The sequence below is a fragment of the Podarcis pityusensis genome (genome assembly GCF_964106645.2).
Source record: "Podarcis pityusensis genome assembly, chromosome: 2".
NCBI lineage: Eukaryota > Metazoa > Chordata > Lepidosauria > Squamata > Lacertidae > Podarcis > Podarcis pityusensis.
Window position 1 is genome coordinate 88066977 of NC_138029.1, and position 72089 is coordinate 88139065.

The window sequence follows — 72089 nt, forward strand, 5'->3', positions numbered from 1 at the left end:
TTTCTTTCCTTTCAGAAACGGGTATTCAGAGGCATATTTTGGTGTAGCTCCCTCCCTGCAAAACATCCACATAATTCAAAAGGAAAAACGTTAGCTGAAACAGATGGGTCTTGTTTACTTTTCACAAATAGGTGCACAGCAGGTATTGATGAGGCCTTGCCCACAGCTAATACCATCCACCAAAGTGAGTTGGGTAAAACCATTAACCTTTGCCCTAAAATACTGTGTTTTGCAAACTGAGGGCTTGTTCACCCATGCCTAGAAAGCATAGGTCTGAGAGGTTTTCTGCTTGCCCCATGCTTTCTAGCCATGGGTCTGAGAGGTTTTGCGTTTGCCCTGCAGCTTTCCCTGAGAAAACACACTCTTTACTGCTGAATTGGACCAAACAGCAATCCACAGAAAACAATCATTTGGTCCGATTCAGTGGTGAACAGCGTTTCCCCCAGGAAAAATAGCTGGGCAAACAGAGGTGTAGGTAAGCCCTAAATAATTAGAGCAGTATGTGTTTGTTTGTTTGTTTGTCAGTGAGTGATTTTGTATTATTTTACAAATTTTTGTGCCATGCTTGGCTTACCGGCATGAGGCACTATTTTTTAATTTTTAAAATTTGCCTACTTTTCAGAAGAAATTCAAGGCAGCTAATGCAACCGTGTTGGGGGAGACACTGATCTGCATTTCTCCTGAGTTGCAGCCTAGCTATCATGTGCTCTGCAGTGTTTCTGTTCCTCTAGGATGCCATAAAGTACTCAAGAAAAGGAAGGAAAAAATAGCTACTATGACAGAGTATAATGAGTGCTTTAAAATATTAAAGGGTAGATATTTTTTTCAGATCTCTTTGTTCATCTTGTAGCAATAAGCACCTAATCATGCTCTATTCATCATCAGAACTGCAGACTAAACAAACACTTACTTCTTGCAGCGGGCAGATAAACAGGCTTCTTTATGGCTAGTTAGGTAGAAAACACAACTGAAACTGAAAAGCAGGGCAAAGAAAAGTCCAAGGGGTGAAGTTTAACTCCAGCCCATAATGCAAAGTTCTAATATTGAACTCTTCAAGGATTGTGCTACTATACAGCCTGGTTCCCCTCCACCCCCCCCCCCCGAATCATTTAAGTAATTATAGGGTGACTCTGATAATGAAAAATCCACCCACAGCCAAGGAAAGTCCTGGATACGCAGTCCGGGGGTGTGGAGCAGGGACAGATGAGGCTTTTGTTGTGCATTTGCCCTGCTTTATTCACTGAATTTTTCAGAGGGACCTATTTAAAAATCTGTCATTGGAGACAGTTAATGGAGACTGTTATCATCTACCATATCAAAAATTGCAAACCATTCCCTGCCCAAAAAATATCTGGGTGGAGGAAGCATGGTAATAGGAGTTGGTGGGTCATAGCATCAGGTGCAATGCCCAACAGTACTGGAGAAAAGGGGTTTAAGGTCCTTTTTCTCAGTAGGAAATAGGATCCACTACTTAAAAGCATATGCTCTAGATCAGGCATAGGCAAACTCGGCCCTCCAGCTGTTTTGGGACTACAACTCCCAACATCCCTAGCTAACAGGACCAGTGGTCAGGGATGGAGGGAGTTGTAGTCTCAAAACACCTGGAGGGCCAAGTTTGCCTATGCCTGCTCTAGATGGGCCTACATCAGGGATGGAAAACCTGTGACCCTCCAGCTGTGCAACCGCAACTCACACCATTCCTTACCGCTGACTGGGCTGATGGGATTTGGAGTCTAACAGCATCTGGAGGGCCACTGATTCCTCATCCTTGACCTAGATCATCCACTGGGTTGTTCTCTATGTGACATGAGTTGCGTCTTTTTATTCGTTTTTCATCTCTCCTGACCAAAAGCCCCACTCAAGTGAATATGAATTGTAGAAGAGCCCAGCTGAGCTGAGACTTGGATGGATATTCTCCCTGAGCCATGTCCAAGGCGGAAACAAGCCCTGCATTAGCTCTGGATGAGAAAACTCTCTTTTTCCCCCCTCCACTAAAAAGGGGACAATTTCTTGTTACGACTCCAGGGGAATGAACAGTTCGAGCCCTAGTTTGAGTGACAAAGTGGGGTCGGTGAAACTAAAAGCAGATCCTGTAGCAGGAGCAGCAGCAGCAGCAGCGATACACAGCACTGTCAAAAACACAGAAGTCCTAAAGCAGCGAAACTGTTGGGTCACACTGGCTAACCAAGCAGGCAGAGGGTTTGAACTGCCTACGGGGGTGGGGGGGGTGTCTTTTCCCTCCAGGCCTGCTTTAGGAATGCCTTTTTTTCTTCGCACCATGCCTCAATTCTTTCAAAAAGGAATAAGCCAGTTTTAAGATTATATAAAGCATTGTGCAACTTACTATGCCTTCTCACCACCTTCTTTCAATTACTGGGAGCTTTACTCCAGCTTTAGAGCAAGGAACCATTCTTCCTCGGCAGACCACAAGAGTTGCGGCACATCTGGGTTTGTGGCCGAATACAGCTGGAACCAAGTAATTCTGCCTTCGTGCACAAAGGGATGCAGATGTTTTGCTTACATGCTGAAAGAGCTCATTCATTATATTTTGTTATGAAGATGACTTGCAGGAGGGGAGATCCAACTAGTTTGGGGTCAGGATACCTGAAGGCTATCCCATATATACTTTCCCAGTCCTGCCAAGTCAGGTGAGGCATGTGAATACTAGGGAGAGGGCCTTTTTTGCTGGTGGCACCTGTTGTGGAAGGCTTTCCCATAGACTCTTGTCATAAAGATATTTTTGGTGCCAGGATATTTTTTTCTTAACCTCTTCCAGGTTAAGAAAAAAATATCCTCTTTTGAAATTTACTGTTTCCTCTGAATACTTTGGTCCCAACCCCAACCCCTCCACTGAGTTTTAGCTTTTCATTATTGTTTTCATTGATTTTATGTTTTGTGCTACCATTATTGTTGAGATAATAGCTTTTTCTGTTTATTGCTTTTGCTTGCTTGTTTTATTTTCATTTTCAATTTGTGAACTGACCGGAAGACACAATGGATTGGACATCTTGGTCTTCAAACATATACTTCGAGGTTTTACTTGCATAATTTTCCGTGGCTAAAATGTGGAAACCAAACTTATATCCTTCATTTGGAAGGGAAGGCTTCCTCATCTATACCCGAAGTAGGTATTTCCCATATATACTGTTCCAGTCCTGGACCAGGACCCACAATGAAACTCTCAAAACATGAACCATTTTTACACTTTTATTTTACATGTGGGTGGGTGTTTCTACAAACCATAAAAACTCATGAGATTTGAAACTGCAAAACAAAAAACGAAGGAGAGAGAATGACAATTCTATCACGCTTGGCACCGATGCTGATGACATGGTGAAAATCCACCCTTGGGTCTTCCCGACAGGCATGGGTAACCTGTGGTCCTCAAGATGCTTCTGGGCTACAAAGATGTGCTGGCTGGGGCTGATGGGAGTTGGGAGACAAACAACACCTGGAAAGCCAAACATGCTCAGCCTCTGTTGCAAGCCTTAAGCAATTATTCACTGGGTTTTTAAGAGCACTGTGCCAGGGATAAACACGGCTGATTTTCCTGCCTTGGGAAGGACAAGTGATTTGACAAAATCCATGGGCACAGAACTCTTAAAAGGTGCTGAGTACTATCAGCACATTGCTCCCCAGGACAGTGACTTCCATACAGAAAACAGAAAGCTCACCCCTACCCCCAGATGAGCCTTCAGAACACACTCTAGGGAACTATCTCAGTTACTGAAGAAGTATTTACGAAGTCCATCAGCAGAGCTGGCCATTTAATCTATGAGTATCCTTGCACAAACCCTGAAAGCAGTTTTGGACGGGACAACTGGCGTGGAGAGTGGGATGAGAAGCTGTTCAGCCTCTCAATATTTTATGGGTGGGTACAGTTGTTTGAAACCATTCAAACAACCCATACGAAGCTTTATTATTCAGTTCTGGCTATTTTATGCCTTCCAGCTACATTTCCCCCATCCTCGGCCACCTTCTCCCGCTTCTTAACTTATACTCCACTCCTGCTACCGCAGTGTCCGCACTCTGAAACTTCTGCAGAACACTCAAATTAAGCATCAGCATGCAAACAGAGAAATGTAAAGTACCTAAATTGCTATATACAATGCTGCAATGAGGTATTGTGAGGCAGAATCTGAGCTATTGCGGTGCAAAGTTTTTTTGGTTTCCTTTGTGTAGGATATACAGTATTTGTTTTTTATTTTTTTGGTGCAGAGTGTGACTAGCCCTGGGCATAATTCTCTCTCCCCCACCCTGCTCTGTGTGGGAACATATAGAAGAAATACAGACAGGAAAATGTCATCTTTGATTGCCAGCTGATGCCTGGCAAAGACAGTGAAACATCCTCATCTAGGACATAATCTAAACCCCACTGAGATCAGTGGATAGCCTCCCATTAGCGTCAATGGGCTTTTCGGACTCGGCCATTTCAATAACACTTCTTAACCAAGAGGAAGGTAGACAGGAGCAGCGTTTCACAACCCATTCATTACTGATACTTCGGAAGCTGCGTCCACGTTGATGCCATTTCATTGGTAGGTATCTTTCAAACTTCACGTCTACATGGTATTGAGATGGAAGGGGAGGGATATCCAAGCCATTCCATTTAAGGAGCTGGACATCCTCTTCTTCGTACCCTGTTTGGACTGTGTCAAGAGCACCATAGCAATATATATATATTTTACTTGTTGAAACAGTAGGCAGGTCAGTGCTGCAGCAGAAGTCCTCTTTAGTGCTTTGGTACGGGCTTCAACCCATTGCAGATCCAAACCAAGTGAAAGCAAAGGGCTAGGAAGCCAGTGCCCAGGACGTCTCCCAGAGCGGTGAGGTAGGGGATGGAATAGTTGTCAGGATCCATGCCCTTTCTCCAGAACAGCCGCACAAGAATGTCAGCCAGGTACAGCAGGATTGCCACCTGTAAGCAGAAGGGGGTGGGAAACCACATGGCCATCAGCATGCAGATCAGCCACATTCCATTTTGCTGGGAACGGCTTCTGTTACTCAGGCACCGGACTTGGCAACAACAGTGGGGCACAGAGGAACTTTGATTCGATGGACCACAGGAGCCTAGAGGGCAGGAATATTTAGGGCTGGGTCAAATTCTCCCCTCCACCCAGTTTTGCCACCACATTCACACGTGCTAAAGTGGAAGGGTGAGGTCACAAGGGGGGGGGGGAGTAGTGAATGAAAGTGGGCCAAAGGAAGTGTGCTCTGTCCACCCCTCTCCCTCTGCAAGCAGACTAGCAGGTAGACAGAGGGCAGGAAGCAGTGTTGCCTTCACCCAGTCTGGTTTCAGGATAAACACGAAGTCATTGCATCCTGGTGGGGGAGGTATGGCAGCTGCAACAGGGAAGACACAGGAGCCATAATGATGTCCCACTCACAAGGGATGGCATTTCTGTGTGGCACGCAGAGCAGGCCACAGGTTGCATGGGGTTGTCTAACGAGCAGTCCCGGTATACTTGTGTGTAGAGCAGGTATCTACAACTTTTTCATACCCAAGACCCATTTTTAGCCCATGCATGCCTTGGGGGACCCATTTCTCAAACTTTTCCCATCTGTCTGCATGGGGGCAGTGCTTCTGTTGTGACCCGCTTTGAATCAGGCCATGACCCACCAGCTGAAGAACAGTGGCACAGGAGGTCCTGCACAACCAAGACACTGGTGCAACTGGGTGTCCCACTCTCACACAACTCCTACACACAAGGAGGCACTTGCAGAGTGATTTCTCTGTAGATGATTGTGGGCAGTATACTGCAGGAAACTGTTGCCGGGTTGCGAAATGCAAGGATGAAGGCTATGGCAGCCTCTGGGTATGAAACCAGCACCTTCCTAAAGCTAACTAAGCAGCTGTCGGTCTGAGCAGTGCCTGGACAGGTGATCAGGTGTGAAACATATCTATGCCACCTTGATCAGTTCCAGGATGGAAGAAAGGCAGGGCATAAATGCCCAAACTCCCCTTACTTCAAGCTGTTATAGAGATTTTGACTCAACAATTCAAATATCATGGGAAAAGGAAGGTGCTTGACTGATAATTTTTCTTAGCGACATGGGGAAGGTGTGAAAAGAGGGTAATGTGTTCTAGCTGGAAATGGGGGGATTTAATCTGCCACCCTGCAGCATTTAACACTGATAACTCACTCAGTTTCCCCTAGAAATCTCTACTAAAAAGATACTGCGGCTTCCAAGCAGGTGCTGTACATTTAGAAATCTAAAAGGGACTGGGATGAGGATGGTGGCCTATGGTTTGTAGAAATCAGGGTCTGTCCCTGGTGCATTCATATAGCTACAGTGGCTGATCGACTCTGGAACACATGGCAGAACCCAAACTTATACTAAAAAAAGAAGAAGTCAAGTTTCTGGTTACCTGTAGAACAGCAGCCATCAGGTAGAAGGAGACAAAAGTGAAGGTGGGAGCCGTATGGCCTGCCTGCAAGAAATGAATGGTGTAGATGAACAGCAGGTGCCCTGGGATCACTAGCAGGATCAAGACACGAGCAGACTTTGAATTTATTCCTGCAGAGGAGAAAAGGCAAATGACATCATAACTCTGGTTATACTGAGCGAATACGAAATGGTCCGCTAGTAAGGAGCTGGTCCCAAATAGGAGATCCCCTATATATGCGGTTTGCCATTGGTGTCCATGTTTTAGCTGTGTGGGGCTGCATGTGTCTCTCTTATGTTACTAAAGGATGAGCACTTTCAGTGTTTTTACTCTTCTGGTGTGTACTTGATACTGTATGCTGCTTTTGAAAAACAACAACCCTGAACATTGCTCTGGGACTTCTTTTATAGTAAGCAACAAATAAATACAACTAATATTATTATTAACAACAATAGTTTGGGCTAGTGTAGAGTTCTCCCTGGGGGTTTAGATGTGAGAGTAGCTAGGCACCAGTACCTAGAAAACAGATTACCTGAACTAAAGAAGGTGGTACATGGATTTGGCCAGTGCTGCCTCATCTTGTGTGGCAGGACTCCAGGCATGCTCCAGAAGTGCAGAAATGTGGAGATCCGGCTGGCCTGGATAGCTACCAGATTGCCGCCGACGCCTGCAAAGCAAAAAAAATAGCAGAACACACCCTTTAAGCCTCAATAGCTGGGAGACACTGGGAGGATGGCAATCAGTCAATACCCATTCATGCACTCCCACAGGTCTGAAAGCTAAGCAGACGTCTGTCCTATAAGCTACCAAACCGCCTTACTGCCACTGGCTTACATTGCCTTCTCTACCTCAGTATCCTTTAGAGCATTGCTCACAAGCAGATGGTGAGGCAGGAAACGCTGCTGTCACCTGATCAGCAGCAAAGCATTAGAATATTGACAGAACAACAACTGGATTAGTGCTATGGATGCTTCGTACAAGAAGAACTGTTTCTGTTGCTACTGGTGTTGCCCCAGAATTCTACCACCTACCCGGCAGCTGCACAAGCACACCTGTACAGATCACAATGCCAACGCTCAGCTGCTAGAGGTGGGGAAGTGAGAGAGGAGCCAGGGTGGGAAAATCATAGTTCCCAAGATCTTCTATCTCTCTCAGTTGGCATTTCTTAGTACAGAAAGTATTAATCTGGTGTAGTGATCTTTCCTATTCTACATAATTCAAGAGAGTTCTGGAAGCTTCTCTGTGTGAAAGAAGCAAGCAGAAGGTTACTGATGTTTGGGTTATTCCTTCTGAGAAGCTGAGTACAGCTGGTTTAAACTGGTTCTGTTATCTCTTTCTGTCAAGGTCATGCTGACTATAATAATGAGGCCAGAAAGAGCCTAGGTCTCACTCTCTCTTTTTCTTTCTGGTGTGGTGTTCAGTATATAGTGTTAAGGTTAGTCTTACTATAAGTTTGTGTTTAGGTTACGTCTGCTGCAACTGGATGGACAGTGCCAATCCTGAATGTTTTGGATTTGTGACCATTACGCTCATTTGCCTTCAGTAACAGTAAAGCTCTGCTGGATGAAATACAATTGCCTCTGGTCTATTTTTTGGAAATCCTGTGACATGTTTAAGTTTTTACTTGGCTAATTATGCATTGGAATCTACTCTGGATCGATACTGAGTAGACTTCCAATGACAATCTCTACTGTGGTTTTACACAGAGAAATGGAAAGAAGCTACAGGGGCCACAGCAACTGCTCCTACTGCCTTGAGGCCTTGGCAGGCATTGTAAATCTTTAAGGGGACAGAGGCCTCCTCAAATTTCTAACTACCAGAAAAGGAATTGCAAAACTGCTGCAAGGTCACACTGCACAAACTGTAACAGGGCTTCTCCTTTTGTTTCTCTTGCTCCAGATACATAACCAAATACTTCCAGTTCTGAGAGAGAGAGATTTCCCTCCTTCCTTATCACATACTGGATATTCGTGAGTTAAGATAGCCAACACAGGTGCTCTGTAATACAACTTGTTTGACTCTTGTGCATAGACAGGTTCTTTTATAACAAACAGCTAACAGGTGCTGCAGTGCTTGGCTGTGAAACCACCTGCAGTATATCTGCAACTGTGGTAATTACGGTACCAGCAATTTCTATTCTGACGAAAGGAACCATGGAATGAGAGGACAAATTAAAAGTTCAGCACCATCAATCTAATTAGTCTCCTCTGGATATGGGCCACCTTGCATTCTGACAGGCTCTCGGCACGCTAGCTTATTTATTACTTGCGACAAAATTTCTATCCTGCAACTTCCTGCAACACCTGGAAGAGGTGTTCAAAGCAGAAAAGAAAAACAGAGCGAAAAACGTACTACAATCAATTAAAATGAGATAGGACGGTAAACAACGCAGAGTGTTTGAACAGTGTAACAAAGCTAAAACTGAGAGGCTGAATTAAAAACAACCTCTAGGGGGAAAGACGGTGAAGCTGGAAGCCTTCAGTTGTAGTTAGACTAAGACTTCCCCCCAGGCCCATTGCCAGGGACTTGAGTCGTAGCTCAACAACATCTTGAGGGACACAGATTCCTGCTCTAGGGCCTGACGCCATTTCCTTCTCTACTGTGCCATCTCATGAGGCACACTGTATAATACTACTAATTTCTGGCTGTCACTCAGGTGGAATCTACACACATGTAAAAAACTGTTCTGAAAATTCTTTTTTTGAAAAGCGTTTATAGAAATAAATATAGAAATAAAGTGAGGAGGAATTAAAGAACCTTTTAATGAGGGTGAAAGAGGAGAGCGCAAAATATGGTCTGAAGCTCAACATCAAAAAAACGAAGATCATGGCCACTGGGCCCATCACTTCCTGGCAAATAGAAGGGGAAGAAATGGAGGCAGTGAGAGATTTTACTTTTTTGGGCTCCATGATCACTGCAGATGGTGACAGCAGTCACGAAATTAAAAGACGCCTGCTCCTTGGGAGAAAGGCGATGGCAAACCTAGACACCATCTTAAAAAGCAGAGACATCACCATGCCAACAAAGGTCCATATAGTTAAAGCCATGGTTTTCCCAGTAGTGATGTATGGAAGTGAGAGCTGGACCATCAAGAAGGCTGATCGCCGAAGAATTGATGCTTTTGAATTATGGTGCTGGAGGAGACTCTTGAGAGTCCCATGGACTGCAAGAAGATCAAACGTATCCATTCTTAAGGAAATCAGCCCTGAGTGCTCATTGGAAGGACAGATCGTGAAGTTGAGGCTCCAATACTTTGGCCACCTCATGAGAAGAGAAGACTCCCTGGAAAAGACCCCTGCAGCTCTATAGCTGAGTCCATAAGAAAGGACCCATAAAGTAACTGAAAGGAGAAAGCCCCCAGTGAACATCTCCCTTTGGAGGGCTATTTTACAGCAACATTATGTCTTCAACCACCTCAGATTATATGAAGCAATTGTCCTATAAACCTTTGGCAATAATGAGTCTCAAGGACGTATCTGGCACAGCAACTGCAGCACTGGAAATCCAACAGCTGCTTTCAATCCCCTTTCTCAGAAACAAACAGAACCAGAAGACTCTTAAGTTTTAAAAGCAAAGCATGGCAGAGCATTGCCACAATGTTCTTCTGGAGGCACTGGATTCAGCCAAGAGTGAATCAGATGTATGTAAGGCCTCGTAAAATTGCAAGACAAATGTAAACTTTCTGAAGTGGAAGGAGTGTTCAGGAGATAGAGGTTAGTTCTGTGGAAACCTGACAATGCCTTCTATGTCTGGGATCTTCCACTCCTTGGAATGCTCCCTGATGCTGCCCGTTTTGGTGCATTGATGGAGACAACAGTTCTTGGTAAAATCCTGTTCACATGAATGCTGTTCCTGAGTTCAGAGTGGAGCAATCCTCTGCTTCATTCTTGTGTTTTATTTCTTTAGAACGTTTTAATATTTGCCTTAGTTATATCCATATATTTAAAGAAAGCTCAAAACCACATTTGTCCCAAACCAATTTCCGTATCTCATGATGCAGTGCACAGTTAGTGCTATGCGGAAAGGGAAATTCCAGGACTATTCAATTCATTTCAATGGGTCTACCCTGAGTATGACTGACATTGGATCTCACCCTAGAAATCCAATACTCCAGTCACTTGTGCCTATTTCCAGGGCCAGCACAAAAGTGTTAAGTACTATACACAGCTTTTGAAGCATTTAATCTTCTACTGGAAATTTAACATTTTAAGTACACAGGAAGATGCTTTACTGAGTGAGACCAATGGATTGTTTATCTCAGTGTTGTCTTCACTAAATTGCATTGTCATGGGTGTCTTTTCCAGCTCTATCTGGAAATGCCAGGGCCTGAATCAGGACCTTTTGCACAGCCAATACATGTGCTCCACTACTGACCTTAAGTCTCTGGTCTATCCAACTATAGGTAGACAATGCCTTTGTGCGGCAATCAGGATTTGTCTTGCTTACGGATCTGAAAATGAGGATTCTCTAAGTCCTACAATGATGAGGGTGAAAACAGGGACATATATTTCACTTGCAGCCTGACATGCTTAAAAAGAAAAAGAAAAAAAGAACCAACCTACCATTGATCACAGGAGTGAAAATAGCTATGCCTTCAAAGTTTGGATTGGTTATGGTTTTGTCCAAGATAAGTCCCCCGATGCTGTTTTTAAAAAATGAGAGAACATGAGTACATCCTTCATCTGTTAGTAACCCACTACTCAGTGACTGTATAATAATCAGTATCTTCTTTGATTACATTTGCTTCTAATCCTGATATTTTTCAGCAATATTCTGTGGAAATCCTTACTTTTGCTACTGTCATTCAGGTGGACAACTTTACTAAGATAACAAAGATTTCACCCCAGTTCCCAGACTAGGAAGACTTGAAGGAAAATAGTACGTCTCTGAAATCCCACAACAGGAAAGATTTTTGGATAAAGGGAGATATACTAATTAATATTATTATTATTATTATTATTATTATTATTAAACATTCTATCCCCCCCGTACACTCAGGAAATGTCTTCAACACCGAAGCAATAAGGAAAATGTTTTAATGAACCTAACAGCCAAGCACAATAGATTGAAAAACACAACTTGTAGCACTTTACAGCATATCATTTTAAATAATATGACAAGTACAAGGCCATAAATTTCATTTATTATGGGGACCATCATCATTTACAGCTTCAGAGTATTTTCTTGAGAATATAGCCATGCCATGACTGTTAGAAATCTGATCTGAACTAAGTTGGCATAAAAAGCAAAAGAAAAGTTGAAAAGAATAAACATATGTGATTGGAACAAATTTCAAGATAAGAACTATAACTCTGGAAGGTATCTCCACATAGCAATATGCATACCATCAGCATTATTCTTACTATTTTTATAATTCATTACCTGCCCTTCACCCTAAGGTCCCATGGCAGGTTACAATTATTAAAAAACATTACTAATATTAAAAAACAAATAATACAAAAATAAGGTGGGGTGTAAAAAATTTGTTTTGAGTTCATGATTACCAGACTTCCCTAAATTCCTGGGTCCAGTAGGGGTTAGAATTTAATCAAGGCAAATGTTAAAATATAAGCCAGATCAGTTTCCTGACCAAGAAATCACCTGGGGTGATGGGCCATTACGAGGACAAAAGGAAGGTAAGGAGCCATTAGAAATGCAAAATTAGAGGGGGCTCTGTGCCAGATGGCAAATGGAAGCGACCTTTCGCTCCATTCAGGGTTAGTTTTTGGAAACAAAGCAGAGTTTGAAGAAGAGCCTTTAGAGTTGGCTATGACAGGACCTAAGAAAAAAGGTTGCAGTCTGTTAAAGTCAGCAAGCTGGAAAGTGGGTCAGAGCATGATGGCTGATTTCTGCGTTTGAATCAAAAGCTGCAGCTATGGGAGACGCAAGACCCTTGGGGGGGGGTCAGTGTTGTGAACCTCTCCCTTGCATGCTCAGGTTGTATATATGTGTAAATAAACCATATATCATAAAGACATCATAGTCTCCACTGTGCCTCATTTCTTAAAGGAAACACGGACCTCGGGTCAGCGCCTGGAACCCCTGGAGTCTTGCACTGCTTGGATATTGGAGTGACATGCAACAATATGCATCTCAAGCCAGGGTGAAGAGGTAAATCTTCAGCACTGGCAGGGAGCTGTATAGTGAAGGTGCCAGACACACCTCTGTGGGAAGGGAATTCCACAACTTAGGAACTGCCCTCTCTTGGACCACCAACCCCTGAGGGCAGAGGAACTGCCAAGAGGGCACCCTGCCAAGGTCAATACTCAAAGTATGTTCTTCCTGTGCATCATCTGATGCTGGGTCCTGCCTTTTTTTTTTTTTAACATGGCTGCATTTCCACATGCCCTGACCTCCCAAGATAATCATAAATATGCGTGTGTGTCCAGCCTGTGTATTATTAGATAGCAGTTGTTTGGTCAATGAATTCTAAAATAAGTAAGAGATATGCTGTTTACAGTTCAAATCAGCTCATTATGCAGTTATCCAAGCTGATTCCTTTTAAGAAGTGGGGGCCAATGGAAATAGAGTTATATTGCAAAAGGACATGGCTGGAAGCCTGCACACTGCAACATTTTGTTGCAGGCCTCATTTGTCTCTTTTAACACATACACATAAGCAGTTTGGGGGCTGGTTCACGCTTATACCAAGAGTCCATCAGCATCTTGTGGTTACTGAATATTGTCCTCATTGCACGCTGTTGGGACTCCCACCTGCCCTGTGGAACACCCTCCCACCAGATGTCAAAAAGAAGAACAACTACCAGACTTTTAGAAGACATCTGAAGGCAGCCCTGTTTAGGGAAGCTTTTAACATTTAACAGGCCACTGTATTTTAATATTTTGTTGGAAGCCGCTCAGAGTGGCCTGGGAAACCCAGCCAGATGGGCGGGGTATAAATAATAAATTTATTATTATTATTATTATTATTATTATTATTATTATTATTATTCCTTATTGTACCTCTGTAAACACTGGACATTCTCCCAGCTTGCCGACACGTCCTGTGCATGTATGGCACTGTTTGGGCTACCTAAGGCTCCACACTCCAAGAACATGTTAGTTACAAACCAAATACACAGGAAGAAATTGTCCCTGGAAGTGACGTATTTGCACCAGGGACAAGACCTCTTAAATTCCAGTCCATCTCTAGCCCACGATGCTTACCTGCTGATGGCCATGGCAACAATGACTGGCTGCCACCCAGTCTTGAGGACTTCAGCAACGGGAGGACTCTGCCTGGCAATAGCGATCCAAAGAGGAATCATAACAATGAAGACGGCACAGATCAGGGGCGACAGGTATCTCACCTCTGTCAAAGAAAAGGAAAGGTTTATTATTATTTTATTTTTATTTATTAAATTTGTATACTGCCCTATAGGCATAGATCTCAGGGTGGTTCACAATATAAAATCGCAATATAAGAAACTAACAAAAAATACAGAATCAAAACAATGACAATGACAATTCAATAACCCCCCTTTCCACAACACATCTTAAAAGGTTTATGTGTGAATCTCCAAATCTGAAAGAATACAACTTTGTGGGGAAGACCATTCCGCTTTCTCAAGCGAAAGAACAGATGCAGTGATGAGTGTCCAAGCCTGTTTGCTCTAGGATTTTTATGCAGCAATCCTCCTCACTGCCTGCTTCCATTGCCGTCTATAAGCAGCCAGCAGAATTAGCTGACGTGGGGGGAATGCATTGGTTGCCGCAATAGAAAACATAAAGCAAAAATAGTAAGCATGCTCTAGCAGGCAGGAGAGGAGGGTGTAAAGTCTCAAAACCAATGGACCAAGTTACACTTATTTTTAAATGTAATTGATTTATATGGTTGGAATTCAACGTCAGGGCTATCTTTAGCAGATGTGGCACTGGGGTGCAAATATCCTCCCAGCACTCCCAAATTACCACGGATAGTTGGGGGGGGGGGGCGAAGCTGCGCACTGCCAGCCATGGGGGCGGTGCAACTCTCCCCCATGCTGCTGTGGGAGAGCAATCCCCGCAGAGGCTTGGGAGGGAAGCTGCGCACCGGCCAGCCATATTGTTGATGGGGCATAGCTGGCGGGCGTGCAGGGAAAGGGGAGGCCACTGGCAAAGCCACGCCGCTCCCCCACTCGCTGGGTGCCCTGAGAGGCCGGCACCCTGGCACAACGAACCACTAAGCCCTATGGGAAAGACGGCTCTGTTCAATGTAGTGCCAAGTGGGGTACATGCAGAGAAGGGGGCCTGCTTGTGAAATAGGGCTTTTCTCCCCTCTTTTCCCTGTGCACCTCCTTAATCTGTTCTGGGTCTCCCTCCAACCCTCTGGAATAGATTTAGGGAGCATGCGAGGAGGAAGGGACACGTTTTGTTGCATGAGCAGACCTTCTTTATAATTAATCTATTATCTCAACTTTCCATCCAAAAGGATGTGCCAAGTGGGTTTTACATCAATATAAAACCAAAGCATATATAGAAGCCTAAATGAAGTAACACAATTACAGGACCAGCAGCAACAAAGCAACAGAGCTGGACAAGGACATAAGGAGCTGCCATTAATTATCTTCTCTTCCAAGTGCCCAGTTTCACATGGGAGAAGGTGGTCCTTAGGATCCGATGTTTTAAGTGGAATTTAATTAAGCACAACTAACTTCAGGGTCAGTGTGTTTTCGATGTAAGCATCACACCAGAGTATACAAATTGGATTTGCTACTAATCTTCAAACAGAAGCCCCTTCATCACATTGGCAAGATGGAGTTGGCGGAAGCAGAATTACCCAAAGGTAGAAAATTAAGAAACCCTAACTGACTGCTCTTGTGGGGTAACAGAACAAGCTCATTACCACATCTCCAAGAAGCGATTTTGTCATACTGCAGGACTCGGCATTTAAAAGAAGCTTGTTAATCTGTACAGAGGAAACAGGATACCTCCTAAAAGAAGCCAAGGAGCTTTCATAAAAGGAAAAAGCACACAGCTGTTGTTGGGTTTTTTAAGGCTTTTAAGCAAGGTGCAGGAGAGCAGTAAACTAAGCAATAAGTGAAGAAAGGTAAAGGTAAAAGAAAAGGTAAAGGTAAAAATAAATGAAGAACACTATGTGTGTTAACAGTAAACAGGCTGACCAGAACGGAACTAGAGCCCTTTTACCATTGCCTAACAGTCACTGCTCACTGCTCACTAAGCAACACTGTTGAAAAAAATAAAACAGACCCCGGAGCCTGAACCAATGAAAAAATCTGAGCATTTCTGAGTTCAGTCAAGGGAAGGACGCAGCTCAGACTTAATGAAGGGAGAAGACCTGACAACCAAGCATTTCTGACACTATAAGGACAGTTTGACACAAGTCAACTTTTGTTACCAAATTTTGATCAGCTGCGATTTGAGAAAAAGAGCTCCGGAATAGGAATTTCAGTTCAAGTGCTGAATGAAGTAATGAAAACTGGCTTCTACCCCTTTGACAATTACTGAGACCTCGCAAGAGATTTAGACGCGGCTTCAAAGAGTTAGACCATGTGTAAAAAGTTCCAGACCTGGCCTGAAGAACTCTAGAATTTATAGCGGACACAGACCTAATACTGTATGCTGCTATTGTTCATGTTGTTTCAAACGGAGCAGCTGTCTTGGTCTGTTGACTCATAGAATTGTAGCAGTAGAAAGGGACCACGAGGCTCATCGTGAGCAAAGGCAACAAAAAACCACATGGAACCTTGAAGTCTAACAAATGTATGGCACAGAGCTGCTGAATTATTTTGATGGTTATCCTCTTTATGTGGGTTTTTCCTTTTACCTAAAATACTGATTGTGGTATAATCCAGCAGTGTATCTCTAGCTGTGAGGCGACTTTGTTATGTGCCAGGCAGGCTGGAGCTAGCTTTTATATACTTCTCTATGAAGCACCCAGGACTGTTTGTGAGGCTACCAGACTGTCTTGTCAAAAAAGGGGGATAATGGACTAGAATGCCAGCTACTCGGAACTAGAGCAGTTACTGCCCTATTCATACCCACCCCTGTCCCTTTAGCTCAGGGGTCAGTAAACGTTTTCAGCTGTGGGCCGGTCCACTGTGCCTCAGACCTTGTGGGGGGCCGGACTATTTTTTTGGGGGGGGAGGGAAATGAACGAATTCCTATGCCCCACAAATAACCCAGAGATGCATTTTAAATAAAATGACACATTCCACTCATGTAAAAACACACTGATTCCCGAACCTTCCGTGGGCCAGATTTAGAAGGAGATTGCGCCAGATCCGGCCCCCGGGCCTTACTTTGCCTGCCCATGCTTTAGCTTATATCAGCTCCTGTTGTTTTATTTCTGTCTGTCTTCTGAATAAGTCAACCTTGGGGTGACCTTTAGAAGTGCGGGGATGTCAGGAAAGAGGGAGAGAGAATGCTGCTGCTCTGACAAAACAAGGATGACTCAGAAGCAGAAGGAAGGAAGCTTCAGAAACACCTTCAAGCAATGGGGATTGTGCCAGGCCTTTTGATATGCTAATGATCGTTCTTAGAGGGCTCTCTCCATCTGCTCTTCATAACTGGTGCAAAGCTGGGCCAGTCGCAACACATTTTGCAGGTAATGGAGCAGTTGAAGCATTCTGGAAATGTGCTTTATATTTTTTCTCCCTCTCTCAAAACAACATTCTGTTAAAGCCTGAGGCTACAAGTATGAAGTTATCAAAGCCTTTAATCACAAAAGTTGTCATAAATCACAAAGGATGTCACCCAAAAAGGGAACACACCTTTCTCGGGGGGGGGGGGGGTGGAGCATGGGATTTTCAAAGCCCTTAGCATCAGGTGATACAGGGCAGGAAGCCTGTGCAGCAGCAACAGCAAAGGGGTGGGGGCTTCTCTGATTGATTTTATAACTGGAGGTAGGGAGTGTCTGATCCTAAGCAACTCTGCTTTCAGAGACAATTATATAGCTATCAAGCGGGAGACCTTTAGCAGGGAATGGGGTCCAACTGGGATTAAAGATGCTACTTTTGACATCATAGGACTGCTACAGAAAAGCTAGTTCTGTCAATGTTCCTTCGTCCGCACAATTATCAGAAACACAAGAAGCCCCGTAGCCCTTTGCATTTGTTCTCTCTTACAATGTAGGCGCTCAGGAGCTTCACAACAGCCCTTTGAGGTAAGAAAGGTCAAGAGCAGGGACTGGCCCAATGTTACACAGCAGCCAGAGATGGGTGAATATGCCCACTTTGGTTTCTCTGTTTCTCATTTTCCAATTCTAAATTCAGGTCTCCACATTCCCACATCAGTTCCCCCCGGTGTTGATTTCTCTTAATATACACATTTTGTATGAAATTTTGCCAAACTATTTTTGCAAAGCATAGTCCCTCTAGTATATATGCATTTTAATGCAAACTTTACCTCAGTATATGCATTTTTGTACACCTTTCTTGGCTGAAGAACTGTACTGCAAATTTCGAAGGATGGTTGCATTTTGAATTGAATTGAATCCATCCCCAATCCCTACCAGTGGGCTTCATGACTATGTTTCCGTGGACCCAATCTAATGCCCTATTATGCTACATTGGTTCTCTGGTTTTCCTGAAGGGGAGGAGGGCTGAAATGGGAAGAAATTATTAGGCCACCTTTCTCTGCTGGTATGTAGCATACTTGCGTCATGTAAAATGACATAAAAGGGATGCAGGTGGCACTGTAGGTTAAACCACAGAGCCTAGGACTTGCCGATCAGAAGGTCAGCGGTTCAAATCCCCATGATGGGGTGAGCTCCCGTTGCTCGGTCCCTGCTCCTGCCAACCTGGCAGTTCGAAAGCACTTCAAAGTGCAAGTAGATAAATAGGTACCGCTCCGGTGGGAAGGTAAACGGCGTTTCCATGTGCTGCTTTGGTTCGCCAGAAGCGGCTTAGTCATGCTGGCCACATGACCCGGAAGCTGTACGCCAGCTCCCTCGGCCATAAAGCGAGATGAGTGCCGCAACCCCAGAGTCGGTCATGACTGGACTTAATGGTCTGGGGTCCCTTTACCTTTACTAAAATGACATAAAGGAAACCACTAAGTAACCCACATTATCTGCTCTCAATTTCCAGTTAGCTTGGACTGCTGTTGCTACAAACTTCCAAGAAAAAAAAAATCCTTAATCAACTGAAAATAAAACATAAGCCAAAATCTCATCCTTCCACAAACTCCTCTCAGACAGTCACACAATAACTGCCTTGGCAATTTTAAAATTTTAGTGAAAATGTACAGCAGATTGGAACTGCTCCTTGTATTAGGAAACTTTGGTATCAGCTCTTAATATGCAGGCTGCATCGTGATGGGGTATCTTTTCCTATCTGGGAGGTTCTTTATGAAGAGGGAGCACATACAAGGGATAACTGAGATTGAGGGTATCCTATTGTAGAGAGAGGACCATCAAGGCCAAAGAGAACAGGGGTGCCATACTTTTAGGAACACCTTTGTAGAAGAAGGGATCTCCGCAGGTTGTTTTCCCTCCCCAAAACCTACAAAATTTCATTTTTCACACAACTAATAAGGCACAGGATCCTCTATTTCTATCTGGTCAGCTTACTAAGAGCAAGCGAACGCACTGGATAATATACAGGGTGGTTCAAGTGCAGGAGTTTTGATGGATCTGTTACACAAATTCTGATTTTCCCTTGTTGGTTACCAAAATGGATCCCACTGTGCCACTTTAAATGAACTAGGAGATCCAGAGAGTCTGAAGGTGCTCTCTCAACAGGCAGAACAAAGCTGTCCAGCCCTGCAGACCCCAGTCAGCCTGGGAATCTGCTTTCCTTCCAACGTGGGCGGCTGTCTAGGGAGAGGCCATTCTGTGGTTTCAGAGCTCCCAGGTTCCTTTTGCTAACGTACCTATGTATTTGTAGAGGGTGCTGCTGATGGCAGCTAGCAGGGAAAGCGTTATCAGGTCTCCGAGGCTCGCTGCCAAGGGCGTAGCAATGTTGTCTGGGTTTATCCCCACCTTTCTTGCACCAAGGATCACACCGATCATCACCAGACCTGAAAAAGAAAAGAAAACAAGTGGTTTGGAGAAAGTTCAGTTCAAGGTGAGGGAGACTCCCTGTCTGCCAAGGTCTCCTAAAGCCAGTAGAGGGAGCAGTAGCCCTGAAATTCGCCCAGGGCTTGTGCCCAGGATGGCATGGAAAGGCCTGGATCTGGAAGAGAAGCAAGAGCCGCTGAAGGGAGAAGATGAAAAGAGAGTAGCAAAGGAGGCTATTTTTGGCAACTGAAAAAGAAGCCGGCAGGGCCTGTGGCTCTCTTTTTTGGGGAGGGTGGGGAGTTAGTCCCTCCCAACCTCTACAGTGGTACCTCAGGTTAAGTACTTAATTCGTTCCAGAGGTCCGTTCTTAACCTGAAACTGTTCTTAACCTGAAGCATCACTTTAGCTAATGGGGCCTCCTGTTGCTGCCGCGCCGCTGGAGCACGATTTCTGTTCTCATCCTGAAGCAAAGTTTTAACCCGAGGTACTATTTCTGGGTTAGCGGAGTCTGTAACCTGAAGCGCCCGTAACCTGAAGCGTATGTAACCTGAGGTACATTTGGTAATACCTTAGGTATTAATGTACATTTCCCAAACCATAATCAACAAGCCAAAGGAGTTACATTAACTACAGGAGTAAGTTGGGGTGAGGAGATAAGCTAGGGAGAAAAGGGCTTCTGCCCAAGGGGGAGAGGGGAATACATCAGCTGAGACTGAGATTAAAGAACTCCCCTTATATTCACAGAAAAATATTTTTAAACGAACCATAAGGGCAGTGGCAACTAAAAACGATCTAAACTCTATGTGCACATCTACATGCGCCCCATTGTATTTTAAACTTAGAGAGGTCAACGAACACATATCTTATTTTAATGAATTGACTTTTGCACAGCTTCGAAAAGCTTTTACAGAGCTACGACTAAATACAATAAGCTCTGCTTATAGAGATGGGAGACATAGAGGCACACCAAAAAACGAACGTGTTTGCATTAGGGGATATTCTGAAGTAGAGGACCTTATGCATTATATCTTGCACTGTCCGTTATATAATGATGCAAGAAAAAGATTTTTGGTACCTATAATGACAGGGTCCCCTGGCCAGAACCCCCTTGATATGATGTTATATTTCCTTGCAGACACAGATAAGTATGTGACCTGGCGGGTAGCACTTTTTGCAACTGCTGCTAGGAAAATTAGAGCAAATTATATAGCCAAGGTAGCCATTAACTGTAAAGGAGATGAATTTATTTGATCCTATCTATCTACCTCAGGCTATGCTCTATCTTTGTCACCAAACTCTGAGTATAAATTGCATACTGTATTAATTGATATTGTTTTTAACATTAGTGACCATGTGATGATTTTAGCTTATGAAGTTTATTGTTTAATGTTTTTATTTGTACATTGGGGTACTTTTACAGCTTTGTTTAGAGTATGTAATGTTTTAATAATATAAATGTTTTAAGTCTTTTTTTACCAATTCAGTATATTTTATTTTAATTGTCAAATAATTCTGTGTACATTGCGGCAGCCTTTGGCTATGTGCAATAAAACTGACTGAGACTGAGACATCAGCTGAGGCCAGGTAAAACATAGATATCCATACAATATGCAGTCCAAATGGACTCCCTTTCACTGTGCCTGAAAGCTTTCCAAACAAGAGGGTTCTAAAGTTAAGATCCCTGAGAACTGCAAGAATGACTGGACCTTCGTAAAGGCTTGAAAGCCCTGGCAAACCACAATGGGCTGGGCATTTCCTATTGGCAACACTTTCAGACCTAATGAAGTCAGGGAAGGGCTATGGCTCAGTAGCAGAGAGTCTGCTTTGCGGGCAGAAGGTCCCAAGTCCAAATCTCCAGGTACAGCTGGAGAAACGTCCTGCTTGAAACCGTGGAGAGCTGCAGCCATTCAATGTAGACAATACTGAGTTAAGATGAACCAATGATATCACTCGATACAAGGCAGCTTCCTGAGTTCCCAAGGCAGGGGGCCATACATTGTTCCTTATCCCTAGCGGGTGATGTTCGGAGGAATAAGGCGCCTGAATGCATGGCAGATACACTTCGCTATCAGAGCCAAAATAAATTCCTCCATGGAATGTGTCAATAGTATCATATTTCTTTTTCATACCCACTCAGATCACTGAGGAAAACAAAGGAGTAGCAATCTGGCATCCAAAACCATCTTGCCTTGTTCAAACAGGAAGGAGCAGTCCATCATCCTAAGATGTTGCCCTCATTTCTTTGTGTTTTAGGGTACCAGCATTTCTGATGCCGCCATCTACTTCCTTCTTTTTTAAAGGTCTTGTGCTGCACTCTTGTGGAAAACTTGCAAGCTTCTCCTCTTAGCAGCAGCCATGCTCCCTTTGGCAAAAAGCACCGTGAAACAGTCTTTCTGGAGTGACATAAAATCCGCACGGCACAGAGAATGCCATCATATTACGACGGCTGAGGTTAGAAGATCAGAAATGAGAGAGGAACGCACTTAGTACCTAATACTGCTCATCTAGATTTCGAGAGTTTTCTCTAAGTCAAGGGTCCCCAACCTGCGGCCCACGGAGGCCGTTTAACCAGCCCATGAGCTGCCCCCGAACCGAACTACCCACTCGGCGAGTCCCCGAGCGCTGCGCTAAACCGGTGCAGTGCGGCACAGGGACTCTCTTCTGTGGCTCCAGAAATTGCTTCTGCGCATGCGCAGATGCTGGAAGTCGCACCTGCACATGTCCACAGCATCAGAAATCACTTATGTTGCATGCCCAGACGCCAAAATTTGCTTCTGCACAGGCGCAATTTTTGGCATCTGGGCAGGCGCAGAAGCGATTTCCAGCGCCACGGACATGCGCAGATGCGATTTCTGGTGTGCTATGCTGGTCCGGCCCACGAAGGATCTCCACGGGACTGATGCAGCCCATGCCCAGTAAGCCTTGCCAACCCCTGCTCTAAGCGGACAACTGGATCCCATGAAAGGCAGAAGGTGGGACATTAGGTTTGGGTGAAAGGCCAGAAAGCTGGGGGTGCATCAATCAATTTTCTAACAGCTCTGGCTCAAGGTGAATAGGCAGTCATGACGAACCTACTGGGAAGCATACCTGAACACTGTAGTCATTCTAAGAGAGAAAGTGGACCTGAGACTGTTTATGGCAAGGTACAGAGAGAGGCTTCCAGAGACACTGGATCCTACTCTAAAGTTGAGTAGTTTACAAAGACTCACCAAGTGAGAGGGCGGCTATGAACGCTGTTGTCAAACTGCTGGCACACAGGATGGCTGCTTCGTTCAGATTCAAGTAGCCTTTGGTCAAGGCACCAAGAAGGACTGCTGCCACTGCAGCCAGGAGCCCCACCACCGTGGCCTGCAACTGTGGAGCAACAAGAATGGAGGACAGAGAGTCTCAGGAGTTATTCGTCTGGTATCAACGTGCAAGCATTCCTGCAGACGTCTGGTCTAAGGTAGCACAGGAACAAATGGCAGGTTACATGCAAAAGCACCAGAAAGACTCAAAATTTCTTTTTTTCAAAAAAGGAAAAGCAGTTTCGAGGTAGCGAGGCATTGAGCAATGAAGCAGCAGTGTGTGTGCACGTGCTCACAAAACCTTTTCCCTGCCAGCTATCTTTCCGTTTGCATGTGCTCACAAATGTTTTTCCTTTTGCAGGGTTTCAGACACACTTGTGAGGGAAGATGCGGGTCTGAAATCTCCAAGACGGGAATGTGTGATGTGGCGCTCAGAGTGTCATACTGTATTAAAATTCAGGCATCTTTAGGTTGTTCACAAAAGCTTACTGCTGCCCCCTCCTGGATGAAAACAAACATTCTACCTAATATTTCTACATGCACTCAACAGACAGGGCATCTCTGGACTACAAACATATCAATTTCATATCGTATTAATCGCCATGGATCCCACTCCCACAGAATTCTGGGAATTGCAGTTTTGTGAGGTGCTGTGAATTCCCTGTTAGATATTCCTATTCTCACTTCACAGTACTACAATCTTAGGGTTTCCTGAGAAGAGAGTTTAAATCTGTAATGAGGATATGGCTAATTCATTAGGACCGTTAGCAGATGTTCCTGTTGATAAAGAAGTATGAAAACATTTGAGTGACACAGTTACATTTCAACCCTGGTAAGCAGTGTTGTGTATATTATTAATATATTGATAACTCCTTTACCAACAGACATTGGCCCAATAAAATGTAATGCATTATCTTGTATCTTTAAAAGGCAGTTGAGAAAATTAACTTCTTTAAGCTGACCAATGTAGTGACCAAATAATAGCTCAGTTCAATTGCTATTATTAGGGTATCTAAATGAAGATGTACTGAACAAGGTATCCTTAAACCAGCCTTAATTAACCTGGCACAGCTGATGGGACACCAGGTTGAAAAAACAAATTTAAACAATCACCTTCAGGGCATTTCCTTAAGCAATGAAAATAGTAGGAATTTAAGTCAAAGCATGTTGTGTAAAGTAAACTTCCAGAATTCAACAGGACGTATTTTCATATAATATGTTCAGGACTGGAATCTTAATATGGGTTTATAACCAGGCCCAGAAAGATAGGAAGAGGTAATGAGATAAGTACAATTAATAATCTAATCAATATTTAGAAAACTATTAATATCTCTAGTCTGAATAGCTGGCTTTCATAGTTATTATATTTCAGAACATATATTCAACTGAACAGGCATTAACTTTTCAAAAAAAGAAAATCTGAGGTTCTGCCTCAACTTGCAGATAAATGTTGAGTGAACACAGCATACGGCATAGGAATTCCAATTAATTCCTAGAGGGGCACAGATATGCAGGATCACATTCCTGTAAAGATGGTGACATTGGAAAAATCCCAGACTATATGTAGACATCCAGCAAGTTCCAAGCTATGCACATGTACACAAAATGATTCCACATGAGCTATTCAGTACACTAAACCTGGGACTTCATAAACCTGACCTTTATGAAACATAGGTCACACCGTGAGCACACAAATGAAGAAAAACTGCTGCGGATGTGAGGCTCAAGCCTTAGGTATTTTGGTCTCTGGTTGCAATTGCTAGGCTTTAAAAGCGTGCAGCCAACAAGATTTTGTACAGAAAAACGAGGCCTCCTCCACTGATTGTAAAGCACAGTTTTGAAAGCACACAGTGAGCAGATACCCTAAGCCTTGCCTTGCTGCTCACACCACTCCACGCACCCGTGAGAATGTCCGCAGGGTGTGTAGTTTGGCTAATACTATAAAGAGGTCTCAAGCAAAAGTTTAGATCTACTTACCTGAATCAGAGCCAAATTGCAAGTAGCCATTTTCCACTGTGCCTGAGTATCATCCATTCTTCCAGTATTAGCCTGGAAGGCAGAAGAGGGAAAACTTAAATGTTACTTGCTGACAGACAAGGTGGGGGAGAATACCAGCCTGGGCTCACACAAAGTCTGGGTGTAGGAGGCTACACCCAGACTTTGGGAGCACTGTGGTCGCAGTCATTTCTGTTTCCGCCCTTTCCATATGTATCAGGGCATTCCACATTGGCCCCTGCAGGGCACGGGTTTTCTTTTCTTCCCATTAGCCATGCAAACAGGATCTGAGCACACAATGTGGCACCAGATTGTCAAGGACGGTGGCTCAGACTGGGTGCACCCAGTGTGCAGGTACAGCTGCAGGTTGTGCAGATTCCACACTAGTGACCAAAGCATGAAAGAAGGGAAAAGCTTTTTTTAAAAAATCTGTTCTGTCCAGGGATTAAAAACTTTAAAAATCGTGTGTGTTTTGAATGAGAGAAAGAGAAAAAGAGAGGCAGAGAGAGAGAGAATTTACAAAAGTTGGAAAGTTGGGAAAGAACTCTCCTAGGCAAGACTGAAGACTTATGTAGTCCATATCCTCCGATGAATTTATCTTTACAGGCAACCTATGTAACTCCATCTTGCAGCAACAAAAACTCCCACAATAATAAAATCCTGTCAAAATGAATGCATGTGTGAAGTGTGGGAAAGATATAAAAACTTGTTGGAACAAAAAACTCCATATTGGTTATCGCCGTTGGAGGCGATGAGTGTGAAGAAAATCAATATGAAGGGGGGATGGGCGACATATGAGAAGTTAATAATTAAAAGAGAAGGTAAATGGAAAATGAGACCATTTGAATAAATTAAGGAATATGTTAATGACTGGCTGCATTTCTTTCAAATTAATGAAATGTTTAAAAAAGATTTGACTCAAAGGGGTTTTGCCGATAAAGAATCAAAATTTCAGATAGAAATATTGAATAATGACTTTAAAGTTCTAGCAAAAATGTACAAGATATTATTAGAATGGTGTACGAAGGATGAAGAGGTAAAATCAGTTATGATTGATTGGGCCAAAGATTTAGGATATAATATACAAATGGAGGATTGGGAAAAACTATGGGAAGAAGGTCTAAAATTTACTGCATGTACAACTATAAAAGAAAATGTGATGAAAATGATGTATCGATGGTATGTAACACCGGTGAAACTAGCAAAGATGTATAAGACAAGTAATAAATGTTGGAAATGTAAAGAAAAAGAAGGTACATTTTATCATATGTGGTGGGAATGTAAGAAGGTAAAAAGCTTTTGGGAAACGGTATATAATGAATTGAAGAAAATGTTGAAATATACATTTGTTAAGAAACCAGAAGCTTTTTTACTAGGCATTACAGGTAATGAGATAAACAAGAAAGAAAAGAAGTTATTCTTATATGCAGTGACAGCAGCAAGAATACTGATGGCCCAGAAATGGAAACAGGAGGAGCTACCTACGATAGAAGAATGGAGAATGAAAATGATGGACTATGCAGAATGACAGGAAGGATCCGAAATCGACGAGATCAAAGATTTACAGAAGATTGGGAAAAATTTATTGAACATTTGCAAAAACTACGTGATAATCAGATAACGTTTGTAAGTTTTAATGAAGCTCTGTGATGGGAAAATGTTAAAACAATTATTAAAAAATAGGATGGAATTTACTGTAATAATATAAATAATAAGGTAGAAATGTGGCAAAAGTAAAAATATGAAGGATGTGCAGACAAATTGAGGGAAGTCAAAAAAGAGAAATAAGATGTAACTAAGATGTATGGAGTGTATGATTTTGTTTTGTATTTGAAAATATATATATATATATATATATATATATATATATATATACATACACACATATATATATAATGCATGTGTATGCCAGTCATGACTAAATAAGTAAATAAAACTTAACACATAACTAAGTACTTGTTCATGTACTGACAAATGTATATATACATTTTATTTTTCATTCACTCAATAAAAAATATGCCTAGGATCAGGCATGACCAGGTCTAGAATGATATCAAACCTGGCTTCCTATGGTACCTAATATTTTAATGTGGGCATTTTTCTATCCCAGCCTGGGCTCACACAAAAAATGATCGCTGGTTCCTAGGAGTTAATTCCTCAGCCCACTCTGCAAACCAAAACCCTGGGCATGAAATACAGCTGCAGCATTATGCTGAGTTAAAACCGAAACTATCTAGAAGGCAGATTGGAATGTATTACAATGGAACCTCAGTTTTCAGATGTCTCGGCTGCCGAACGTTGCAGAAGCCGAACGCCGAAAACCCAGAAGTGAATGTTTCCTTTTTTGAATGCGCCTCAAAAGTTGTTGGGTGTAGTGAAGGGTTAACCTTCTATGCCTCGAGCCTGAAGGGACGGGCTTACAAGGGAAGTAAGCCAGGACTTGACGAAAGCAGCTTGGAATGTTGTGTACTGAGGGGAAATTGAAAGCATTCAGTACAGACGCTGCAAGGAGAGAGAGAAGATGCAGCTTAACACGGATGGCTGTTGGAGATTGTAAATACGCTATATGTTTCCAATAAAGAGATATTAGGATAGAAGAAACGTCTGGACTTATTTACTGCCCTTTCGACACACGACTGCTGTGTAATTCTGCTAATTGCTTTACGACCGCTCCAAAGCCACACTGCGTAAACAGAAGCTTCAGAGACTCGCAGGGGAAGCGTGGCTGGGCGCCAAACAATAAAGCAATAAATCTATCAAGAGAGGCTTCTGCAGTGCATTTTTCCATTTTCACCATTCGCTTTGCCAACAACCCTTTGATTTTTGGTTTTTGAAAGTTTCAGAAGTCGAACAGACTTCCGGAACAGATTACGTTTGAAAACCAAGGTTCCACTGTATTAGATTGTGGGATGGTTTGCCATTAGCACCTAATGGTTTGTTCCTCAGCAAAAGGAGACTCTTGAGAGTCCCATGGACTGCAAAAAGATCCAACCTATCCATTCTGAAGGAAATCAGCCCTGAGTGCTCACTGGAAGGACAGATCCTGAAGCTGAGGCTCCAATACTTTGGCCACCTCATGAGAAGAGAAGACTCCCTGGAAAAGACCCTGATGTTGGGAAAGATTGATGGTACAAGGAGAAGGAGACGAGAGAGGATGAGATGGCTGGACAGTGTTCTCAAAGCTACCAGCATGTGTTTGACCAAACTGCGGGAGGCAGTGGAAGACAGGAGTGCCTGGCGTGCTCTGGTCCATGGAGTCACGAAGAGCTGGACACGACTAAACGACTAAACAACAACAACAATATTTAATAGTTGGTTTGTGTGTGCATGGAACAACAGGTTGCCACTGACTAGGCAATGATATTCATTTTTATCACGGCCAATCTCCCTACCCAACACAATTTTTTGGGATTATCTGTTTCACATGTGAAACAGGGCCCACTAAGCCCTAGAAAGCCCGGCTGCCTTTTCCTCATTGCTCAGCTGATTGGTTTACATTGAGAATTAAGTCTGCTCCTGCCTTGTTTCTTGGTCGCACCAGTGACCTGGAAGCAGTGGTTCCATCATGAACAGAGAGAAAAGTGGCTGCAGCACCTTGAAAGGAGAAGGGGAGGTTGCTGTGTCGGAAGTCTCCACCTCCATCATCTCTTGCCTTTCCCAACAGGCAAGGGAATCTATCTTCACTATGGGCTGCTGCCTCAATACTGCTGAAGTACCTCAAAGCAGCACTTTCTCAAAGGTGCAGCCCACGCTTTGCCACTGCTGAGCAAGGAGGTGGGGCAGAGAGACTACGGCATCTTTTTCTCCTGACAATATCCATGCCCCTGCTTTGTTGTGTGGTGATATGTGTGTCTGTGTGCATTGGGGGAGGGGGGAGGAGGCCAATTTTTTCTTAGCCATGTCCACCGTTGACCATCTGCCTCCAGAAGACTGGCCACAAAAATGTGGACCTCAGGATGAGGTTCCCTACCCCTCATGTAGACAATAATGAGCTAAACGGACAAATGCAATGAATAAGTTATAAGGTGGCTTCTTTTAATTGTTTCTGGTATAAGAGGCACGCAGCATGTTGGTGTTAGCTGCAGCAAATCAACGCTTACTTTTAATCAGATTTAATCAGCCAGTTAGAAGTACCCTGTAAGCAAAGTTTGAAAACTAAAAAAGGAGAGGAACAGGCAGGAGATCTAAAGATCTGAAATGTTAAAGATCTGGAGCTCAGGTCTCTGGGATACCCTGTAGCAACACCACTGGCAATCGATTTTCATGGATGGGCAGCCTAAGGAGACTTCTTTGATTACACCTCCAAACTGTCCTTGTGAAATAAAAGTCATGAACACATCTCTGCATATTAAAAAGTAAAACAACACCAAAGTTGACACTTACAGCAGTAGAAAGTCTAGATGCCAAGGTCATTTCAAGGTTGCCCTTCAATCCGACAAGGGCTGGAATCAGGATAAATATTTCTGTGATAGTCTTGAACACAGTCCAGTGCTGAGAGAAAGGGAGAGGAGAGGATGTTAATCCACCGCTATACCAACCACAGTCTTCTTTAGTCACAAACACGGATGCACAATTTCCACACATTGTACTTGGCAACATGGTGATGCAACACTAGCTAAGAGAGATCCCGAGGCAATGAAATCTTTGAAATTGCTCGCCAAAGGACTAAATGATTCTGTTCTCCCTGCCCAAAAAAGTAGTGAAACCAACTAGTATTATCAGCCACCATAAACAATATATATAACAAAAATTGAGGCAACCTCTTTTATGTGACCACCTGCTTGTTGGCATAGGTATATGCAAGATTAGTAGTCATATAGAGCTCTGCATCATGGAATAATGTTATGTTTCTGTCATGGGAACCTATTGGATAATGCCAGTGAATTACTTACTCCTCCTTCCCATACCATTTTGTGACGAGATCGTTTAGACAAAGTCATTAAGGGTGGCAGGTTCCTTCACTTGCTGTAAGGAGCAACCGTGACCTCAACTTTTTGTTCCTGGATCCTTTGCCGGTCAGTCAGAGCAGAAAGCCCTGGGTTCAATGAACCAAAGGTCTGATTGTATATATTACTCTCCCTGACTATCCCTGACTGTTGTAGTCCAACTTCTAGAGGGGCAGAGATTCTCCATTAATGACATGTATGTCCATATGCCTTCATTCCAGGGTGTGGGAACAGGAGAGACAACACGGTGAGAGCCAGTGTGGTGTAGTGGTTAAGAGTGATAGACTCGTAATCTGGGGAACCGGGTTCACATCTCCGCTCCTCCACATGCAGCTGCTGGGTGACCTTGGGCTAGTCACACTTCTCTGAAGTCTCTCAGCCCCACTCACCTCACCTGTTTGTTGTGGGGGAGGAAGGGAAAGGAGAATGTTAGCCGCTTTGAGACTCCTTCGGGTAGTGATAAAGCGGGATATCAAATCCAAACTCTTCTTCATGGCAGGAGACAGTTCAAGTGAAAATAGAGCCACACATCGGTATTTAATACCAGCTGATAAACCTAATGACGAAGACCAGTGGTAATGGTGCTGTGCTGTGGTAATTTCCAGCAAAATCAGCTGGAAATTACCACAGAGGCTCAGTGGGCCTTGGAAAAGGAATGAGGTGAAGAAGAAGAAAAAGAACCAGTTCATTGTTAACAGCAGTTGTATAAAAGGAGCTAGAAAATGGCCCTTGGAGGAATGTGACCCAAAGAAGGTGCTGTTAGATGAAAAGATAAGTTTGAACAAAGGAGAGCTTGAATTATAGATTAACAAGTAGGAACCTGCCTGCAAGGAATTCCAGGAGGCTGGAGCAGCAGCAAATGAAGAAGCATATTTTCTACCCTTCCAGTCTTTTGCTTATCTCTTCCTCTTTGAAGCTACTCCATTCCTTCCTTTCCTCAGTTGCCACCTTCTCCATGCAAATTTATCTATCTCCTCCCAAATTGCCTACATTCCTCCCCTCAATCTACCACCTGCCTACTTACCTCCCCACCAAATTTCCCTTCCTGTAACCCACCTTTCTCCCTTGATTCTCCCCAGCCCCTGCTCATAGACCTTCCTCCTCTTTCACTCCTCTCCAACGGAACAAACCCTCACTCTTCTCCTCAGCCTATTGAAGGATGCTCACCAAGAGAGCAGCAAAAGCCTCCCTGAGTCATCTAGGCCAGTAGCTTCTTAAGAGTTCCATATCAGGGGGGGGGGGGAATGTGGCAAAGCTAGTGCATTTGTATGATGTTCTGCTGCTGAAGATACTCCTCTGAACTAGTCATAAACAACCCTAATCTTCAGGACTTTGAGACAGCAGATGGTGGAATGACTCTCCCCACTATTCTTCTGCAAGGACAGGCAATCCAAACTTGCCAAGCATCATTAGATATGGATTGATTACTATGGGTTTCAGCTACTAAGCTATGCATTTACATGAGTACAGTGGTACTTCGGGTTACAGACGCTTCAGGTTACAGACGCTTCAGAACTAGTACCTCGTGTTAAGAACTTTGCTTCAGGATGAGAACAGAAAATGTGCGGTGGCGGCAGGAAGCCCCATTAGCTAAAGTGGTACCTCAGGTTAAGAACAGTTTCAGGTTAAGAATGGACCTCCAGAACTAATTAAGTTCTTATGCCGAGGTACCACTGTACCAGAAATGCTGAAAGGAACAGAATGGGGGGGGGGGAGAGACTGAGGAACAAAGTGTCGTTACAAAGCTGTGCAATATGAAAGAAAGATGCATAGTAGGAAAAAACACAGTGTAAGTTGCATTAGTAGTGATTAGTAGCTTTAACATCTTGGATCATGGTATATGGGATAAAAAAAAAAATGGATTAGATGAGAAAAGTAACTCTGGAAATTAGCTTGCTAATCTTCCAGACTTGATTGGAAAGGGGTGTGTAGACCCAAAAGCAAACACTTTGGTGACAACAAAAGCAGCCTAAACATGGAGGCATGATATCCTAACCATCTTCTGTGCACGTTAAAAAGACAACACCTGTGGTAATTACAGGCAGTAACAGAGAAATCAAATAACCCCCAATTTCTAATTCCTTCCCCTTCCCCTTTAGAATACGGTTATTCTTTCGTGAATCATTATGTGTGACTCACAGCCTTAAGGGCTTTTTGTTTTTGTTTTTATTACATCAAATCCAACCTTCAGCGCAAATTTTAAAAACCCTCAAAAATGAATGCAAGTATTCCGAAATTACAATAGCACCATCAAGGGTATAGGCTGGCTCGGTGACCTCTGCATTCATCTCAAACTGGAGCCAAGAGTTACTCTTTCCTCCCTTGTCCGCACCTCTTAATTTTGCTTTCCTCATGACATTGCTGAGCTCATAAAGTGGTGATGCACAGAGGCTGCTCTTTTACTAAGTAGACAGTGTACACAGAGTGAGTAGTGTCAGTTAATGATTTTATTACTTTCTGCTCAGTTATGACGAGGTTGGGATCTGTCCTTATCGTCTGTATCCAGTACAGTCAGCTGAGCTCTTACATTATGTGGTCCACATGGCTGAAAATCCTACATGACACGGCTATCAATTAACATGGAGCTCATCAGTGCAATATTGTCTTTGTGGCATCTGATTCTAAGTGTTCAAAATGACGCATAATGTGTAGCATACAGCTATATCCTGGAGTTTCGTTAATTAAATTATCGGCATCATGACTCTTTCTCTCCCCAATCACAATCAGAACAATAACTGCAGGGATAGGTGTGTGGGGGGGGGTCAATTGGCATTGGTGGGAATGCCCTCTCTCCCAGGCTTCTGGCCAAATGGGGAGGGCAGAACGTCTGTACCACTTGTGGCTGGAGAATGAAGAAATAAGTCTCTCCATACCATAAACTGCATTTATGGTAGGAATTTCCCTCACTCCACCTGTAATCAATCATGCTACTCATTAAGCATCGTGTGCAATTTGTCCCTGAGGGTGACAAAGAAAAACATGGCAGGAAAAGTGGCAAGGTCAGTGCTGCCAGAGATCTAATGGTGCATGTTTGATTTCCATTCCTTATATGTCGTGCATGAACTGGCCGTCTCTCCCCCCCCCCCCCCGTATATCAGCTGATGCTCAGGGGAGGCAGCAAGAGTACTGGTGACATTTCTACCAGGATAAAAAATGACAGGGAGAGGAAAGGAGGGGAGAGAGAGAGAGGATGAATGAATGAATGAATTTGGGCTAATATAATATAATAGTGACACATGTTACAAAGATCAACAGCATGATTCTATCAACAGCATGTGGGACTTATCCCCAAAGACTTGTGCACAGGGTTAAGCTGCAAATGACTCTCTCCTGGTGTAAGCAAAGTCACACGCATGAGGGATGGCCATGGGACTCAATGGAACAGTGAAATGAACCACCCACAGACAAGGCAAGAGTTGTTGCATACTCAGCCGACTTCCCAGATATTGAAGAAAAACATTAATTTGGGAATTACAAACAGAAAAAAGGTCACCACGTCCTCCCACAAAAACAGACCCAGGAGGACAGGTATCATGGAATGTTGAGTTCAAACAAGTGTCAGTTGAAAGAGAGAGGAAAAGGGAGGGGAAGAGAGATGGAATTGGCCTGTCTGAGCCACTCACAGTAGGAATGAAATAAGGGTCAAGGGTTGCACCCCCAGTCAAATTTCACTATGTGGAAAGGAGAAGTGAAAATGATCCCCTCCCCTATGCTGTACCACTCAGGTTCAGAGCAAAATGAGCAGCATCCTGTTCACCTAGCACTGAACTTCAGAGCTCAGTAGTCTGAAGCTTGCCTAGAGAGGGATTTCCCAAACATTTATATGCTCCCCAGGATTCCCTGTTGGCCCCTCTCTCGTTAGTATTATACAACTCATCCTAGTAGCTGTGCTCCCGGACAGTTAGATAAAGTCATGTGCCTTGAAAATGAACGAGAGCTTTCCTCTGAAATACCTCTTTGTGACCCTAGCGTGCCCATGGAAGGCACTTTCCCCACAGACAAGGAAGCACACAACACTGCTCGTAGTTCCTAGGTACCCACAGTTTAAAAAGTGATGCTCAAAGTCACCCAGGCAACATTTACCAATGGTGTTACTAACGTAACTTGAAAGCCCATACATACTTGAACAGTATCGATCAACAATCCAGCAAATAACAGGCCGAAACCTGAAAGGATGAATGGCACAAAAATCTGTGATGCTATGGTGAACGATGTTTCTGGAAGGAATCCACTGACTGATCTGATGTACCTGCAGGTGAAACCTCTGAGTTTTTTCCCATGGAAGCACAGCTCCAATTTCAGCTGCGTGACCACCATGACTGAGCGCCATTAACGCATACTCAAGAAGCAGGTGGGCTGGAGGAAATCCAGGATATGGAGGTGGTCCTCACTTTCAGTTGTACATTCCAGAGCCTAAGGCACTTTTTAAGTCAGGGTTCTGCCACCACGTGTCTTCTGTTTGCAGTCTTCTCTCTTCCACCAAAGAACCACAAGGCTACTTTCTAAATTCCATTTGTCTTAGATAAATGCAGCTTTCATTAACGCTTCAAGGCAGCTCCTTCTTTACATTATACTCCAGAAAGGAAACAGAATCCAGAGGAAGGAATTTGATTGTTAAGATGTTTACGGATAAATACATACAAAACCACTTCTTCGGTGACTTCAGCAACCTGGATGGAAACCAGAAAGACCGGCTTAAGCTATGGCACCGAGTTCCACCAGCATGAAGCGTAACAGACTGTACACAGATCCCTCTTGAATATTTCAGTCACTGGTGTCCTTTCTCCTCAAGTTACAAATACGATGGTTGAAAATGTAATCCTGTGCTGTTGAAACGGTCACAACTGCTTCCAGCTCATCATGTGTTGACACTGAACTATACTTGCTTGCCGTCCCGAGTCAAGGAGGCGGAGGGTAATGAACTCTTCAGTTTTCTCTTGTTTTCCCTCTTGTTTCCTCAAGGTGAAGAAAGGTCATCAGGGATAGGAGGCTGGTCCCACTGAAGAGGTCAAGAGGAATAGCTTAGGAGATGTACCAAGTGGAAAGGCACTCTTGTCCCTCTGCTCCCTTTTCTTCTCTCTGTTTCCCCAAGCTTTGCTAAGGGTGTAAAAGTTCAGGAAATATGTGGTTGCTTGTCTCTAAAAGACTGACTTTCAGAAGAAGAAAAAAAATTCCATAGCAGAAACCAATGAGCTTCAAAGGCTAACACCCTTATCTGCTGTCATCACTTCAGCCTTCAGCTACTATGCAAAGGCCTGTGATAAGAGTCTGTGCACAAGTTTTATTTAAGGTAGTTCTTTAGTCTTGTTAGTCAGTGGAAAAGTTTCCAGGGGGGTTGGTTCTATGTAGTTTGTTTGTTTGTTTTTACTTCCTGTCCTAAAAGTCTGCAAGGCACTGTTATGCATAGCTTAAAAAAGACGAAAGAAGAAGGAAAAAAGTGACACAGTCCGTGGTGGCTTGAGAGAAAGGGCATTTGGCACACACTAGTGTAAAAATGATCCGTGGGGCTCTATCAGCCCAACCCCTTCGTGGAATCCGGGTGGGAAAGTTCTGGCCCAGGTGGTTCAAATTTTGTCAACTGTGTGGGAATTTAGATGTGGGAAGTTTCTGTCTGAGATATGTTGTCATCCCCTTTGATCAATTCTTTAAGAAGAAAATCTCAGTACACATTCTTGATTATGAGTGAGATCAGGAGGGGGCTGTCATTAATTGGATGGCAAATAGTTTGTGGTGTAGTTTTTGTCATTCAGCACCACCTTGAATCTAGTTTTGGATCAAAAGGGATATAATAAAAAATGGATAGAAATCTGAATGTTTAAATAATTTTCTAAAAAGCGATAGCACCCCCAAATTAAAGATGTGGAGGGTCATGTTTTCTTTTAATGGAAGTTTTGCAGGCATTTGGAGGACTAGACGTTTCAGGTAACAAACTTACCTGATTTTTGTTCTGTTCTGTTATTTATTTTTTGTTCTGTTCTGTGCCACTTTTTGGTACCACAGATCCTCGCAAAGCAGCCTTTCCTTCAAATGGTGCTACACAACTCTAACGCCCACTTTATCTCTGCAAGCATCCCTGCAGATTTCACTCTGATTACTAAAAGTGGGTTGATCATGAGGACCGAATAAGGAAGCCTTTCTGACAAAAGCTGGGTGGTTTTTTGTTGTTGTTTTTTAAAGTTTTCAGTGATAATATCTGCCTTGCCACTAATCTTTTTACATGCTTTCCTCGCCACGGGGAATAGGCACCTACTCAGTTAGACACATGCCTGGCTTAAACCTAGCGCATCTGCATCTAGTATCAGCTGAATGGTCCTTAGACATTACCTTGCTGCACAGGAAGAGGAAATAAAACCTCTTCAGGCTTCCTGTTCCTATGGAACAGCATCACTTTCAGAAAAACAATATTCACGTCCCTTGTTGCCTTCCAGAAATGGCAGCATGGAGGGGTGCTTCAGATTCCCCTTCACACCTACTACCCACACCCAGATCACCTTAATCACGGTGTTTCCCTTCAGAGTCTGAAAACAACTGGCAGTTTGAGCTGAGTATTCTCTCTGGAAGGGAGGGGGTGGAAAGCAAACTCCCCAGAGCTGCTTCTCCTCCAGCTGACTGCTGGGGGTGGGGGAGGTTCACACTGGTCTCCCCCTTCACATAATCTTTTCTTTCTGGGAGGCAGGGGGTGCACACTGTCCTTAGGTCTCTCTGGCCAACGGACAGGGTCAGAACGAGATTCTCTGATTAAGTATGGCTGCCCACCAGCAAACACTCTTGACACAGTTCGGATGCCCAAAAGTCAAAACAAATTAAAGTATTAACAATACAATACACAATACAGGCATACCTTGGTTTACAAACAGTTTAGTTCTCGAAGGTTTTGGCTCCCGAACGCCGCAAACCCAGAAGTGACTATCTTTTGTTTGCGAACTATTTTTGGAAGTCGAACATCTGACGGGGCTTCTGCGGCTTCCGATTGGAAGCCACGCTTTGGTTTCCAAATGTTTTGGAAGTCAAACGGACTTCCAGAATGGATTCCGTTCAACTTCTGAGGTAGGATTGTACTTAGAAAACAATGAAAAAAATCTTTCTAGTGGAAACAGAATAAAACAATTAGATTAAAACACACACACACACACAGAGAGAGAGAGAGAGAGAGAGAGAGAGAGAGAGAGAGATTATTTCTCTCAAATCCCAACTCTACAATTCTATGAAATGGTGTGAGAGGCTTATTTAAAACAACTTTTTTTAAAAAAGGTGGGGGGAAATAGCTTTCTGGCACCATAAAAAGGACACCAGGCAGGCCTTTTGTGAGGGGAAGGGGCAATTCTACAGCCAGGGTGCCACCAAAGCCAGCCCTTCTCCTTAGTAGCCACTTGCCTTGCTGTATGTAAGATAAGATAAGATAAGATAAGATAAATTTATTGTCATTGTCCGTATATACACAGTATACACAACAACGAAAATCAAACACCCACCCAAAGACCGGGTTCACATACACATTTGCACGTATCTCCAACACTCTCATCCTATTCAGACATAATCTATAAAAACATATCATACTCCAGAATGTAACATAACCTATTAAAAGCATAACATAACCTAAAAACCTGTCTCATTCCTTCCTACTCCCTGCTTGCTATTTCTTGCAACTGGCCCTGAGATCATTATTTAGTGCAATCAGAGCTCTTGGATAGAAACTATTCAGAAGGCGTGTGGTTCGTGTTTTCATTGTCCTATATCTTCTGCCCGAAGGCAACAGTTCAAAGAAGTTGTGAGCGGGATGGGTGGGATCTCTCAGGATATTGTGTGACTTCCTCAAAGTGCGAGACGTGAAGATCTCATCCAGGGTTGGTAGTTGGAGCCCAATAACATTCTGGGCAATTTTAATTATTCTCTGTAAAGCTTTTTTATCCGTTTCAGAGCTGCTCCCATACCACGATAATATACTATAGGTTAAGACACTCTCGATGGTACTGTGATAATAGGACAGAAGTAGGTGCTGAGATAGATTCAGTCCCCTGAGCATTCTCAGGAAATACAACCTCCCCTGCACCTTCCTCACAACCATATTAATATTTGCAGTCCATGAGAGGTCCTCAGAGATGTAAATGCCCAGGTATTTAAAACTACCAACCCTCTCCACCTCCTCGCCATTTATGTGCAATGGTAAAAATACACTTTTCTTTCTCCTAAAGTCAATTATGAGTTCTTTGGTTTTTTTGGTGTTAAGCATAAGATTGTTTTCTTTACACCATTGAATGTACAAAATACACATACATGAAAACATATTAAAGGCAGGCCATGTCACAGAAACATCTCCAAAATGGCAGGGTGGTGACTCCAGCTCCCAAACCTCACTGCCATTCATTTACTTTATCAACCAATTTCCCCCAGCCTTCATGCTAAATCTTACAACCCATGCTGAGAGTTAAAAGAGCAGGGACTCCTTGTAGCCCATTTCCCACAGAGGTGATGGGGCTCCAAAATTGCGTTCAGTTCGATCTCTGCCATTTCCCATCACCTGCTCTCTGTGCTGCTTTCCCTCTCACACACAGCAATTCCATGGCACAGGGAGCAGTTCCAGTTCCTACTGGGATGTGGTAGCAAGCATGGCCTTCAGTAAGGTTCAACAGTCTTGGGTGAATGAGTTTATTGCTCTCCATATCCGTCCATTATTAAGCAAGCACCATAAAAAAGCCTACAGGCAACAAATCAATATTCAGAAAGTGCCAGTTAGCTCAGGAGACCTGAGAGTGTACAATTTCTTTCTTCCTTTATTACACAGTTAAGGTGTCTCCAGCCAAGAGGAATGCATCTGCCAGCACAGAAATAAATAAGCTTACGTATCTGTGCACACTTGGGAACAGGAGTTTTCTTTTCATTATAAGACTCCCGTATGGTGCCCTGCACCTCGAAGCACTAAAGAGATAAACAAGACACCTACACACAACACAAATAAATAAGAAATGCCATCAAAACCAAAATAACAATCCAAGTCAGCCAGTCAAGGATGAAGTGCTTTCAAACAAAGGTAACTAGCTAACTAGACAAACAGATCTAGTTGTTGGTCTCTGATACTCATTTTTTATATTAATAATTATCTATTGACCTCGTTAGTTGCTTGTTATACAGAAAGGCACCCAAGTGACTTCAACAACATATTTAAGAGCATAAACGTCGGTAAAAATCCAACATGTGGCTTTCTACTGCACTTCTGCTGCACATTGTGGAACAGTCTCCCTCGGGAGGTTGTGGACTCTCTTTCCTTGGAGGTTTTTAAGCAGAGGTTGGATGGCCATCTGCCATGGATGCTTCAGTTGAGATTCCTGTATTCCAGGGGGCTGGGCTACAGGATCCAACTCTACGATTCTATGATTCTAGACTTCCAAAGCACTTCACAGTTATTGTCAATTAGGAAGTAAAAGAGAAATAGGCAAAATTGACTGAACTTCCCCACAGCTAAATCAAGAGGACCTTGATAGACGCAATGGATATACAACAGAACAGACATAGAGAACCTTTTTCAGGCATTACCTCAATGGAAAGCTTTGTGTCCTGGGTTTAGAGCCATGCCACAATGGGAATGAAAACTAGACCCTTTCTTCTCTTCAGGGTCATGGCCTGGGGCCCAGATTGTGAGGCCTGGTGCGCTGGATTAGGGCCAGAGGATCCCCATTCCCAGTGTCACGATTCTCTTTATTGGATGAGGATAACATGTCCTTCCTTTGAACGGTGAATCTTGATTTTTTATTTGTTTGCACTGTTGCTATTAAAATCCAATAAAAATGAATAAAAATAATTAATGCAGTCAAACCTCGGCTACCAAACGCCTCCATTTTGGAACGTTTTGGCTCCCGGACACTGAAAACCTGGAAGTAAATGCTCAGGTTTTTGAACGTTTTTCAAAAGCTGAACAGTGCCAGAAGCTCCTGCAACCAATCAGAATCTGTCAAACATTTCGGAAGCCAAAAGGGATTCCGGAACGGATTCCGCTCGACAGCCGAGGTTTGACTGTAGCGATTTAACCGTCTTAAAAGGGTACATATTAAAAACAATAATAAGGTGTCTGTTTATAAAGGGATTCTCAATAGCGTGTACAGTATGTCCTTTATTACCTAGTACAATAAAATGAGTTCTGGAACACAGCGTCAATTTGAAATAGGTGGGACCTCTAACCTTATGGGACCTTTCTGATTTGCTAAATATCCAGGAGAAATATTAACTTCAGCTCTGTTAAAGTGGTCAGGACATGCAGGAAAGGTTCTCCGCCCCGCCCCCTGTTGTCTCAGTGTAATCCTCCTATCTGATAGATAAGGGGGCAGCATGACCTGGTGCCTTGCTAGTTAAATAAATCAGGTAGTGAGAGAAAAGGATTGCAGTCCTTAAAAAAGCACCCATTAGGAAGTACTTATTCAAATTCTAGTTTTAACTTATAGAATATACAGAATACATTAATATAAAAATAAAGCAGAGGGTTGAGTCACCTGTCTCTAAAAAAAAAATCAATACTTGATTTAATACTTTTAAAACCTTGTTTGTTTAAGACTTTAATCCAATGTAGACACATCTAATTGATAGCAATAGGACAAACCTCTGAGTTTAGGACTGTAATTTTTTTTCTTGGTTTTATTGTTTCATCCTTTTGCAAAACGCTTTATTGTTGTTTACAATCAAGCAGTGTATAAATTTTTAAAATAATGAAATAAATAAATAAGAGTTTGTGTTTAAGACTATTTATTTCAGACATTATCTACAGCTATTGCACTTAAGACAGTACACAAAGCAAGATTAAAGCAATAAATACGTAACATTAGCAGCTAGCAGAGATAGGAATAGAGAACAGCAGAATCTGTAGATGTTATATACAGAAGCCATCTCTAAACAGCCCTAGGCCAGGAAGGGACACAGTGACACAGTGTTCTAATTCTTGAATCAACTAAGGAACTTAGGCACCCAAGAAAAATACCAGTACACCCCTACTCCATGCATATTTACTAAGTTCAACAGACTTGCAGGACTTACATAACATCCCATATAAAGTGTTTGCAGAAATTCAGCCTTAGTCTTGAAGTAAATACAGGCAAAGGGATTTTGCAACTATGGACAACGAGGTGGGTGTGAATTAGCTACCCCAAACAATATGAGATCTTGAGTTTTAACTGCCCTGGGCTGTTGACAGCTAGCAGAGAAACATCACAGATCCTGCCCTCTAGTCACAGAACACAAAGAAGCAAATGCACAGAACGTTCTGTTCTTCCTACCTGAACGTAATCCAAGACCATCCCTGCAAGAACCATGCCCATGCCCGCCATCATGTACGGCAGGAGCACCTGCAGGCCAATCACGATGGCAGACTCCTCCTGAAGCTTTGCCATTGCCACTTTTGCTTCAGCAGGCTGCTTCTGAGGCAGCAGCAAAGAGCCATCCTCTGTCCCCTGGCTGCCAAGTTTGCTCTCTTTGTGTTTACCCTTGCCCTTTGCTTTGTGCCTGGACCGCTCTCCATTGCGAGTTCTGCCTTCCTTTCTCCGCTGCCGAGTTTCTTCACCTTTCATGTTGGCTCTTCCAGCTCAGGAGTCCTTTCCGGCAAGGGTGAGATGGAGACCAGACGAGAGAGAAAGAAACGAGAGAGAAAGAGTCAAAGGCAATAAGAGGGAGCCATTCCACGATTGTTCAAATATATAAAAGGATGTCACATAGAGGAGGGAGAAAGGTTGTTTTCTGCTGCTCCAGAGAAGCGGACACGGAGCAATGGATCCAAACTACAAGAAAGAAGATTCCACCTAAACATTAGGAAGAACTTCCTGACAGTAAGAGCTGTTCGACAGTGGAATTTGCTGCCAAGGAGTGTGGTGGAGTCTCCTTCTTTGGAGGTCTTTAAGCAGAGGCTTGACAACCATATGTCAGGAGTGCTCTGATGGTGTTTCCTGCTTGGCAGGGGGTTGGACTCGATGGCCCTTGTGGTCTCTTCCAACTCTATGATTCTATGATTCTATTCTATGATTCTATGATGCCTTTGAGAAGAAAAGTCAATTGGCACTCTTTCATTTCTCTGTGTATCCAAAGGGTGGCAACACATTTCACCAGATTCACCCAACTTTGTGCACAGGTGGCCTTTAGAGAATGGACTCAGGGCACATAATGCTGTTACACTGTAGCTCTCTCAGCCTGCTCATTGGCTGGATGGGACACTGCCTGACTGGGAAGCCTGGAAGCTGCACAGAACTCCCCCCCCCCCAAAAAAAGGAAGCATATAAGTGTACTAATTAAATAAAATGCATAGCCTGCAGATATCCAGGAACCCTGGTTCGTAAGCTGATCACTAACCCAGTTTCATAACTGGCTAACACCAGAGATACGAGCATGTCTGTGAGAATCAATCCCCGTGCTGCCCCTTGGGTGCGAAACACCTACTTATCAACCAGATGCAATTCACTTACAGAACTATCCTAATCCGCAATCCATTTGGCAGAGATGTCCCTCCAATGGGCTCTGCTGCTGTGGAGGCACCTGCTGAAAGCACAGCGCCTGCTACTAGCAGTAGTGGTCTCACCAGCGGCAGCTAGTGTAAGGCCCCCAAATGATGCATTTCAGGAGTGGAGGGCAGGGATGGGCCCACTGGATCCAAAGCTGGTCCAGTTCCTAAAAAAGAGCCCAATCCATGGAGCTGGCACAGCAAAGTATATGCAAAAACATGTTGCTCCATGTGCTTTCTCTCCATTAGGATAGCTCCTCTATTTATCTAAGGGCATTCGTTTATGGTTTAAGGAGACAGCTTTGATAACATTTTTCCCAGTAAAGTAGTTGGCTACTCTGGTCCAGTCACAGTTCCTGCTGTTTTTCCTCTCTTCCATATAGCCACCTTATCTTCACTTCCTCCTGCCCAGAGCATTAGAGAAAACCCAGTTCAGTGGTGCCTCGCAAGACGAAATTAATTCGTTCCGCGAGTTTTGTCGTCTTGCGAGTTTTGTCGTCTTGCGAAGCACGGTGGCAGGAAGGTTTTGGAAAAGCTTCAAAAATCACCAAAGTCTTTAAAAACCTCAAAAAAGGCTACCACACCGCGTTCTATGAGTTGCTCCTCGAAGTCAAGTCGCAACTGTATTAACGGTGTTAAGAAAAAGGAAACAAACTTGCAAGACGTTTCCGTCTTGCGAAGCAAGCCCATAGGGAAAATCGTCTTGCGAAGCAGCTCAAAAAACGAAAAACCCTTTCGTCTAGTGAGTTTTTCGTCTTGCGAGGCATTCGTCTTGCGGGGCACCACTGTTGTTGGCTATGGCAGCTCCTGGTCTCCACACTCTCCTGGTATTAATGCCAGAAGTGAGAAATCAAAGGAAGGTCATCACAGGAGGGGTGCAACCCTTACCTAGTGGCATGTCATACTCAGTCCAATTAAAGGGCCACCAACAGTTTTTTGTTGGCTTGCTTGCTGCCATGCCCAGGAAAACTTGAGGGAATGGTACACACAAAGCATTTTTGCAATATTATTTCTACACTTAAGTTCTCAATGGGACTCTTGAGAAATGGGGGGATCCATTAAGCACAATTGTTTGAAAAGGCTGATGGTTTCTCCTTCAGTTGGTTTATACCCAATGTTTTAATTTCCCTGGGCTGTCTTGGAATCTGTATTATTGTTTAAGTTTCTGGTGTTAACATTTTGATCTTAACTGTTGTGACCCGTTAGCCAAATCAAGTTTCTTTTCGAAAGCTAGGTGTGGAATAAATTTTCAAAGCAAACAAATTCTTGTGGAACGTAAGCGTTCTGAAGTACAGGATGTACCTTACCTTACAGAATCTCTGACAACCCTAATAAATAAAGCGCTCTGGGGCTATTTCTGCTGCTGGACACACCAACGGGGGTGCGTTCATGACCCAAACCAAGTAACATTAATGCCATTCCTGCACCTTCAACTGATAGTGGTGGACCCCAGGTGAGCCAGAGGCCGATGCTGAACTCTGCCCTGGGCTCAAGACCGTCACAGATCCACATCTATCATGTTAATACAGCAGGACTTTCCTCTTCTGGAGCAAGTCGCTAGCGACCAGCCTCAGTTTCCCCAGCGACAAAAAGCTTGGATCACAGAAAACACTAGATTATAATACATTGGGGGCGGGGGAACATCATTCCAAATCCTACGATTTGGTAAACAATTGTTTCCCCGAGACAAACGATGCCAACTCACTCACTACGATTTTATTTTAAATTAAGGTGTGTGTGTGTGTGTGTGTGTGTGTGTGTGTGTGTGTAAAAGATGCGAGAATGCAAAGGTCTATAAAGCAACGCTCCCTCCGCCGCCCCTCCATATAAGGAGCGGAGAGTCACGCCCCTCGCCAGCAACTTACCGGCGGCCGCCTTTGTCCTTCCCCGCCGGAGTCTATCGCCCCCTGGGACCCGACAGGGGCATCGCGCGCATCGGGAGCGCATGCGAAGCAGGGCGCGCCGCTCCACCCTCACCTGGAGTGGGCCCAGGGCTTCCTAGCGCGCGGCCCCGGGCATCGCTCGCTCCGCTGGGAGGCAGCAGGCGGCAGCGGAGCTTTGGCCAGGCGGCTCCGCGGCGGAAAAGGAAGCGGCCCGCGGAAGGGGGAAGCGGAAAGCCCGCGCAGCGAAGGCGAGGGGCGGGCCTGCTCGGAGGGGCGCGCGGCCACGGGCGGAGAGTGCCGCCCCTTCAGCGCATACCGCCTCTGGACTCTCGCCCTGGGCTGCAGTCGCCAGCCGTGGTTGCCAACGCACCTCTGCTTGCAGCGCAGCGGGTTTTATATGCTGGTGTGTTTTAAAAGAGAGAGGGGGTGTCGGTTTCCAGCGTTGTCTGGGAAGGCTTATTTCGCCCCCCCCCCCCCGGTTAATTGCTTGGAGCACTCTGCACATGCTCAAGGGGACGTTACTGCAGGGCAGAGAGGCTCTGAGAACGCCACTGTCCAGCTGGAGAATGGCAAGTAGAAATGGTGGGTGCTGCCAGTCAGTGGACATGTAAAAAACGGTAAAGGACCCCATGACGGTTAAGTCCAATCAAAGGCGACTATGGGGTGTGGCGCTCATCTCTACTTTGCCAGCATTTGTCCACAGACAGCTTTCTGGAGTTATGTGGCCAGCATGACTAAACTGCTTCTGGCGCAACAGAACACCATGACGGAAGCCAGAGCGCAGGCAAATGCCATTTACCTTCCCACCGCAGCAGTGCCTATTTATTTACTTGCACTGGTGTGCTTTCGAACTGCTAGGTTGGCAGGAACTGGGACAGAGCAATGGGAGCTCGCTCCATCACGGGGATTCGAACCGCTGACCTGATCGGCAAGCCCAAGGGGCTCAGTGGTTTCGACCACAGCGCCACATATTGTGACATGTAGTGGGGGGGATTATGTGTTTCAGCATTGATGCTGAGAAAATAGGTTATTTGTGCCTGCAATGGCCTTCTTAATGTGAGCAAAGACGCTTGCACCCGCCTCAGAGCTATTGAAAGGAGCGTCTTTTGCTATCTTCATCTGGTGCCACCGCTACAGCTGTATCTGCACAGCCTGGCCACTCTAGTCCATGCATTGCTAGCCTTAAGACTGGATCACTGGAATGCGCTCTGTGCAAGGCTGTCCTGGGCCCTGTCTATTTGCACTAGCTAGTGCAGAATGCAGCCACTAAACTGCCAATAGGGGCAGATTAGCAACAGCGAGTGACATCTTTGCTATCCTACCAGACTGCTGTGAAACGCTTGTCCAGCAGAGATTCAGGCATCCTCGCTGCTAACTTCCAGGTCTCTCTTGGATATATTTTAATGCCAACAGGCCTTTTCAAGAAGAGATAGTCATTTTTAATAATTATTTTGCATTGTTTTATGGTTTATTGTGCTTTATTGCGCCTGCTTTCCCCCGTACACCACCTTAATCATTTATCTGAGGTGGTGTTCTACAAATGCATCTTTATAAAGAAAAATAAATTAGATTTGCGTAGAAATTTCCCCAAATGATTTGCCTTTGTTCGCAGAACACCACCTCAGATGTTTACAGGTACTTCTGGGCAAATCCAGGGTATTTGTGTGTTTCAGCTAAATTGAATAGCACACAGTTGGGAGCTACATTTACAATACATTGAGATTTTGAAATACTGGTTGGTAGCCCACACAGAACGATCTGCCAGATACAAGATTTATTGCTCACATAGCAAATGTATGTTCTGCAAAGGAAAATTATTATTATTTTTTAAAATCCCAACAGCAGCATTGGCTTGTGGTTTGTTTTTGCTGAAATGATATACAGATTTTTGAAACAATAACCTTTCCTGTTTTTCTTTTCTTTTCTTTTGTCCATTTATTTCCTAATGCCTTTGGCTTAAAAGTTGTAGGGGAGTAGGATTTGCAAATAAATTCTGTACTGTGAACCTCATGGGCTTAATAAACAGGAGAGTAATGGATGTAAAAGTCTGAAACAGTGAAAAATGGTCTCTTCTGCATCATTAACATTGTGTTCCATATGTGCTAGCACAAGGTTTAAACTCAAGGCTTCTTTTTTAAAAAGAAAGAAAGAAAAGGAAATGTACCAATAGGAAAGTCTGAAAGGATAGGTGGATTTTTTATTTTTTTAAAAAAAGTATTTGACCACACACCTAATTCCCACTTCATTAATAACGTGTGCTGTCCTGTAACTTTTGTTTTTAATGAACCATTATAAATACTGGGTATTGCCTGGTGGCCCACTTATTTTCTACAGCAGTTTGTGTGTGTGCTGCTTTCTCTGTGGATCTTTTAATAAATTGTAGGTCTTCCCTTCTAAGGCAGAGAATCAGCAAACATTGTCACCCCAGCATCGTAAAATCAACTTTTTTGCTGCTGTTTTATTTCATAGGATTTTAAAAACACACACAAACGCTTGATAAAGATGACACAGCAAAAAAGCAGGCCAATTCCTAAGTTCAAAGGGGCATTTGGGAAATAGCCCTAAGTGCCCCACTCTGTATTGGAGCCCAGCAGTCATGAGTGGCTACAAGCCACCATTTTTATTTCCCACAGTGCCCTGGGAAATTTAAAATGGCGGCTCGTAGCCTAGCTGTCTGCCACCCGGCATAAAATGCTCAAGAGCGGTCCTTGTGGGATTCTGAGTCTCTGGCAGCTGCCCAAGGATACTGAATGCTGACTATGAGCCTGTGACCCATCTGACTAAATGCAGTCCACCAGTCATGTATAGCAGATTATAAAAGGAACTTTAGCAAACTTTTGCTGCCTGCCCAGGATAGCAAGAATCAGAGGAAGAGATTGCTGTAGGTGGCCAAGGAATTGACAGGAAAATATAACTCTATGCTGTATTGGAAGGAGATGCAATTCTGTGTCTTAACTCCTCAGTAAGGCAGACCAACTACACCAGGAATTATTATAATTGTACCTTATCAGCTTTGTGCATTTTTCCCCTTCCGGTGAGAGTATCGTATTTAATAGTAATGTTGGTTGTTACTGTAATCCTAGTAAGGCATATATTGGAAGCATGTTAAAAAGATGAGACAATATTTCATAAATTACAATTGTGTTACCTAGAAAGTATTCTCAAAGAAACATTTTGATCTATTTGGCCCTAGAATATGGTCTAAATAGGATCTATGCAATAGCTGTTTCAAAACCCCAAATTCTAAACCCTGTTGCATTTGTACACAAGGAAAACCTTTTGCAGTAGTCTGAGTGAATGGAAAATTGTATTTCGAACCAGTAAACGCATGCATCGTTTGCACAAGAAAGGGAAATGATTGATCTATCCGATACTAACTCATTTGTATCCCCTTTGATTAGAAGGAAGTGCATATACTTATCCTCTTTTATTAATCACAACAGCTAAGAAAGAGCAACATTCTGTCAGCCATTCTCATGTTAAATTGATTGGAAGCATGCTCTTTATGTTCTTTAAGAACCCTTACCTCCAGGTCACAGCTGGAACAACTGCCTGTTCCACAGAAGCTCAGTTCAGGAAATAAGGTGGTTAGGCAAGAAGCTTCTTAATTCCAGAAAAGGTGCTTCACATGGTCCTGTAAGGCTAAGGCTTCAACTCCACAGCTACAAAAGAGTTGCAAGATTTTGCAAGTGGCAGTAACTGAACCCTGCAGCTGCTGTGTCCCAGAGCTGTGCATCGTTTCAGGGTGTCGTTTTGAAACCAGCCAGGCTTAAATTTCAGCTCACTTTGCAAAATTGTGTGTCTTCGCATCTTCACAAATGGTGCTCCCTGCTGCGTGATCTGTGGCAAGGAAAGCTTTAGTTTTCCATCAGAGGAATCGCTGGACCACAGTGGTTGTGTGTTGCTCCACCTTGCTTACGTGAGTTCTTATGAGAGCAGGCTTAGATGGGAGAGAGGAGCGTGTTGGCTTTGTTAAAAATAGTGGCCTCGCCAAGATGGTTTTAGACTTGTTATGACTTATGCTATCAGTTTTCAACTGAGCTTCAAAAAGCAAATGAGAAGTGCCTTGAGAAATGCGTATCGGGCGGGGGGCAAACTTGAAACCCATAGCTGACTGTGCAAGTACATAACTGATTTGATGCATCCTTAGTTTAACAATGATGCTTTATTAGTCATAAAATCATAAGGGATGGAGATGGCTTTGCAGGTGAGTAGCAGTGGCGCCTATTCTGTTAGGACCCCAGCCTGTTCTTAGCCAGTCCCCATGTGGCTGCCTTCTGATCCATGCAGGGGTTGATACTGCTTGTCAACCTCCTCCTTGGTCTCAGTTTTACCCCTGTAGAATTTGGCAGGGAGGCGGATGGGAACAAAACTAGAATTTCTTGGCTCTTTCTGACTCTGGCGCCACCTACTGTTGGCCTCCCAGCCTTCTGCCCAATAGGGACCAGCCACTCCTGTCATCCAGTTCAACCTGCTGTGGCAGAGGAACTCCAGAGCTAGAACATTCCCCAAAGATGGCTGCCCAGCCTCTGCTTGAAGACCTCCATTGAGAGAGAGTCTCTCTTTACAACTCTCAGCACTACACTTCCAATAATTCTTTGGTGGGAGCCATGGGTGTTTAAAGTGGTATGATGATGCTTTAAATGTATGGAGCAGATGAGGCCTAGCTCAGGCTCAGTGATGTATTCAAGGTCAAACTTTGGGGCAGAAGTCTAGGGCCCCATATGATCATTTAAAGAGTGGGTCCCTCCACGATACAATTTAAAGTGAAACAAATTAACACCCAGTGTCTAAAATTATTTAACTGTTCCATCCCAGTCTCATACAAAATATTTACTTCATTTCCAAGGCGCCAACAACAGTTTTCGTAAACATTCTACTGCAGATGAAGTAGGTTGCCCTTTCACAATCTGGCTTCATAGAAACAATTTATGTACTGTTTTGATATTTATGTAACTGTCACAATGACAAATTAGCTGGTGTGTACAGTGTGCCAAATGTGCAGTACATATGCATGTAGGCACAGGAATGAAGACAGAAAATTGAACATAAGAACAAAATAGCAGCCTGCTGGATCAGAACAGTGACTCATCTGGTCAAGCATCCTATTCTCACATTGGCTGGCCGGATGCTTTTGGTTGTTTATAATACTTTTGTCTGAAATACTTTGGCCTCAGATTGGATTAATCAGAGGCCTAAGCTCTGATTAAATTAAGTCTGTGGGTGATCTCAGCTAATCAAAGAACATGTAGTCAACAGAATAACATTGCAACATTACATAACCAGTCAAGGTTAGGAAGGTGAGACAACAACTGAGAGCAACAAGAGAGACCAAGGCAAATGAACAGGTTAAAAAACAGTGTGGGCATCCTGAAAAATCACGAGAAAGAGGGATACTTTTCTTTAAAAAAAAAAAAAATATTTATTAAAGTTTCAAAGGGGAAAAAAATCACATTAGTAAAAAAAAAATTAACAATGAAAGGGAAAAATACAAAGTAGAAAAAAAGAAAAAACAATTAAAAACAATTCCATCTTTTCCTCACTTCTTTTACGTTTACTTGTTTCCCGGACCTCCTCATACCTCCCTCTTTTGTATTCCAATTAAATTTGTTAATCCAACAATTCCTTTCCCTCCTTTTTAATCCTAATCTTTAATCTTGATATATTATAACTTTAAATTTTTACATATTAAAAACCAATTTTTCCATATTCTTTTGTACCTGTACAGCTAGAAACCACTTAACTTCAATCCAACATCATTCTAACATTCATTAATTTTGCAATATTTCTGCAAATAGTCTTTAAATTTCTTCCAATCTTCTTCCACCGACTCTTCTCCCTGGTCACGGATTCTGCCAGTCATTTCTGCCAATTCCATGTAGTCCATCATTTTCATCTGCCATTCCTCCAGTGTGGGTAGATCTTGTGTCTTCCAATACTTTGCAATGAGTATTCTTGCTGCTGTTGTAGCATACATAAAGAAAGTTCTGTCCTTTTTTAACACCGATTGGCCGACTATGCCCAGGAGAAAGGCCTCTGGTTTCTTCAAGAAGGTATATTTAAATACCTTTTTTAGTTCATTATATATCATCTCCCAGAAAGCCTTAATCTTTGGGCACGTCCACCAAAGGTGAAAAAATGTACCTTCAGTTTCTTTACATTTCCAACATTTATTATCAGGCACATGATAGATTTTTGCAAGCTTGACTGGGGTTATGTACCACCTGTATATCATTTTCATAATATTTTCTCTTAAGGCATTACATGCCGTAAATTTCATACCTGTGGTCCACAACTTCCCAGTCAGCAAACATAATATTATGTCCAACATCTTGTGCCCATTTAATCATAGCAGATTTCACCGTTTCATCCTGAGTATTCCATTTCAACAGCAAGTTATACATCTTTGACAAAATTTTAGTTTTGGGTTCTAACAATTCTGTTTGAGGGATACTTTTCAATGTTGACAAGTGTTGGAAAAATATTCGGCTCACGCCAAATAGGTGGATGGTTTGGAGGAGGTGTGTTTTGATGCTTTAGTGCAGATGTGGTTTTTATGCCAGTGATGGTTAGACCACATCTGGAGTAATGTGCCCAGCTCTTGGCACCACATGTAAAGAACAGTGTGGACAATCAAATGTGTCCAGAGGAGGGTGGCCAGATTGGTGAGAGGCTTTGGAAATCAAGTTCTAAGAGGAACGGTTGAAAGAACTACGAATGTTTACCCTGGAAACGAGGTCAAGCTGCCTTCACATATCTGACGGGCTGTCACTTGGCAGATGGAGTAGACTTGCTCTCTGATGCTCCAGCAGGCAGGATTAGAACCGTAGGGTGAAAATTGCAAAAAATAACAATTTGTTACTTAACTTTAGGAGAAACTTCCTAATAGTCAGAGCTGTTTTGACAGTGGAACATCACAAGAAGTGATGAGCTCTCATTCTTTGAATATATTTAAGCAAACAGGGGCTGAACAGCTAGCTGTCTATGATACCATACATACTTTTCTTGAAACAAAATAAAAGAAATCCTTCCAGTAGCACCTTAGAGACCAACTAAGTTTGTTATTGGTATGAGCTTTCATGTGTATGCGCACGAAATCTCATACCAATAACAAACTTAGTTGGTCTCTAAGGTGCTACTGGAAGGATTTCTTTTGTTTTGACTACGACAGACCAACAAGGCTACCTACCTGTAACTATACTTTTCTTGAGCAGGGGTTGAACTGGGTGGCTTCCAAATTCACCTTTCACAATAAAATTTGATGATTCTGTGGCTAGCTGGTGGTGTATGGACTACATCCAATTTCCATATTAAGGCCAAAGATGTTGGCCATCATGAATCTAGACCCTTGTGTTCTTTCTCCCTGAGTGACACTTTTGCTTGCATAAGTTCCTCTGCAGCCCTCCCACAGAGCTATCTCCCATGCTAGAGACACATCTACTCCCTTGCAGTTGCCCCTCGGTCACATCACTGCCACAATGAGGGGCACATGTTTCTTTGAACTCTCAGCTTTCAAGGATCTGCCTACCAAGAGCAAGCACAGCTGCTCATAAATAGGATGGGTGCTGTGTCTGTGAAGATGTGTGTGCTGTGGCTCATTGTAAACACTGTGAAACAACTGTAGAGGTGCCCCATTAGTGCACAGAGACTTCAGTCCCATAGACCTGCCAGCCAATACAGACACTCTAAGGACCAGTGGGGAGGGACAGATTTGATTCGGTTCGCATTTAAAAGTGACCTTACCTAGCTCCCCAAACAGTACATAAACAAAAGCACTGCCATTCTTTGAAATCTGTACTTCTCTGGATTTTGCGATGTAGTTCTCCAGTCCACTGATGCGCACACAAATGCACATACCACAGTATAGTGTGGATATAAATCTATGTCTTAGGGAAACAGGTATACCAAAACACATTAAATTAGGGAACACTGTTTTCCAAGGATGTATATTTTAGGCAGAATGGCAAACAAATATGTGCATATTTAGGAGAAATTTGCACAATAATGCTGATTAATTTTCATGAGGACTTAAAAAAAAAATCACAGATGTTGAAACGTGGAGAACTGGATTTAAGATTAGAAAGATGAGAAACCAAAACAGACAGATGCACTCAGCTCTAGGGCACATTATTATTTATTTTTTATTAATTATTTTTAAAAGCCCTGCAAAAAATCCAAGCAAGAGCTAGGACAGAGCAGGTTCACATTAATCAAACCTATCTGCTACTTCATGCTGTTTGTTTGTTTGTTTGTTTGTTTGTTTGTTTGTTTACAGGTATCAGGAGCTGATCCAGTGTGCTGTAATTGTGCTCTTCTCTAATATGCTATTACTTGGCCATCGGGTGCTTTTCCTTGGCCAGCCTTTTCCATGGTGATGAAGAGCACGCTGGACCCATCAGTCTCACTTTATCCTGTTTTCCTCTCCCCACGTAATGCAGTGTAAGGGATCCCCCTTCACGAACAGGAAAGAATCCAAGAGGCAGCAGATTCCATTTTGTGCGGACAGGGCTTAACGCGCAATCGGGTATCTTACTGAAGAAAACGTATCTCTTTCAGAGGCATTTTCCCATCAGCTTTTTTTGAGACCAGGGAGGCCTTGCTCTGATTGAGCTCACCGTCATATGCCTTCTTGCATGAGCAGAAAATTTGTAAAACTAATCACTGAGGAGTCAAGAGGCCTATATAAGGAACCAGTGAGTGTCCTGAGAGGAGGGTTATACTTTTTAACTGCACCAAGCAAGTCGGACTCCATTTGGTTTGGGGTTTTCTTAACAACAACAATAACGTGGACATTGTAATACATGAAAGCTTCCACACATGGGATCAGTTTGTGATCCTGGGAGCTTGATTCTGGAAGCAAGTAATGGATAAGATATTTCCCACATGATAGGTAACACAAAATATTTTGGGGAGTGTGCACCTCCTGTTGTCACTTCTTAATGGTGACTGTTCATCTTCAGGGACTGGATGAACTCCCCAGAACTGGGATACTCCACTGTGGGACACAAAGATGAGTTCGGCCACTTGCAGGCACCATCCAGCCTATAGAATGAACTTGTCCATCCTCCGAGAGGTCCTTGAACAGGGATGGGGAACCTTTTCAGACACAAGAACCTCATTCCCTCATGGAGAACCATCCAGGTGCCACATGTCAGTGGTGGGCAGGGCCAGAGGAGAAGTGGGCGGGGCCAGAGGCAAAAGTGGGCAGAGCAATGGGTGTGACTCATTGTCTGCAGAAGCCAGAGGTTCACCCCCCCCCACAAACATCCTCCATTGTCTGTCTAGGCAAGGAGAAAGCAAAATCACAGTTTGAGGACACATAGGCAAGCAAAACACCTGAGAAGGGTGTGGAGCAGGGCTGGAGAGAGCTGCAGCCTGGGAGGAGCCAGATAGAGAGGCATGGAAGGCTGCATCTGTCCCTACTGAGGGGGTACCTAGTGTTCCCTCCCCGTCATGCCCCCCCTCAGGGTACAAGCTAGGAAGGGGTGGGAATGGCAAGACATGTCAGAGGAAGAGGACCCTGAAGTCCGGGTTTGGGAAATTCAGGTGGTAATGGGTTGCTGGGTGCCTTTGTCAAGGACAGGGAGTTACGTGGGCCAGCCGCATATTGTTATTTTTTGGAAGGAGGGGTGCTGGAATTTTCTCCTGCCTCCATGGGGACAGACAGTGGAGAGGGCTCTAGCAGAAGCTCCCAACTCCCTAGAGAGAAGCTGGTAACTCCTCTCACACCTCGATTTGGACATTTCTCTGTGATACCAGCTTCTCCAGAAACTCTTTTTAAATCCCAAAAGGGCAGCACCTGGTGTTTTGAGAAACAGTGACATCAATGAGCAATTTATTTTAATGAGCAGCACGAATTTCATTCAATGCCACAATGCGTACCAAATGTATCCCCAAAGCACCAGTTTTTCTCCACATGTTCTCAACCAGCAGTAGTGGTTTCAAGAGATGTAGAGAGCCCCATTCTAGCTGTAGGTGGCAGCAGAAGCTCATGAAAGCCGGTCGTAAAGGGAAGGGAAGCCCAGCAAACTGCCTGGAATGTCTGGACTTAGAAGGGATGGGGAACCTGCGGGCCTTCACATATTGTTGGACTCCAACTCCCATCAGCCCCAGCCAGCATAGTCCATGGCCAGGGATGATGAGAAATGTAATCCAGCAACACCTGGAGGGCCACAGGCTCCCTATCTCTGCCTTATAAATGTGGGCTGCTTGCTCCATGGAACTTCCCCTCTCTCCTCCCCTCTGGACACCCCAAACCTGTTCTGGGGTTTCCCCCAACCCTTCAGAGCAGATTTAGGGGTTGCAATGGAAGATGAGGGAAGAGAGAGAAGGTCCTGTTGCACCAGCAGCCCGCATTCTGCACATGCAACAATGTAGTTGAGTCCCACATAAGAAGTTAAAAACCCACCAGGAAGTATTTCCTGTGCAGTTCCCTTTCAATTTACTGGGGTATGCTGGGTGAATTGCTTACCTAAGCCTCTGCCACATTCCTGGTGTGTATTGGCATCATTCCTTCACATATCTGAGCTCAATACTTTCATATACTGACTTTACCCCTGCTGGGTTGGGATGACCAAGGACACAAGAAGAGCCCGTTGGATCAGGCCAATGGCTCATCTGGTTCAGAATCCTGTTCTTACGGTGGACAACCGAATGCCTGTGGGAAACCTTGAATTTGTCTAATCCTCAAAACGATGCAAATTTCAGGCCATCACTGCCTGCTGTGTTTAGCTATGTGCCTGAATCCCCTGACAGCCAGCTTTGTTGGATAACCACACATTCTAGTGTTATGAGGGAGGGGGTGAACCTTTTCTCTATTCACTTCCTCTATGCCTGGGGTGCCCAAACTTTTTTCAAAGAGGGCCAGATTTGATGAAGTGAACATGCATTTCCCCAGGAAATAAACTTCCATGGGGGCCAGATTAAATCGACCAGAGGGCCGGATTAGGCCCCCGAAACAGACTTTGGACATGCCTGCTCTGTGCCATGCATACATTTATACATGTCAATCATGCCTTGTTCTCTTCGTCTCTAAACTAAAAAGCCCCAAATGCGGCAAGCTTTCCTCATAGGGGCGTTGCACTCAGCCATGGTTTAGCTGTATCATTTACTTACAGAGGGGCATTGCATGATCCCACCCACTCACCCGCCCCACCAACCTACATCTATTAATTTTCAGTTCTTTCCCCATTGGCTCCAGCTCCCATCCATCCCAGTCTGCATGGCCAACAGTTGGAGGTTATGAGAATCGAAGTGCACCCTACTGGATAAGGCTAAAGTTGTTGAAGCCAAGGAGACTTGCACCCACTGCCTTCAAGGGAGCAGGAATGGTGGAAGTGGCCTAACTGCTTCAGCAGGTGCCTGTCACATCCCTGTGTCCATGCCTCTTCCCTCACCCCCCCCCTTCTCTACCTTTTCCCCTCTCAGGAGCTTCTTCCACCCCTTCCCCAGTGTGCCCTGGAATGATAAAACAGCCAGGACAGTTGACATTGTGTATGTGTGCGTTAGCGAGAGAGAGAGAGAGAGAGTCATGGTGGCTTCTAAGAAAGTCTGCAGAAGTCTTTTCTGCTGCTGCTGCTGCTTTCACAGGTCAACTCTCCCCACCAAACAGGACAAAGGAAGAAAAACAAATGAACAAAACAACAATGATGAAGGTGAACAATGTAATCTTGATCAGTAAAGCGTGAAGGCGGTCAATGTGATTTGTATGAATTGAACACAACCTTATATAATGCTTATAAATTATATAAGTGTGTTGTTGTTTTTCACTCACAAGCAGGGATGGGGAACCTGCAGTCCTCCAGATATGGCCGGACCACAGCTCCCCATCATCCTTGAGCCCTGGTTATGCTGGCTGGGGCTGATAGAAGTTGAATTCCAAGAGCATCTGAAAGCACCACAGGTTCTCCACCTCTGCTTTACAGTATGTGCACAAGAGGGCCTCAAATGTATTGTTCTAGGCGTTGACCAGAAGGACAGAACTGAGCAGCCACTTCCTCCAGCAGCTCCAGCTGCAGATTGCCCACTCTAGGGAAGACAGAGAGCTCATGGGAAAGAACGGTCCTCACCAGGGGTGGCCCATCCAATTTCACTGACTGAGGCAAAATGGCAAAATGAGAAGCGGCGGTGGCAGCGGCAGCAAGATCTTGGGCAGAGCCCCTCAAGAGCTCGCAAGAGTTCTGGGAGATTTTGCAGAGTTCTTGCAAAAGCTTGCTGGAACCCACTGCCATTTTGCCTCGCTTCTCCAGTGGTGGGGGAGGGCAGATGGGGCATCTATGGGGGCACCGCCCCATTGGAATTCCACCACCTGAGGCAGCTGCATCAGTCTGCCTCATGAATGGGCCAGCCCCTGTCCTCACCCACTGGTTGTCTTCCTCCAGCAGCAGTGGAACTGCTTTCAGAGCTCTGCCACCCATAATCCTCCCCTCTTTGCAGGTGTCTCTCCATCTCATTCATGGGGGGGGGGGGCTCCAGCCCACAGATGTGCCTGGTGGTTCTAGAACAAGCCCCTGGTGCTAATTCTTGATGCTCACAGAGTTTTCAGAGAGGCAAAACAGGAAAACCCCAAACTCTCTGATCTCATGGGAAGTCCTGCAAATAGACGGTGCTGCATGAAAATAAGAAAACAAAGTGAAAATTGCATTGGGATTGTGTGGTATGTGTCTGGGTCTATTTTCTTCCCCCTGTGTTTTTTGTTTAACTGTTCTGAGAACTTCTTCTGTTTTTTAAAGGGCTCTTGCTAATGAGGTGATTTACATTCCCAGTTTATTGTTACTACGAAGGCCATAAGAAATGCAGATGTCTCGCTGAACACCAAAGGCGGCCTGCCAATAATAACAGTAATACAAATAAACAGAAAGGGGAAGGGAAGGGGAAAAGAAGGGGGGGAAAGAAGCCCATCGAACCCATGAGATAAGCAATGTGCCCAGAGAGCATATGACTCTGGTACAGTTCAAGATTGTGTTTGTCACACAGCTCCCTCTGTTCAAAGAAGTGAAAAGCATGCAGCTCAACGAGCTACGCAAATCCCTCCAGGCGCTTGGGCAGCCCTCCAGCCCATTGGTTTGCCTTGCTGCTAATGAATCAGCCTCTTTTGCAAAGTTACCTCCCCAGCTTGTTTACTTGGAAACCAAGTGCTTAAGGAACAGGGTGCTCTCCGCACATAACAATGACCGCTGTTTGAGATGCTCTGCCTTTGCCCGCTCGTATTTGCCGAGGGAGGGGCACAGGCGCAAGGGTGCCTGCAACTTGACAGGAACTTCCAGGAAACTGTCCCAAAGAACATGAGAACATTTTCATTTCGAGAGCTGACATTTTATGGTGCCAGCATTTTCACACACACACACCACTGTATCAGCCAGGCCTAGATTTTTTTCTCTATGTATATAAAAAATGAAGACCATAAGAAGAGCCTTGCCTGAGCAGACCAGTTCCAGCATTCTCCATCTAAACAATGGCCTGCTACGTATTTCAGGCAAGCTTGCAAAACAAGCTTGGAAAGTGACATGATTCTCCTACTTCTAAACGGGGATACACAGTTTTACTAAGTGCAGGTAATAGACCTATTTTCCACAAACAAACTCTGCTTATATTCAGAAACCTGGACATTCTCTTTCTTGCTGTCTGTCTGAATTAACTGTCCAGAGCTTGTAGTTAGCTCTGTTCACTTAGAGAAACTCAAGTTCATTTGATGACGATGATCAAATAATTTATTGTATTAACCAAAGACCATGACAATTTCTTTAAAATATGCCCAGCTGCAAACCATTGCATACAGCACACAGCAATCACATTGATGTTGATGGATGTTGTACATATATGGGTGTTTGCTTGCTAATAAAGTATTTCTTGTAAATTACTATGTTGAATTTGGAACTTCACGTTGAAGATGGCCCACGGTACCAGGAGTGAAATAAGCTGAGTGAAGTTACTGTGGAATGTTTGAGGGCTCCATCTCTTTCACACGAGGCAGCTGAGGAATGGAATAAGTTTGAGTACAGTGAGAAAGGAGTGATGCTGAAAGGGGGGGAAAGGAGTTGTTTTAAACAGCGGCAGAAATTTGAGCAAAGCAGGGATGGAGGGGTGCATTTTTGTATATCATTTCCCCCAATAAATGGATTTTCATGCACGTTTCCCCTAATATAGACTTTTTCATACGCATTCTTTGCTTGAAAAAGTGCAAATTTCCAAGAATAGCTGTGTTTCCATTCCCCTATTGTTTCAGGAAGTGCAGATTAGGTAGGCTCGCATCTCTCCACACTCCTAATGAAGAAAGCTGCACCCACCCTTTGGAAGTCTATGCCTATTGGCATCAGGCAAGCACCCACTTTAAAACAAATTTTGTTTAAGCAGGCCTACCCAAACATGTCAATTTGCAATGTTTATTTTAATTATATTTTGAATGTTTTAAATAATCGCTTTTAACTGATTTTCTTTTATTATTTTTGTAAACTGCTCTGATCAGTTACAAAGTATATAAACCTTATGAAATAAAAATAAAGAAATGAATTTGCGGAATGGGACCTCTCCCAGTAATTTGAGACTTAAGAGGATAAGGAGAAGCAAACGTATCAAGTCCACAAGGTGTGATATTGAGGCATCTAATCATAGCCTGCATTTTTATCAAGGCTTATAGTTTGATTAGGGTCTGTATTTTAAAATGAGCTTAAAGATTTCCAAATGTTTTATGCCAGGCAGAAGACCAGCTGCCTAAGTACTTTGGCAAGATGTTTATCCTCCTGGACAAGGGGGCCCCCTGATTTATAGCAGAAAACAATTCTCAAAGTCGTAAAAGGGAATTACAGGCTGAGGGCAAGGTTACACCACCCTACATAATTAAGAGTTGGTAAATAGTAAAATCATTAAACTTGAGCCATATCTTCCTAAGGTTAAAGGCCAAGAGCAAATGGAAAAGAAAGGGGAGTGTAAACAGAAGAAGAGGCTTCTTTCCTATTTTATTTTGAGGCTGTAAACTGATTCCTTCCTGTTACTTTGAGAAGGTTTATTCTTCTAAAAAGCTATCTATGATAATGTATGAAATATACTGGCTTAAATGTAATTATGCAAAGGATCTAGAAAGAAAGAAATGTTAAATTCTTATTTCATAGAGTCATATTGCTGTAGGAGACCAGAGGGGCAAATGAGCCCAGCCCCCTGCCAGACAGGAGACGCCATCGAGCACTCCTGATATATGGTTGTCAGGCCTTTGTTTAAAGACCTCCAAAAAGGAGATCTTTCATTGATGATGCATGAGAATGTGAACCCAAGATCTCTGACATCTGTTTAAGATAAAAATTTAAAACTATTAACCATCTGTTTTGGAGGGCAATAGGGCAAGGAGGGCAAGAGGTGAGCTGGTAATTAAGGTTCCTTGTTGAGACAAATGTAAGATATATGACTACTTATTTGTCATTTATAGATAGAAGAATATATAGCTTTTTGTATCCCATAAAAGGCAATAGGAAATGGGTGTATCTTTTAGGATTGGTTATAGCAATCAGCCAATAGGAAATTCAACCAGGCTGATTGGACAGAGGCAGCCAAAGGAGGAGCAAGGGGGCTGGGCTGAGGGAATATAAGTGCTGGCCATAATGGCAGGAGACCAGGCCAGAGCTTGGTAACCATATACCACTGTGCCTCTCATTTATTTGTCTGACAAATAAATTATTATTTTAATTTCTCTATTGCTGCGTTGAATATTTCATTCCAGCTAAGCGTTAACCACAAGCAGGGTGCTACAATATCAAGTGTGAGAGTAGGAAGAAGAGGGAGATGCCTATTTGATTGACCTACCATGAAGGAACCAGGCAATGGCTCAGCAACTTCCTATTGCAGGAAGCTCCTTTGCCACTATTTTTCAGATTCACTGGGGCCAAAGTGGACATGTGAACAGGATGACATGTGACCTGTCTCCTGATGGTTAGTTCTGATCGTTCCCCAAAAACAGCTTCAGAGGCTACGATCAGGAGCAGAAGACAGGAAGGGGCTGCTTCAGCCTTTGTCTGCTGAAAATTAACCCCCTGTCCCAACTGTAAGAGAAAAGCAACTTGGGGAGGGTGAATTTATGTGGGAAAATTGGTGGGAAAGGAAGGGGTTAAACAGCCTCACCCTGCTTAAACTGGCAGGGTCCAATCCCCATTTTCCCCCCAGTCATAAAACAAGATTGGGAGACTGTTCATATGTTTCTAGTTTGGTCTTTAATAGTATATTTTACTTTGACATGTTGAGTACCTAAACACATTTAGGAATGCATCTGTTTCCTTCAAACGAGAGGAATAAAGTTGGCATCCAACATTTCCTGACACATTAAAATGCTCCTACTTAAAAAGAATCAAATCTAGACCGTTTATTCCCTTGAGCACAATAGTATTAAAGTGTTTTCATTAAATGACTCACAAAGTGAGAATTCCAAAAGAATCTTCTTCTTCCCCATCCCCCCCGGGCAACTATTTTCTTCTCCATTTGGCTGGTATATATAATTGTGCGCCATTGCACTTATAATTCATTTGCAGTTATATTTGTTTGTTTGATGCGAATGCTTGGTGGTTGCTTCCCTGCCCCCTCCAGCAAAAGGCACTACATAACAAATGTGGGTTTGTCTCTCTCAGGCTTCATTGTGGTGGGTGAAAGAAGACTTACCGTACTACTACGTTTGTTTTAAACAGACCAGCTTGCCTATAGAGCTTGTTAATGAAAAAGTGATGGCGGGATGAGTCCAGTATAGATCAACTGGGTAATTTAGAATTTCAGAAATAAAGAAAATTGTCTGAGGACAATATTTGTGTCAATTTTTAAAAGAGGTATGTTGCTTGGCCATAAAAGCCCATATCTGGGATTTAAAGGTTTTCTTAACTTGCCATTGAGGGCTAGAAACTTGAAACTTGTGGAGGATTTCTTGTTAGTTCTTAATGAGTTTTAAGGGAATCTGCTGCCCGCGATAAATTCTACATTTATCACAGTTGTGCAGATTGCTATGCTCTCTTTCCTTGGGAACAGAAGCAGTCTGGAACACAGAAGTTCTATGACATTGTACGCGGCTACAATTTTGAATTTGTGGTCACCCATCTAGTCTATTCACTAGGCCTCTAGTTTAAACCTTACTTGGACCCAGTATATCTGTTAGAGGGGTGTCATGGGAGTATGACTGAACCTGATTTGGATATGAAACCCAAACCAGGACTCTCAGAAGTTTGCCTCAAAGGAGATGCAAGCACTCCCCCTCCACAAATCCTCTCTAGCTTAGGTCAGTATCAACACAAAAAAACAGATTTCACCAATCTCCCAAACACCCCGTTTTTCTTATGCTGATTGGGATATAAGAAGGCATCATTTTTCTATCCCACCCTGTATTTGTCACATATCACAAGCACCTCTGTTTCTGTTCCACTGCAGTTCATCTTCTGCCAAAATCTATGCTATTTGTCTCAAGCTGCCTGCTATGGTGAAATTACATATTCCGCCCCATTAATTTCAATGCAAAGAAAACGCAATTCAAATCAATGATGAATAATCAGTTCCTGATTTTTTTTAAGACATCATAATTATGTGCCAGCATTTCAGTGCACATTTTTTCCTAATAGACACATTTTGCATTAAATTTCTTCCTAATCTGCATATTCTTCTTGCAAGCCACTTCTTCTAATGTAGTGCATTTTTGCATTTTATTGTCACTAAAAAATAAAATATGCATCTATACATTTCTCCTAATTTTTGTACACATTTTGCTTCAGTGGGAGAGCTGCACTGTGCATTCCAGAGGTACAAATCGTAAAAGAAAACTGTGTTTTGGTTTTCTTATTGTTTCAGCAATAGCAAATTAGACAGGTTCACATTAAAATGCAGATTGAACCAAATGTCATCCTCAGCCAGCTACTACTCTTTTCAAATATGATTATGTTTTGCTATATCATAAGATATAGCAATCTTCTTCTCTGTCCCTCTTTTCTCTAACTCATCTTTGATACTTCTGACACAAACAGTGCACATTGTGACATCATCACACGGTTCGCCTTCCTGCCAATATGCTAGCCAATGAAAAGAAAGCTCTGTGACTCTAATTCAGCTCTAAGAGTTACTTTTGGGTCTTGCTCAATCGATTCCTTACCCCCACTATGCAATTGCAAACAGAGACCCGGTGGTTGTTTCCATTCTCATTCTTCGGTTTCCCTCTAAAAGGGAGCAAACATACAAACCAGGCAGCTTTCCTGAAGTAATTTCTATTAGAGATAAAGCACCTAGAATCCCTGACATGGGCAACATTTCAGGAATGTAGAAAAATAGCACTGATGTAATGTATCAGTCATGTAACTAAAGAGCTCTCTAAGTGGCGTGCAAAATAAAATTGTAGGCAAAGCACAACTATTAGAAATCCAATGTGCATAAAATAGTTACCAAGCGGGAAGAAATCAGCAAAAACTTTTAAAATGAAATTATATGTCTGGGTAGGCTTGCTGAAATAAAACTTTTCAGTGGGTGTCTAAAACACCATTGCAGAAGTTGGGCGAATTTCTCCTTTGGTGTTAGCTTTCGGCTGGAAAAAATGTAATGGAAGATAGCTTTTGCAAATGAAAAAATCTGTGCACGCATTCCTGCGCTGAGTCAAGATGACAGCAGAGTCGCACTTCCACATTTGGACATTGGATGGATGAGCCGAAGCAGGGAGAATAATGCAAGGCTCAAAGGGAACACCACCACGCTCGACCCCAAATGAATGAAATGTCTGTGAATGGAAGCGACTTTTCCTGCTGGGAGCTGCCCTGGCATCCGGCATTCGGGAGTAACAAGAACCATAATAGGCATGCAGCTCTTCTGCTTCCCATATTTGTGGCATGTTGCTCGCCCTGGCTGTTTGGAGCCTCAGGCATCTGGATTAGCAGTAGCATGTTACATCTTGTGATCAGCTCGCTAATAATACTCTCGCGGTGATAGTGGCATGAAAAACACCCCGGATCCTTTCTTGGAGGCCGTCCTGCAGAAAGGGGAATCGTGGAGGAAATCCGTCAAGAGCCTTGTTCAGAAACGCTGGGTGTGACTCTCTGTTTACAGGACTTCGTGCCCATCTTTTATTTCTGAGAGGGAGTAAATATTTCTTCACTTTAATCAGCGTGAGTTATTTAAAAGCTCCTACATATGGGCTTGAAGGAACCCCAGGCAACTGCAATTATGCTAACCCAGCACCTCCTACTCCGATAATGTTTATGTTGCCCTGTGTGGAACTCAGTGGCAGGAAGGATGAATGGACAACATTTTGTATTTTGGATGTTTGTTGTAAGCCACTTCGGGCACAGCCCACTCTGGAACAGGTCTCTCTCTCTCTCTCTCTCTCTCTCTCTCTCTGTGTATATATATATATATATCCTAAATTAAATCAATCTAGTAACCAGGTGCCTTCCAGATGTTTCGAACTGCCTCTCATCAGCCCCAGCCACCATGCTCCTTTAATAGGGATCAGTGCTATTTCTCTAGAAAAAGAGGTGCCAGAACTCTCTATGAACCTTGTTCTCTTACAATGGCAATGGTGCCTACCTGAGAGGTGCTGGAACTGAGTTCTGGTGAGATCCAGCTGAAAAAAAGCCCTGCAGCTTAAAATATTTTGGGGTTGCCAAGTTGCGGATGCGGGTGGCGCTGTGGTCTAAACCACAGAGCCTAGGGCTTGCCGATCAGAAGGTTGGTGGTTCAAACCCCTGCAACAGGGTGAGCTCCTGTTGCTCAGTCCCAGCTCCTGCCCACCTAGCAGTTCAAAAGCACGTCAAAGTGCAAGTAAATAAATAGGTACTGCTCCGACGGGAAGGTAAACGGCGTCTCCATGCGCTGCTCTGATTCACCAGAAGTGGCTTAGTCATGCTGGTCACATGACCCGGAAGCTGTCTGCAGACAAATGCTGGCTCCCTCGGCCTATAGAGCGAGATGAGCGCGCAATCCCATAGTTGTCCGCGACTGGACCTAACAGTCAGGAGTCCCTTTACTTTACCTTTAAGTTGGGGAAGCTGTTGCATGGTACTGTGTGTTAGGTGATGAGCTCCATACCTTGCCCAGAATAGCAAGTTTACTCCCCATATACATACTAGAGATGTTCACACATTACATTCAACAAGTGTAAAGTCTGTGTACCTGAGCGTACAACAGTCGAGCTATTACAAAGCAACAAGTGTGCACTCTTTCACACAAACACTTCTTCATGCATAGAGACAGCTTTTGCCTGTGCTCAGTGTAATGTGTGGACATGCCAATGTAAAAAAAAAAAAGATGGAATGATTCAGGGTGAAGAAGCTGGTGGGAGAAAGGGTGTTGACTTGTGCCAGTATAACTGGGGTGTATGTGTGTGTTCAGCAGCCACTCAAGGGAGAAGTGCTAGAATTCAGAGTCCATAGCTGTGGTCACCATAAACCTCACTGCGCAGCAACGGGATGTACAGCTCTGCAGCTGGAGTGTGAAAGTGCCTCTGGGCTGCTGCTGCTGCAGCTGCTTTTCAGCCGATTCATAAAGCTCTCAGATCATTACGCTGATAACTGAACAGTTAACAGAGCTACTGTTTGGGTTTGCACTGTGATACTCAAAGGAACATGCTGTGCTTGGCAACACCAGCAGGAATCGGAATGCGCATTAAGTTGGTGAATTCAGCATGGCAGGGGTGCTAGAATGTCATTTACGACCGAGATCATAAGCAAAGCCTTGGGGAGAGTAAAAAAGAATGATTAATCATTGTTACTTGGATAATTACAGACTATTTGCGGTGAAAACTGGAGTGCCAGGAGAGCTCAAGCTACAACACAGTGCAGTCTTTCTAGGATTGAAGAGTGGCGGAACAAAATATCCCAGGCTGTCTGAAAAAAAAACTAGAAGGACAATCCACAGGCTTTATTCTTCCACCATGAAGTGTCTTGTGAGGGTGTATGGAATTTAGTAAACAGCTTCATGAAATGATAGTCCACTCTGTGTGATAGGTAGAGCCATTTAAAACCACCTTCCCCAATGGGATGGCCCTGCATATGTTGCTGGACTCCAACTCTCATCAGCCCAAGCCAGCATAGCAGATGATCAGAGAAGATGGAACTTGTAGTCTGACAACATCTAGAAGGCACCAGATTGTGGATGGCTGATTTGCAAGAACAGGTTCTGTGAAGAGTTCTGCCAAAAGATGACTATAAGAAAGGAAGAACCTAAGAAATGTCCTTTCTAATCCAACATTCTGTTTCCCACAGTGGCCAACAAGATGTTTTTGGGAAGCCCACAAGCTGGACATGAAGGCAACAGTTCTCTCTTGTGGTTGATCCCTAGCCACTGGTATCTAAAGGCATGTGGCTGATAACCATTGACACCACAAAGCCAGAGTCCCAGGTTCAAATCTCCACACAGCTAGGTGGCCTCTCAGCTTAATATACCTGAGAAAGTTGTTTTGAGGATGAAATGAGGACGTGAGAGAACCACATGCACAGGCCTAAGGCCTTTGAGTGGGGTTAACAAATGTGACAAAAAGCAAGCATGTAGCCTTTTGGCCACTGCAACATCTTGTGGTAGTGAATTCCCATGAATTGATTGTATATTGCATGAGGAAGTGTTTCCTTTAGTTTGTCCTGAAGTAACTCACAGTGAGATTGAATGATTGGCGGAATAAGCCAAGGTCATGTGGATCTAGCCTTCAAGTGTTTGGCTCAGTGGTCGCCAAAGTTGGCCCTCCAGCTGTTTTTTTGGACTACAACTCCCATCAGCCCTAGCTAACAGGACCAGTGGTCAGGGATGATGGGAATTGTAGTCCCAAAACAGCCCTTAGCTGATCATAAATAGGCTGTTTATTATAGTCGTGTGGAAATTGGTACTCAAATGTTATTCTGTACACCTGAGAACTTTCCATTTCTAGAAGTTGCAGCCTTGTAAGGAATAGCAAAATCTGCTTTTGTCTTGTGCTGAAAAAGGAATTCTGCTACCATCACCCCAGTAGCATCATAGGAGCTGCCTTCTCACATTCAGGTACAGCCCTAACCAAAGAGCATGTAGAACAGAAACCTATTGATTTCAACTCTGATCAGCCCCTGCCAGAATGGCCAATGGATGATGGGAGTTGTCCGATCCAGCAGGGCTCCTCTTACGTCCCAATCCACTATGCTTTATGCATTTCCACTCACTTAGGCTCCTATCATCCAGAAGGGGCGAATTCCTACATCTAATGGCTTATTGAGCACCTCAAAGTTATATGATGTAATAATTCTCTACTTTCCTCCTCAGTCACTAGGACTTCAGAACAAACTCGGTCCAGCCAAATCCTGAGATTCTTGAGTAGATAAAATCCCTTATTTTGGCACCTTGGAAAATCTCTAACAGGGTCATGGAGCCCTGAATCTGAAAAGGGCCTTAGTGAAAAACAGAGACGTCACACTTTGCTGAAAAGCTTTCAGCTAATAATCACTAAATCTTGTGGATCCGCGTGTGCTTTGACTTTCCATCAAGCTAAAAAATGTAAACTATGCCAGCCGGTACTTTCCTCCCGGGAACAATGTTTAGACTCAATCTGTGAAATGGTTTAATACTGCAAGTTACATAACACAGTTATTCTTTCTGCTAATGGAATAAGTGCTTGCCGTGCTGCATCCTCTGACAGAGGCCTTTGCAAAACCATGTGGCAAGGAAACAGCGCCACACTTCACTTGAGAATCAGGACAAGTAGTAAGGGGCAGCTAGTTACAGATTTACGTATAAGCTAAACAAGCTGTAGTTTGGGGGGGGGGGAATCTGGATGTACATTTCCAAAATACAGTGGTACCTTGGGTTAAGTACTTAATTCGTTCCGGAGGTCCGTACTTAACCTGAAACTGTTCTTAACCTGAAGCACCACTTTAGCTAATGGGGCCTCCTGCTGCTGCTGCTGCGCCGCCGGAGCATGATTTCTGTAATCATCCTGAAGTAAAGTTCTTAACCTGAAGCACTATTTCTGGGTTAGCGGAGTCTGTAACCTGAAGCGTATGTAACCTGAAGCGTATGTAACCCAAGGTACCACTGTATAAGATAAAAAAGAAATAAAATAAAACCTACATACAGTGTTTTGTGTTATGTAGGCTCCTATTAGGTCCTTAAATTACCATATATGTTATGTACTGAAGTTCTCACCCTGGGCCAGCAGGGGGATTCTGTAGATAGTTATGCAAATGAAGGATCGAAAGTGGCGTTCAGTGATTGGATAGTTTGTATGCAAATGAAGGATCGAAAGTGACGTTCAGTGATTGGATAGTTTTAGAAAGTTGCTACAGTTACATTGTTCTGGAGCTCTATATAAGCAGGCTGACTGAGCTCTTCAGTTCAGTTCAGTTCAGGCCTCTGAATAAACAAGAGCTGTTTGAAGAATCGCTGTGTCGTCTGATATGTTCGCCCACAACTTAACAATATAGCATATATTCAACACAAAAAAACAGTGACAATTTGTTGTTGACAAAGAACAGCTAGGCATATAAAGGGCCCCATTACCTTCAGTAGCTTAGGGTCTCATCAAACCTAAATCCGGCCCTGGGGGCAGCTGATTACGGAGCATCTTCGTTTTAGGTGGAAAGCACTGGTTCTCAAAGGTGACTCATCATTTTTCCAATAGCCTGAGATTAATTCACTGAGACAAACAGTGAGGGGAATTATTAGCACTGTAGATAACAACCAGCCTGCAAGTGCTAATCTGTTCTCTGCTTTACATGCATAAATCTCAATACCAGCTGCTGGGAATCACAAGTGGGGGAAGTGATCTTGCAAAGTTGGCCACTTTGAGAACAGCATGATGGATCATTGACTTGTTCCAAAAGAGCTCTTCGTATGCCAGTTAACCACTGGAAATGACATTGAAATGCTGGAAAAAGGAAAACGTCTGTGGCATGCATGGTTCTTGTTGAAGTAAGATTTTGGCAAATGCAGTTACTCAAATTGCTGAATTCAAAGTTCTGATCTGACAGATCCTTTCAAGAGAGACAGAACTCAGGCTGCATTCTCCACTTCTGTCTCCTCTGTATGGGCTGCTCTTGCTGTGGGGGGATGGCTTTGCTAGCCCATGGGATGGATTATCCCAGGTTTCTTTCTCTGCACTAGGCTCCGGATGTGTTTTTGTACGCCCTCATCTGTAATTACAGTGGGAGAAATATCAAGAAGACGCCAGTTCGCTCCAAGCGAAGCATCACATGGAGATGCCTTGCCTGTTCTGCATAGTGACACAAAGGTAAGGAAACTCTATCTCCATGCTGTCACTAATGCAGCGATGTTTTCCTGGCCGGGAACCAAAATGTCATCTTGGTGTAAACAGCATCAGAGGATTTATTACAGCATTTGTACCACCGTGTGTGTGTGTGTGTGTGTGTGTGTGTGTGTGTGTGTGTGTGCCTTTTCACATGTTATTTAGTTTTAGAATATCTGGAAAGATTCAGATTTAAAACCATATGCCCTGTTATTTTGTCATCTTAAAAATTCTGCGCTTGCTGTTTTCACATACATATATGACCGTTCTGTTTGCAGAACTGGACCAGAAAGCGTTGCACGAGGCCAGCGACATTTCCAAAGCTGGCAATGGAAATTTAGGAACAAGCTGCCCCAGGAAGGTGGGCCAATCTGTAAATAATCTGTCATGTGCCCTAGTCCCCAAAGTCCTGGAGATCTGTTCCTAAGCGTTTGACGCCAGAGGGGGGCTGCGATTACCACTCATCAGGAAAGCAAGGGAAGTGATTTACCTTACTGTTTTCTGCATCTTCTCAATCTATATTTGGTCTTGCTTGACATTACAGTAGCACTCCCTGTCACCTGAATTATCCTGTGCAGAAAACCCCCCCAGTGATTTCTATAGAAGGAAATCAAAGGGCAAAGGAGTGAAATACTGAGCCTTAAGGGCAAGGATTGTGCATTTTGACACTAAATGTTTCGGAAGGAAGTGATTTGGCACCTACCTGCCGTTCCTTTCCCTGTGAAGTTCAGTACCTATTGTAAAACTCTCTATGGAGCCTTGCAAGGGGAAAGCAACCAGGTGAGGTCCAGGGGGTGTTAAATTTAATTTTCAACAGAAAAGTAGCAAGCAGGGGAAGGGGTAAGTTAGTCTTTCCCAACATGGTTTTGCACTGCAGTTCCCATCTGGTGTAGCCAATGGTCAGGAATTATGGGAGTTGTAGTCCAAAACAGGTGGAAAGCACCAGGTTGGGAAGGCTGAGTTAAACACTCCCCTCACACCAGCTGCTACTGTGCTAAAAAAAAAATAACCCCCCCCCCAGCTGCTTTTCCCTACAAGAAACAGCTGTCAAGGGCATTTGGAATTTGCTGCGTCTGATAAAAATGCAGCCTGGTAATCAATCCTGGGCAATAAATGTCATAAATTTGGTTCCACTTGAGGCAACATGTTGGGTTTCATCTGGAAAATGGAGTAGAACCGAGCAGTGCTTCATGCAAATTTATTTATTTTATTTATTTGTATTTATTAAATTTGTATACCGCCCTTCACAACATAAAAACACAGTATGAAAAAGCATAACATACATATTAAAAATATGAAACAAACACAAACCAATAATACCCAATCCCGTCCTGTACTGGGTTACAAAATATTCAGCTAAAAGCCAAGTTGATGGAACAGGAAACAAGCACTAATCATCCCAGTTTTGTGCCTGACCAAATACTCAGAAAACTTGCATCTTAGCAGAACTCTCATATGAGTGTGTCTTTGATAAGCTTCTGGTATTTTTGCAATCCTCACCCTGTTCAGGCATTTAAAGGCAAGTAAGAGATTTTGTGAGTGGAGGGAGAGGCGGATGAACCCATTAGTCCCAGCCTCTCTGCTGCATCTCCTTACACAGGTCTGAGGCCTTCCTGGCTTTGTGCAAAATGAACTTCTGCAGCAGAGAACCCGCCAAACTTGCGTAGGCTCATTGTGCAATTTAGAACCCTGATTAGGCAGAGTTCTAAGCTTTGCCAAGAGCTTCAGCTGAGGTGGCGAACAGGAGGTCTTCCCAATGTTGCCAAACCGTAACTTTATCAGGGGCGTAGCAAGGTGGGTATGGTGGGCGCGGACCGCCCCGGGTGTCATCTTGGGGGGGGGGGAAGGGTGACATTTGGTGCCAACCCTCCCCTACAAAAAGCTCAACAACTCCTAGCAATGACAATGGGTAGTGTTATGTATTGAAGTTCTCACCCTGGCCACCAGGAGTATTGTCCATGTAGTTTTCACTCAGGTCCACGTCAGTTATTTTAGGCGGGAAACCCTGGCTTGTTGTTGCTACAATGTTGACAGCCGGCTGCCTATAAAAGCAGGCCGGCTGAGCTGTTTGCTGTTCAGTTATGTGACAGCTTACAAATAAAGAGCTGCTTTGGAGAAATCGCTGTGTCGTCTGCTATGTCTACCCACTATTTAACTGGTAGATCACAGGCAGTCTTTTCATACTGGGAGTAGATCGCAGTCTCTTGGGAGACCAACTAGATTTCAATGTGGGGGGTGTGTGTGTGTGTGAGAGAGAGAGAGACAAGAACTTTTCCATACTGGGTACCACCTGACCTTGCTACGCCACTGACTCTCATAATCTGTGATCATTTGGCAGGGCTGGCTGGGGCTGCTTGGAGTTTTAGTTCAACAAAATCTGGAGAGCCACGCAGTTTGGCCACCCTGGCCTGCAGCACAGCTTCTACTGCGTTCTGTCTGCTGCAGATGCTTGCTCTGCAACAGCAGAAGGGCTGCAGAACTGGGTTAAGTGACACAGTGAAGGGGCAAAACCAATGGACTCAGCCTTGCTTCACCCCTCGTGCAATTTCCATCACAGTGTTGTGAGACATGCAACCCTGCAGATGTTCCTGGACTACAATTCCCATCAAAGCTGGCCATTTGCCATCCTGGCTATGGCTGATGGGAGTTGCAGTCCAGCAATATTTGGAGAGAAACAGGTTCTCCATTCTTGCTGCATCACATGTAAGCCTGAACAGGGCCAGGGTTGCGGATACAGCAGCTACTAATATAAGGGCCCAAGTAAATTGCAATTATGTACACAGCTCTCTTCCCTCATGTGATCTCTCCATCACATGTCTTTAAATGCCTGAACAGGACTCCTGTCTTCTCTCACAGGAATTCAAGGCCAACTTCTCAGGCTTGTTTCTTATGTAACCAAATGTTTTTAATATTAATTACCTCCTCTCTTTTGAATATAGTACACTTTGTCTCTCACAAATGCTGGCAATTTCCCACGAGATCAATCTTCATGTGGCAACCACCAGATCTCACTGCTGAAATGGGGTGGATCTGCACACGGGGGGGGGGGGGTGCTATAAATAAGTCAGAAATTAAATCGTTATAACGAAATAAAGAAAGAACCCTATGTAAAACTAACATAGAAAATTTATTTGCTCTCTGGCTCCATCTGGTGTTGCATGTTTATAACACATTCAAAGCGTCATCTTTTTTTACTACTGTAGCTGAGTCCATGGTTGTGGTAAAAACAAAGGGCTTTCCCACACTTCCGCTTGTCCCGTGCCTAGAAAGGACAGAGCCTTGCACTTTTCTTTTTGCCCTGCCACTTTCCCATGAAAAACCTGCTCTTTTGTGCTAACTTGGAACAAATGGCTATTCATGGAAAACCTGATAATTGTTTGTTCACTGCTGAACAGCAGTTTATCTCAGGGGAAAGCGGCAGAGTGAATGGAAGTGTGTGGATGGGCCCAAACTCTCCAAAATGTAGCGTTTGAGAGTCTGGCATACCGTATTTTCCGCCCTATAGGACACACATTTTCCCCTCCAAAAATGAAGGGGAAATGTGTGTGCGTCCTGTGGGGCGAATGCAGGCTTTCGCTGAAGCCTGGAGAGCGAGAGGGGTCGGTGCGCACCGACCCCTCTCACTCTCCAGGCTTCAGGAAGCTCTGCGCAACCCTCGGGAGACCGGCTCCGAGGGCTGAGCAGAGCTGCCTGCAGTCCCGGGCTCAGCGCACTTCTCCCCATCGCCAGCCCCACAAGCTTGGGGGACAGCGGGGAGGCGGAGCGCGCCTTCCCGCTGTTCCCCGACCTGGTTCTTCCAGCCCCGCACCTGGGGGGAAAATAATTTTTTTCCCCTTTATTTCCCCCCAAAAAAACTAGGTGTGTCCTATGGGCCGGTGCATCCTATGGGGCGCAATATACCGTAAGTTGCTCCTATCAACAGGAGGAAGGCAAGCTGCAGATACACCTCTAACATGGCAGGGCTATTTGACAACTTAGTTTTA

At 43.8% G+C, this 72089-nt stretch overlaps 1 protein-coding gene and 1 long non-coding RNA gene across 9 annotated transcripts in view; one reads left to right on the forward strand and one right to left on the reverse strand.

Moving 5' to 3' along the window:
• Positions 1–3193: 3193 nt before the first annotated feature.
• On the reverse strand, positions 3194–47829 carry SLC41A3 (solute carrier family 41 member 3). 7 transcript variants are annotated; one of them, XM_080996928.1, is made up of 11 exons: positions 47434–47829; positions 40814–41128; positions 28993–29100; positions 24592–24663; positions 22537–22681; positions 19201–19347; positions 13555–13699; positions 10951–11030; positions 6921–7055; positions 6371–6519; positions 3194–4918 (listed from the first exon to the last, which is right to left on the reverse strand). In XM_080996928.1, the coding sequence occupies exons 2-11, from the start codon at positions 41102–41104 to the stop codon at positions 4733–4735; spliced, it is 1458 nt and encodes a 485-aa protein (XP_080853054.1). In that variant the 5' UTR covers positions 41105–41128; positions 47434–47829; the 3' UTR covers positions 3194–4732. The 7 variants fall into 7 exon arrangements, with proteins under 7 accessions (XP_080853054.1, XP_080853055.1, XP_080853058.1 ...); XM_080996929.1 differs by lacking the exon at positions 47434–47829 and adding an exon at positions 43890–44103; XM_080996932.1 differs by lacking the exons at positions 40814–41128; positions 47434–47829 and adding exons at positions 33660–34554; positions 35880–36085.
• A 19819-nt stretch (positions 47830–67648) lies between these two features.
• LOC308472112 overlaps positions 67649–72089 on the forward strand; it is an 8443-nt gene continuing 4002 nt past the window's right edge. The window contains exons 1-3 of one of the 2 annotated variants that reach the window (XR_013983304.1): positions 67649–67772; positions 67965–68091; positions 68385–68467. This is a non-coding gene — a long non-coding RNA (uncharacterized lncRNA). The remainder of the gene's footprint in view (positions 67773–67964; positions 68092–68384; positions 68468–72089) is intronic. The other variant, XR_013983305.1, reaches the window with a different exon arrangement.

Excerpts from the sequence above, each read along its gene's own strand:
- SLC41A3 (XM_080996928.1), bottom strand. The coding sequence starts at position 41,104 with ATGAAAGGTGAAGAAACTCGGCAGCGGAGAAAGGAAGGCAGAACTCGC. Across the intron at positions 13,700-19,200 it reads CACCCTCTACAAATACATAG|AGGTGAGATACCTGTCGCCC; the intron begins GTACGTTAGCAA and ends TTTCTTTGACAG. Across the intron at positions 4,919-6,370 it reads TGATGGCTGCTGTTCTACAG|GTGGCAATCCTGCTGTACCT; the intron begins GTAACCAGAAAC and ends TTCTGCTTACAG.